The sequence below is a fragment of the Ipomoea nil genome, unplaced genomic scaffold (genome assembly GCF_001879475.1).
Source record: "Ipomoea nil cultivar Tokyo-kokei standard unplaced genomic scaffold, Asagao_1.1 scaffold3162, whole genome shotgun sequence".
Taxonomy (NCBI): Eukaryota; Viridiplantae; Streptophyta; class Magnoliopsida; order Solanales; family Convolvulaceae; genus Ipomoea; species Ipomoea nil.
In genome coordinates, this window is record NW_017619590.1 from 744,792 (window position 1) to 816,880 (window position 72,089).

General features: G+C 40.5%; 2 protein-coding genes across 2 annotated transcripts; one reads left to right on the forward strand and one right to left on the reverse strand.

The window, feature by feature from the left end:
* The first annotated feature begins 39,428 nt into the window (after positions 1-39,428).
* LOC109167426 lies at positions 39,429-40,202 on the forward strand. Its single transcript, XM_019316441.1, has one exon. It carries the CDS (start codon positions 39,429-39,431, stop codon positions 40,200-40,202), a length of 774 nt encoding a protein of 257 aa, XP_019171986.1.
* A 29,698-nt stretch (positions 40,203-69,900) lies between these two features.
* LOC109167427 lies at positions 69,901-70,874 on the reverse strand. Its single transcript, XM_019316442.1, has 2 exons — positions 70,782-70,874; positions 69,901-70,575 (listed from the first exon to the last, which is right to left on the reverse strand). Exons 1-2 carry the CDS (start codon positions 70,872-70,874, stop codon positions 69,901-69,903), a joined length of 768 nt encoding a protein of 255 aa, XP_019171987.1.
* Positions 70,875-72,089: the final 1,215 nt, after the last annotated feature.

Sequence of the window (72,089 nt, forward strand, 5' to 3'; positions counted from 1 at the left end):
CGACTCGGTGACCAGCAACCCCACAGCGAAAACACTTAAACGCCTGGCCATAGCAATCTTGGCCCGTGTGCACTTTCCCACACTTACGACAACCAACCGACTTAGCTTGAACCTGGGGCTCCATTCTGATAGGTCCTTGAGAAGAAGACGACACAACTCTAGCCAGAAAACTCGGTCGGGACTTCTTGAAGATAGAAGAACCTCCACTCTCAACTCTCTTCCTGGCCAACTCAAGCGAACTCTTCTGAAGCTGCTGAACACGAAACAGATCCGCGGCACACAGGTACGCATCCTTAAGGGAACTGGGCCTACTCACCGTTAACGCTTTCGTGCCTCATAATTCAGACCAGCAACGAAACGCTCAACCTTTGCAAGCTCTGTAGGCACCAACATCCTTGCGAAACGCGCCAACTCTAAGAACTTCTTGTGGTACTCAACCACAGATAGAGGTCCTTGCTGCAGATGAAGGAACTCATCAAACATGGCGGCTCGCACATGCGCTGGGTAGAACCTTTCGCGCATTCTGTCCTTGAGCGCGGTCCAATCAAACCCAGGCTCTTCAAGGAAGGTCGGACCTTCGTGGACCCACCACAAATCCGCTTCCTGGCAGATGTAGAACGTTGCCAGTTCTACTCTCTTTTCTTCGGGACAGCCCACCACGGTGAAGATCTTATCAAACACCCGTAGCCACTCTTCAAGGACTACAGGGTCTTCCTCGCCAGCGAAGGATGGCGGCCGATGCCCTGCACCAAACGACCTACATCGCGATGCCCAACAGGAGGCGGAGGCGGCACAGCTTGATTGTTGTTCAACAAGGCTTCACTGAGCGACTGCATCGTCTGTGTCAGCTGATGCAGATTCTGAGCGAGCTGCTCGTTGGTCGGGGTCTCTGGGGTGCGAGCGCGGGGACGAGGAGTCATCGCAGACTTCTACAACAATAGCGAGATTACCAAAAAGAGCAAACAAGCAAGATAGCAAACAACACACATCTCACCGCGCAACCTAGAGTCCTAAGCCTAACACTTAGCTTCTTAAGGTCGCTTAGAGGTCTCAAAACACACTTAACCACTTAGAAAGTCTAGACTTAACTCTTCCTAGGCTCAAAACCTAGGCTTTGATACCAACTGTAACACCCCCCAAAAACACAAGGCCCAATTGAAGCCCTAACACAAGCAGATTAACAACAAAACTAGCACAGCGGAAGATAAACGGAAACTGGATAAAAGAAATCCAAAAAGGGGTGTTATGCCACGTATAACACACTAGCTAACGCTAAGGCAACAATCTGCAAGTGTATAGTACTATCCCAATACATAAATCTAAACAGTCTAAAAACATTGGCGCATAGGCCACAAAAACACAAAGGTGCTAAGCTACCAGGCTATAGACATCGCTCTCGTCTAAACACCACCTGAAAGATACAAAGATAAACATTGGGACGACGCCCGGTCAGCGAATAATGCTGGTAACCCACCAATACCGTTAAGTATCATAAATAGGTAGATATAAGGTATAAAAACCATTTTCGAAACGGAATACATATATATAAGACAAAAGCCAAGATCAAAAGACAACACAAGACTCACCATTCACAAGGATAACACCGGGAACACTTCCCAAACCACAAAGGTTAACCACACACAAGGATAAAGACTCACCCAACGGCAACACATGCCAAAACACCACAAGCCTCCGTGACTACACACGTCACGAGAGAAGATCACACAACACCGGCTTTAAAAGCCCTCGCAACATCACCCATCGCGAGTTTGGTATGCCTTCCTTATGCCCTGTTCCAACCTTATGGCTACCCCCAACCTTGTACCTTCAAGCCAACCATTACCTCCAAGATCCCCTGTACAGCCAAGTCCAACCGTGTTCCGCCGGGACCGTCGTCCCCCACCTATAACCACCAACGAACCACCACCAATCACGGCAACACATGCCCAGATAACACAATGTTATCCCCCAATCACGTGGACCCATCACTCAGGCCACAACTCCATAATCACGTCACGGCCACCACGAGGACCGCTGCAATACCTTGGTGACTAGTGTCCCATACCACTAATCGTGCAATCCAGGTAGAGCCACACACGCACCACCACTCACACGAGAGTCAAACAACGGATTACAACGAAGGTATGAAACATACTCAATCAAGGAACGGGTCACAACCCAACGACAACAACGATGGATAACACAAGTTATCATCAACCAAACGGAAGGTACAAACAACACACACGCTAGCATTAAGACAACAAACTAGCATGTTTATCAACGGGGAAACTCAAGATAGTTCCGAGGAACACACAAGACACCTCTTGGTCCAACAAAACACAATGTTGAACAGTTGTGACGTGCCAAACACAAATTCAAGTCCAAAACATGCCAAATCTCACCAAACACAACAAAATGACTTGAACCAAGAAAAATGCCAAGCAATGGCACAAAGGAACCCTAAACACAAGCTCTAGATATGCAATATCACAAGATAAATGCATAAACCCTCACATTTCATAGCAAAACACAAGTAGAATCCAAGAAATCACATATAGGTAAGCAAAATAGGTTTTGTAGAGCATGGGTTACCTCTTGAAGACCAAAAGACTTCTCTTAACACCACAACAAGCTCTCCACTAAGCTCACTAGCCAAACCCACTTCAAGATCAAACCAAAAGATCATAAAGATCTCACCTTTAAGAAAAAGACAACTAAGATGGAACCAAAAAGACTAGACAACCTTAGATCTTACCCTTCTAGATGCCCAAATAGGTGAAAGGGTGAATCTTGGAAGCAAAAGTTTGAATCTTGACAAGGGTTTCAACTTGGCTTGGAGAATAAGCTACACTTCTATTCTAGAGAGAAGGTAGAGATATTTTTCTAGGAATTGTAAGGAATGAAATGAAAAAGTCTTCTAGGTTAGGATACAATACTAACTCTTGGTGAAAAGACAAGGCTACCCTTACTAACCCTTAGAAAGTGTAAGGAACAAGGGAACTCCTCTCTTAGCACAAGGTACAACACAACTTAAAGATTGACTAGTCAAATACTAGTCCTTGAGTATTAAAAATCAGGATTTTAGGAATCAATTCCTCAAAAGAATTAGAATTAATTACTCAATTAATTCATGGATTGGAGTGTGGATTTTTGGGGTGTCACATCCTCTCCCCCTTCAAAGAAGTTTCGTCTCCGAAACTTGGGTACAACGAATTAAAAGCGAATGGTAACAAGGAAACGGAATTGTGACAAGAAATTTCAAGAACAACTCTTTTGGTCAAAACTCCAAAAGTACTCACAAGGGTTCCAAAGCAAAGAAGAAGACATTACGAATTCAAGGATTGGTCAAGAGTTAAAAGAACGGATAGATTGAGCATCAAGAACTCTAACCTCAACTCAACAACCAACTTCTAGACAACAACCAAGAACTCAACAACTAACTCCAAACACCAACTAGCACACTAGCTAAACAACAAGGCAACAAGCAAAACAAGCAAGCACACAAAGCACACAACAACCTAACACCAAGCTAACAACGACCAAGAAAGAAACAACAAGAAAGAAGCGAACGGGGCATAAGGAAGGCATATCAACTCGTGATGGGTGATGTGACGAGGGCTCGTGTAGCCGCTGTTGTGAGTTCTCTTCTTCCGACGTGTGTAGTCACAAAGGCAAGTGTTGCCATGGGTGAGTCATATTCCTTTGCCTTGTGCATGTCGGGTTTTGATCTATTGTGTGATGATAGATCATGCCTTGAGGCGTTCTTGTGAGTCGTGTTGTTCTTTGTGGTCTTGGGATGTGTTCCCGTGTTATTGTTGAGAGTGGTGAATCTTGTGTTGACTATTGCTCTTGGTTTTGTACCTATATACTTATGTATTCCGTTTCGAAAATGGCTTTACAACTTATATCTTATCTATGTATGATATTTCACATGTATTGGTGGGTTACCAGCATTGTTTTCACATGTATTGGTGGGTTACCAGCATTGTTCGCTGACCGGGCGTCGTCCCATGTTTTATTGTGTTCTTTCAGGTGATGTCTAGACGAGTGCGCGGTCTAGTGCTTACTAGTGTAGCTTCTCCCTCTTGTTTTGTGGCCTGTGTGCCAGTTTAGTTGTAGGCCTTTGAGACTATGGATTAGATGTAAACATTGCAGATGTTGCCGTAGCGTTCATCCTTTTGGTGAACGTGGCATAACACCCCGTGTTTTGAATTTATGTTTATCTAGTTATCTTTCAGTCTTCCGTTGTGTTTGTCGTTTAGCTCAGTTATCTGCATGTTTAAGGCTTTTAAATAGCTGGTTTTTAGGGGGTGTTACAGAAGGTCAGTAAGTTTCCAAGTTTTGTTGGCTTGTAATGCCTCAATCTCAGCAGCCATAGGTTGTTTCCAGCACTCATGTTGTATTGCCTCATTGTAAGTCTTTGGTTCCTTGATGCAGGTGATATTCATGACAAAGGCTAGATAAGTAGGGGACAACTTGTCGTGAGATATAACTGCAGCTATGCTATGTGGAGAGGTTCTGCCATGCTGACAGTCATAATCTGCCAAGTCGGCTGGCACAACTCTTTGTCTTGATGACCTTCTCAAATCTGGAGGTGGAGGCTGGGGAGGAGCTTCAATGACAGTGTCAGGTTCCCTTGCTTCTTCCATGACATTGTCAAGCTGACTTGGCTCTCTTTGATTATTCTGGCTTATCATAGGCTCATAACCAAAGCTGGTAGCATGCTCAGTAGGCATAACTGGCTGATCCAAAATCTCCTTAGCCACATCATTTGTTAGAAAAGGAAAAGAATTTTCATAGAACATCACATCCCTAGAGATGATGACCTATTTGGTTTGAACATCATAAATTTTGTAACCTTTAGTTCCATTTGTGTAGCCAATAAAGACACACTTCCTTGCCCTGGGTGAGAATATTGTCCTCTGACTCCCATGTATTGAGGCATAAGCAAGACACCCAAAAACCTTAAGGTGTTTGGTACTGGGGCATTTTACTGAATAGAATCTCATAGGGTATCTTATTGCCAAGAGCTGTTGATGGTAACCTATTAATGACATAGACTGCTTGCATGATACACTCTCGCCATAAACAGTCAGGTACACCAGATTGAAATTTAAGAGCCCTTGCCACTGACAGAATATGCCCATGCTTTCTCTCAACCACACTATTCTGTTGGGGGGGGGGGGGTATACACACTTGAGGTTTGGTGTACTATGCCTTTCTGCATATAGTAATCAGGCATTGAAAATTCCTTCCCATTATCTGTTCTAATGCATTTAACTATTTTTCCAAATTGAGTATGAACTAGAGCACAAAAGCCTTGCACCAGTTGTCTCACTTCATCTTTGCCCTTCATAAGGTACACCAAAGTAGCTCTGCTAAAATCATCTACAACTGTAAGGAAATATTGATGTCAAGACAATGTTTTAATATGATATGGTCCCCAGATATCCATATGCACTAAATGAAAGCAATCAGTGGTAGAAGATTTACTAGGAATGAAAAGGAGTTTTTTTTTTTTTTGTTTAGCCAAATGGCAACAATCACAAACATTCTCTTTTCCAGCATCTATATTTACATTAAGAGATTGTAAGAATCTTATTTTTGCATGGGAGGCATTCCCTAATCTAGCATGCCAAATATTGCTACTCACAGAATTCACTATAGGAATACAATTCAAAGTTGAGCATGTTGACACATCAAGGTGATATAGGCCATCTCTTAGTTCAGCTGTACCAATCGTCCTCCCAAGGTGTGGATCTTGTATTACACAATTATTAGAATGCATTACCACATGATAATTTGATGTCTTAGTTAATTCCCCTACTGATATCAGATTATAACAAAATTCTAGAACACATAAGACTCCTTTCAGCACAAGCCTACTAGACAGATGAACAGAGCCAAAGTGTGTGATTTCAGCTTTGTTTCCATTTGGTAAGGCCACATATTTTCCATTTATCTTTGTGGGACTAGTCAGAAGATTTTTGTCACACACTATATGATGTGTAGCATCACTATCAAAAATCCACATGCTCTTATATTCACTGAAGATCTTAGGAATAGCATTACCTTCTGTTTCATTGTTAGGAATAAAATTTGCTGCTATGTTGGCCTGAGGGGTTGTTCCAGTGCATCCAATGTCCAGAGGAGTACCTTTTTCCCTTTTCATGTATTCAAGAAATTCAAGATACTTCCTGTACCCATCTTGATTGACTATCAAATTGCCTTCCTGTATACTACCTTGGACTTGATTTGATGATCCCACATTTTTCCCTCTTGGTTTCCATCCGGGGGGGGGGGGGGGGGGGGTATCCATGCTTCTTGTAACATTTCTCTATGGTGTGGCCTGTGTAGCCACAATAATTTGCACACAAATTTGGATTTGTTATTGGGATAGTGTTTATCACCCCTGGCAAGCATTGCACTCCCAGCCAGATTATCGTTTTGATGTGCAAACTGATTTATAGGGTTGTTAAACCCAATTGAGAACTGCCTTTCCTGTTGAGAAATCATAGAGAAGGCTTCACCTGCATCTGGCAAGGGTCTCATCAACATAATTTGATTCCTTGCTCCAGTATACTTCTCATCCAATCTAATGAGGAAGGCACACAACATGTCATTCTCAAGGTTAGTTTTGGCTAGATTTAAGAAATTTTCACTACACTTACACTTTTGAGTGCCAATGCAGGCAGGTGTAGGTCTCAGTATGAGGTACTTATCCCATAACTGCTTCAATCTGGTGAAATAATCATTCACACTGTTGTTTCCTTGCTTGGTTTGGTAAACCAAAAATCAGACAATGACAGAGCGGCCTGTGATTTAGTGATAGATTGTCGACGCCCGAAGAACGCTCAACCGAAGGAATGAGTCACAGGTTTTAGCCTGAATCTCGGTTATTTTGAACACATCTTGCTTGCTGAATCTCTTTTTGAGATCATTCCAGATTCCTTCTGCCGTATCGATCCACAAGACACTTCTCGCAATGGTTGGCGATAGCACACGGATTATCCAGGTCACAATTATGTTATTACAGCTTTCCCAGAATAAGAACCTCTAAGCTTCTGTGCTTGGCATCTTGATAGCGCCATTGACGAATCCAAATTTGTTCCTCGATGACTAAGCCACTTTCATCGCTCTTGCCCATTTATGATAGTTGCTACCATCCAGCTTGCACGATACCAACTCTAATGCTGGACTTTCATTCATGTGCAGATAGTACGAACTAGTATTGTCATTTGGATCAAAGTTGATTTGATTTCTTGTATTCGATGTGTTCCCTGGAATTGTGGAAGTTGGAGTCGGAGCAGGATCAGCGGCAATCGGATTAGGTATTGCGTTGGGGCCAGTTTTTGGTCTGATGGTGTTAATAGAAGGTATATTCCACGCCATTGATGAGCGTTAAAGCTCTGATGCCATGTGAAGATTTAGAAGGAAGAATTTGGGAGAAAGATGTCTAGTTTCTGTGTATTTCATCATCTGTTACAAGAAGTGGAAGAAGGAAGCTATATACATGAAGCTAATAGTCTGCTAACTGAAGAAACAAACTAAACAAACTAACTGTGAAGCTCAACTAATTTTGCTGACTTGGCTATCTTGATTTATCTCCTCTAATAAAATGTATTACAGATTACAAGCACTTTTCCAAACATATTAATTGTGTAAATATTTTAATTTATAACACTTTTTATTTTTAGAATATCGCATTGTAATTTTTACATTACAAGAGGCACTATATATACATAATATTCTAAAATAATTAACAAAGATAATATTCATAATCGTGTTCTTACTTACAATTAATTTATCACTAATTAAGCGTTCTAATTAATTGTTTCCTAAGTATAATAATCATTATTTGTTTTCATCATTTCAAACTCACCACTATTTCTTTTTTTTTTTTTCAAAATCTATCACACAAATTTTATTACTCTCGTCACTAATTTTCTGATAGGTGGTTAGATGTTATGAAGGAAGAGTTGAAATCTATGGCAAATAACGATGTCTAGAAACTGGCAGAATTGTCGAATGGTTGTAGGAGAGATGGCTATTAATGGGTCTTTAAGACCAAGTGAGACTCCATGGGCAATGTCGAAAGGTATGAAGCCAGAGTTGTTGTCAAAGGTTATACTCAAAAGGATGGTGACGTGTTAGTTTTAGTGTGGTGGTGAATGGAGAAGTAAATGGAAATGGAATCCCCAAGTGTCGTTCTCTAAGGACGGTAATTAAATTTGGAAGCATCAAGATATGTTAGTGAGCGGACTGATGAAACTTGGCTTAACCGCATGAATGTGATGAAAGCATATCAATGGAGTTTTTGGATTATAAGAGAGGAAAGATGAAGTCTGTTGTGTTACGTACAGAGAAGCCAAAGACAAAAGGTATATGCAAAGAGAAAAAGCGCCAAAGGCCGTTACAACCAACTGCCAGATGAAAGGACACTTAAGTCCTCAAATAGACTACCCTTTATCTATATGCTCGAATACCCCCCGTATGTTGGAGCATACAAGTTTTGTGTGCCCAACTTAGACACATACTGCTGGAATTGTTGAGTGGCAAGGGGCTTGGTGAATCCATCAGCCACCTGGTTCGCAGATGAAACGAGCAGCAACTTCACAAGACCTTGCTGCAGCTTTTCACGCACTACATGACAATCTATGTCGATGTGTTTGGTGCGCTCGTGAAATACGTGGTTTTCGGGAATAGCTATAGCCGAGTTGTTATCACAAAATAGGGTAGCAGGTTTGTACATCTCAACATGTAAATCTCGCAGAATATATCCAAGCCATTGTATTTCACAGACTATGGAAGCCAATGCTCTGTATTCGGCCTCGGAGGAGGATCTTGAGACTGTGATCTGCTTCTTTGATCTCCAGGAGATGAGAGCATCACCCAGAAATACACAATACCCAATGATGGACTTTCGACTCTCACAACATGCTGCCCAGTCCGAGTCTGAGAAGACCTTTAGCTGAAGAGGTGAGCCTTTGGGGAATAAGAGACCTTGTCGAGGAGACTGTTTGATATACCTTAGTACACGATGTGCAGCTAGCAGATGTTTGTCCGTTGCGGACCTAGATCTTTGATTTTAAACTTGTCATCTAGAAATTGCTTAACAGAATCAATAAGTTGAATGCTTGGACTGGTGGCAATTATATCATCGATGTATACTAACAAAGCAATGAACTGCTCATCAATACCTCTAGTGAACAATGAAGGTTCGGACTTGGATGGGTGGAATCCAATTTAAATTAGAGTAGCACTTATGTAACACCCCGTGTTACGGCCTCTAACCCAAACTAATTATTTACTTGCTTACCATTAAAAGAGAATTGAATTCCCTTAATTAATTGAGAAGGGTCCACCATGGATCATGGACCCTTATCCCTAAACCAAACCCTTAGTCCTATAAGGAATAGAATAAGCGAATCCTTACCTTTTAGACCTTAGTTAGGACTCTTAAATATATATAAGGACCTAGGAGGCACCTAGAAATCACACCACAATAGATTCCACCACACAAGAATTCTCAAGAATTCCCTATCACCAAACGTAGGAGAAATCACGAAGAGGAGATCTTAGAGAAAGAACCTTAGTAGCCAAGGATTCTAATTAAGGCTAAGAGGTAACCCATATCTCAACAAAACCTATTTTCCTTGCTATAATCTCCATTGGCTCCTTTGATATGTGATTCTGTGTTTGCGTCTTGATAAGGCTTTTCCTGAAATTGATATGATGAATATGAGAAAACCTTGATGTTTATGAGATGATCTTGATGTTTATGTGTTGATCTTGATGCTTATGTGATAATCTTGATGTTCTTGATTCTAAGATTAGTTAAATAAATGATCTTCTCTTTTAATTATGACTAGAGCCCTAGGGTTAAAACGTGGATTTCGTATTGTGTTATTCTTGGTATGTTTGGGTGGGATTTTGCATCTTCGGATGTTGAGTCTTGACATGTTTAGGAGTCGTGTTAGGATGTATTTGATGTGATTCTTGGTTTTAATCCATTACTTGATTACGTGGTGTCATTGTTGTGTTTAAATGTGTCTGGACATGGTTTCGGGTTCCACGAGGGATCCCGAGACCGAGTTAGTACATATGAGTCAATGGGGGGTAGGTGGGGGCAGGGGTGTAACACCCTGTGTTACTGCCTTCAATCCCGGATTAATTATTTAATTAATTCCGTTAATAATAATTAAAAAGGATTTAATTTGGTTAGGATTCCCTTTAATTAATTAATGTGGTCCACCATGGATTGCGGACCATTGCCTAAACTAGAGTCTTAAGCCTATTAGGAATAAAGAGAGTAAACCTTTTACTAGTCAGATTCTAATTAGGAATCCTAGACCTACATATCTATTAGAAATAAAGAAAGTATGTAACACCCCCGATTTTCAAAAAATTTTAAAAGCTTAAACAAGAGACATAAAGCTAAACATTAATCATTAAGCAACGGAAGCAACGTCTAAACACAGCGGTGCTATGCCACACCTATATCAAACATAGGTGCACAGGAAGATACTACAACTAAAGCAGTCTAACAAATCAACTACTTAGGCTCACAGGCCTCAACAACTATTAAAGGAAGAGATCTAATCTATCTACATGCCACTAGCGCGCTCTCCAAAGCTACTCAACCTGTAAAAGATAAGGGATAACACCCGGTCAGCGAATAATGCTGGTAACCCATCAACACGCGTTAAGTATCATAATATACATAGATATAATCAAAACCATTTGAGACTGGGAATACAGTATATATCATTTTAAAGCCGAGAGAGGAAACATCAATAGACTCGTCAATCACTCACAACAAAGGTCAAAGACTATCATACTCAACAAGATAATAGAACCACAAGCAACAAGTTCAACAACAAGGTACAACATGCGGCACACAACGAAGGATTCACAATAGACATGCTCTTAAGCAATGGAAGGCCAGATTCACACCATAACGAGTTCCAAGTCCACATAGGACACTATCACGCCAAGTCATATAGCATGGAGTCAGCACCACGACTCGATTCATAGTGGATCAGTGTGGAGGGCTCCAAATCATCAACAATCATGCTTCACGTGGTCATCGCAACGACCTGGATCACATGCAAGTGTTATCGCAATGACAAGCACCGCAGCCCAATGGAAACAGAGCTAGCAACTTTAAGTGTATACACCCCCTATTGAGATTCCAAGCTCAACGGGTTAGCTACCATCTCTAGCAACGGGGATAAGTTTCCCATGTTGCCCACAAGTAAAGTATCCAAACGGCCATCCGGAGGTACACTACCGGTCCGTTCACACATAAGTCCCCACACTGTCCACTTTGCCAGCTCAAACATCTCATCACATCAATTCATGGCCACCACGAGGACCACATCTGTACCTTGGTGATTAATGTCCCATACCATTAACCGTGCAATCAAGGTACAACCAGTATACACACAATCATCATAGGAATCAATCAATGGATCGCAACAAAGATATGAAACCATACTCAACAAGGAAAAGATCACAATCCGACACCAACGATGATCAACACAAGTTATCATCCAGAATAGGAAAGAACAAACCACACACGCTAGCATTTCAACATCAAACTAGCATGCTTAATAAACGAGTAAACCAACATAGTTCCGAAGAACATAAAAGACTCATCATGGTTCAACGAATCACAAGGTTGAACACTTAGCACGATTCAAGACACCAAATCCTAATATGGATACTTAAGACATCGCTCTAAACATACGTAACAACAAGGAGACACACAAAAGCTCAACAATCCAATCAAACGGGCGCCAAAGAATCACACACGAATGGGCGAAAGGGTGGGAAAACAACCCCAATCCATTTCTCAAACATGTTCCCCGCGGGTGGGGCCACAGGTGGACCTCCACCCGCGGTTCCACCCGCGGGTACACCCTGCACCCAAAAATCAGCATTCGCTGTTTTGCACTTTTAAGGCAAAGTTCAAGACTAAATGACCCCAAATCTTCCACACAACAAAGATATGACTTTAACCTATGAATAAATCATAAAATAGCATCCAAGAACCCTAAACACAAGCTCTAAAAATGCATTATCACAAGATCATGCATCAATCACTCAAACACATCCAGAATGTCACATAGAAGCCAACAATTATTATTATCAAGTGAAAATAGGTTTTGTGAAGCATGGGTTACCTCTTGTAGACCAAGAGCACCTTCTTTAACCTCAAAGAAAGACCAAAGCTCCTCTAGATCAACCTAGCACTTCACCCACCACTAGATCTTCTACAAACTCCCAAAACCCACAAGGTAGAAGAAAGATTTAGAGAAAAGATGGAGGAATCTTGTAAGGAAAAGGTAGGGAAGGATAGATCTTACCATTCCTAGCATTGTAGTGTTGGAAAGTTGGAATCTTGGATTTGGATTTCTTGAAGAACTTGTGAAGATGAACCCTAGGATTTCCTAGAGAGAAGGAGGAGTAGGAAGCAAGAAAGAGATGTAGAGAGAAGGGAAATCCTGAAAAATGATCTGGATTCCTTTGTTAGGGTAGGGTTTTAATGCTAGCATTGTGTGAAAGGACAAGTTTACCCTTACTAAAAGGCTAGGAAGACAAAAGGCTAGGTACAAAGCACAAAGCAAAAGGTACTCATGGTTGACTAAGGAATTAGTCAACTTCTAGTCCCTTGACTATTAAATTTCAGGATTTTATGAAAGGAATTCATAACGAAATTAGGATTAATTCTTCAATAAACCCTAATTAAGGAGTCGTATTTTCGGGGTGTCACATCCTCTCCCCCTAACAAAAAGCTTCGTCCCCGAAGCTTGGGCACAACGACGTTTAACAAAAGGCTAACGGTTTGAACAACATGTGACAAGATTGGTAAAGAATGACAAACAAGAGATTTTAAGCACAAATGTGTCCACCAACTAACCAAAGCAAGAGAAATCAAGGGTTTCAAATTAAGGTCAAAAGATTGATAGGTCAAGAAATAAGCTGAAGTTTAACAAAGGTGCGACAAGAATGGAGATAAAGTTAACGGTTGGAGATTAACCCGGAAGGAAAACAAATCCTACCTTAAACTTAACTCCCTGTTAAAAACTAACCACCGATCTAACCAGACCTAGACGTCCAAGCTAAGGAACAAGCCACAAACTAAAAACTCACACTAAGAGAACCCTTAGGCTAGAACACCCGGAAACGAAGAACGAGGATCGCGTCTTCACCTGACCACCGCTGACTTCTTCAACCAAAGGAAGTAGGGTACTTACACTGCACAACTTGATCTCGGCATCCGCTTGAACTTGATCCGTCACTTCCAGACAAAGGCTACTATTGCCAGCTCAAAAACACGAGTAGGATGTCCTTCACCATAGCTCTTGGGCTAACTTGATGCAGCCTGCCAACTTAACACTTGCATTAACACACAACCCACAACTCTCTACGAAGCAACGCTTGAAAACTTCAAAACTTCGGTCCGGATGAAAGGTCCAAAGCAGGAACGGTAGCAAGGAAAAAGGTAACTCGGGGGAAAGAAGGCTCACAAGAAGAGACTTGGTTCAACGAAGAAGGTTAGAGCGAAAGGTTTAAGTTCAAAACTCGAGGATCATGTTACTTAGGAATAGGATCAAAGTCATCAAAGTTGCAAGTTAGGAAATAAGGTTGCCACCTTGCACAGAATTGTTTAAAGTGAGGGATCAAGAACGGGGTTTCAAATGATTGAAAGGATTTCCTAACGAAATGGTACTAGGTTTAGGCTCAAGGATAACACTGATTAAGAAGGGAATCAAGATTTTCAAGGTTACAACTTAAGAAAACGAGGTTGTCACCTTGTATAAAATAAAATTAAGAAGGAAACAAGAACGAGACTCGAAGGGATAGGAAGGATTTCTCGAGAAGAGACAAAAGATTTGACAAGGGAAAGAGATGAGGATCGGCTTGAGGAGGTTAAAGGGTTCTCGACTTCAGGCGACTTCTTCGACTTAACGCTTCGATCACTGCACTTTTGACGAACAGAAGGTTCCTAACCTTGATTCTGATCCGTTCTAACGCTAAGATCTTTACCGGATCTTCCTCGTAAGCTGAGATCACAAAAATCTTCACCCCAAACCCATCTTCAAACACTGGCTGCTTCTTTAACTTTTGAGGATAATTAGTTAATGTTGCCTGTGCATCTGAGTTCTCCAGCTCAGATGTGGCATAACACCCCAGACCCTTATGTTTAGAATGCTCTGTTTGGGATTAATTAATAAAATTGCTTTTATATTATAAGATTAAAAAGTTTTAAAAATTTCGGGGTTTTACAGATGGTATCAGAGCCTAAGTTTGACCCTAGGATAAGACTCTTAAGACAAGACTTTAGGACATTAAGCTTGAACTCTAGGTATTTAAGTACATAGGACTCAGGAAACTTAGGACGCGCGGTGAGGCTGTGAGTTTATCTATCACTATCTGCCTAACTTCCCCTCACACTATCGTGTGCTTAGTTTAAAAACCACCAATACTTATAGCATCAAGGTAAGGATGCAACTCACCAACTTACCATTACGATAAATATTGGCCCTATAGACCATCAGTATCGCACCAACAAGAAGACAGTCAAGGATCCCTGAACGCTCACGAATCTCTAGCTCAAAATCTACAACAACTAAACTCAGGACACCCAAGCACTAAGCGACGCTGTCCTCCGTAACAACAACCGACCACCCTCAAATGGGGACCCAGACGTGGCTCGCCAAGTCTTGAGCCATTGCCCACCTACCTTCACAGGGGAAGAAGATCCTACGACCCTCGAGGAATGAATCCAAACGTTCGACAAGATCTTTGAAGTAGTGGAATGCCCGAAAGAACGCCAGTAGTGAAGTAGTGCATGAACAACGTCTTTTCTTAATCTCAAGTGCGAGGTAAGTATATCATGTCGACATGTGAACCCTTTACCCCAGCTTAAAGTATCATTCTCCCTTGAATTCCAGCCTCTCGATATTTCTAATTGTTGAAACCCTTGCCTCAAATCCTTGATTATCCTTGAAAGCAATTAAACATCATTATGCCCTTACTCACTCTTGTACCTAATTTATCCTTGGAAACCTTAAATCGTTATGAGTTTGGAATCATTGCCATTGCTCTAAACCTGTATCCCTCTCTTTTGAACGCTTGCCAAAACCCTACCAATGGTGTAAACCCCTTGCTTCGTCTAAGTGGCATAAGGGTTGATGCTTATTGGGTTAAAGTTAGGATCGTTGTTGAAAAGGGACTCGGCGTGTCAAGAAGAGGCGACGGACGCGCGGAAAAGTGTCGTGCACTAAGCTTCCCGGCAATAAAGGTCTTACTTTGGAATAAGGACCTTGATGGTTTTAAGGCACCGTAAGAAGTACGTGTGACACACAAAATCGCCAAAAACCATGAGACGTCGAGAGCAGTCGACCCAAATGCATTCCAAGGAAGAGAAAGGCATCTGTGACACCCCAAAAATCCACATTCAATCCATGGATTAATTGAGTAATTAATCCTATTGTATTTGAAGAATTAATTCCTAAAATCTTGATTTTTAATACTCAAGGACTAGTATTTGACTAGTCAACCTTAAAGTTGTGCTTGTACCTTGAGCTTTGAGGGGAGTTCCCTTGTTCCTTACACTTTCTAAGGGTTAGTAAGGGTATTCTTGTCTTTTCACCAAGAGTTAGTATTGTAACCTAACATAGAAGACTTCTTCATTTCATTCCCTACAATTCTTAGAAATTAGTTCTACCTTCTCTCTTGAAAAGAAGTGTAGCTTATTCTCCAAGCCAAGTTGAGACCCTTGTCAAGATTCCAAGATTTGCTTCCAAGATTCAACCTTTCACCTATTTGGGCATCTAGGAGGGTAAGATCTAAGTTCATCTTGTGTTTTTGGTTCCATCTTAGTTGTCTTTTTCTTAAAGGTAGGATCTTTATGATCTTTTGGTTTAATCTTGAAGTGGGTTTGGAAAGTAAGCCTTGTGGAGAGCTTGTTGTGGTGTAAAGTGAAGTCTTTTGGTCTTCAAGAGGTAACCCATGCGCTACAAAACCTATTTTGCTTACCTATATGTGATTTCTTGGATTCTACTTGTGTTTTGCTATGAAATGTGAGGGTTTATGCATTTGTCTTGTGATATTGCATATCTAGAGCTTGTGTTTAGGGTTCCTTTGTGCCATTGCTTGGCAATTTCCATGGTTCAAGTCATTTTGTTGTATTGGGTGAGATTTGGCATGTTTTGGACTTGAATTGGTGTTTAGAGAAGAAAATCCCCGAAGGGATCTTTTGCACAGGAGTATGTACCCGCGGGCGGAACGGCGGGGAGCGCCCTACCCGCCACCCAACCGCAGGTACAGAGGCTTGTGGGTAGTGTACCCGCGGGCGGAACCACGGGTAGGGGCCTACCCGTGGGTCTACCCGCGGGGAACACAATGGCGTTGAGATGGGATTTGTTCCCCGTGATTTGTTTGACTCGGTATTTGGTCTTTTGACTTCCCGATGTTCTTTTGTGGAACTATTTGAGTGTCTTCTTGATGTTTCGTATGTCTAGAACTATATGGTAGGTATCCATGTAGGACTTTGGTGTCTTGAATCGTGCTAAGTGTTCAACATTGTGTTTCGTTGGACCAAGAGGTGTCTTGTGTGTTCCTCGGAACTAACTTGAGTTTCCCCGATTATAAGCATGCTAGTTTGTTGTCTAAATTGTAACGCCCCAGATTTTCAAGATATTTAAAACTTATAAATTAAGGGTGCAATCTCATTAATTCCCAACAGAGTACGAGTGTACGGGGTGCTATGCCACACCTGAGCTAGAGAACTCAGGTGCACAGGCTAACTAACTAATGTCTCAAAGATATGAATGCATAAACGTGGCACGCAGGCCGAAAGGGAAACTAACTACTTCTATGATCCAAGCTCTAGCGCACTCCAGTGACTTAACCTTCTGTGCCTGAAAGCCAAATATATCTGTTCAGCGAGAGATGCTGGTAACCCACTCCAACGTGTTGAAATACATTACATATAGAGATATATATATATAGATATACGAAAAGTCATTTCGAAGCATGAAGATATATCCTACGAGACTCTAGCTTTTAAAACCGGGAATGACTCGACAGATAAGGCTAGACACAAGCAACAGTTATAACCAGCGTATATGATCCGCAACAGGCAAGACAGATAAAGATAAGAACAATTAATAATCACAACCCAACATAAACAATCCCCAGCATAAACCCCTTAGTCACATCCCCCAATATACTCATGAACACAACTCCTCCATATCTCATCACATAACACACTTTGTTGGCGCCATAGGACCAATCGCATGCCCGTACATGAGGGTCAGCGCATATAGCTCTGACACGGCCCCGCAGCACCCTGCCCCGTCTCACATTACGGAGGAGCCGATCGCAACCGACTGATGAACCTTTGTCCTACATAATATTTATATACCTGACCGGTCTTTACCAGCCTGGTTAACAGTTGGGATGGTTCTCAGCCCATTCAACTGCCCGTATAGTGGACCTTTGTCCTATATAATATTTATATACCTGACCGGTCTCTACCAGCCTGGTTAACAGCCGGTATGGTTCTCAGCCCACCCGACTGCCCGTATAGTGGAACTTAGTCCTATATAATATTTATATACCTGACCGGTCTCTACCAGCCTGGTTAACAGCCGGTATGGTTCTCAGCCCACCCGACTGCCCGTATAGCCCGATTGATCTTAACCAACTCGGGGTTACATGCACACATAACACATAGCAAGTACATGCAACCCACATTAACACATTGGGAAGGGGGAGAAAACGTATAACAAAACCTATGCGTGATCCATCACATACTAAGAATAGTCCTAAGGGGTTCATACTGCTTCCACCTAGGTCAACGGGATACCAATTCAACTAGCATGCAATATAATAGACTCATAAACCTACGAACGGTACCCGAAATATCAAACTAGACATATGCACGATTAACGGAGTCCGTTGGGACACCACGGGGGACGGGGAAACATCAAACGGGGAAGACAGGAACCCAAGATGGGGAAAATTCCAGCGGGTAGCCGGTGGGTGGGGCCGACCCGCCGGCTGCCCGCCGGATTTACTATTCCGGGCAGCGGGTCGCCGGCGGGTAGCTGCCCGCCCGCCGGCTGCCCGCTGTCGGGATCACTATTCCGGCCGTGGGTAGGTGGCGGGTCCCCTACCCCCCACCTACGCCCCACTGACTCTTATCACACAAATTCGCCCCGGGAACCATTGTGGAACCCGAAACCATACTTAGACACTTTGCAACGCAATCAATGACAACACGTAGACAATTAACGGATTAAATACGAGAAACGAACGGCACATAACCTATCATGCTTTTCTAAACATAATCAACACCCAAACATGCGATTACCCCACCCGATAACCCAAGAATAACATCATACGATACAACCTAGGGTTCTAATCACTTTTATATCAACAAGAATACGATTCGCCTTCTAATTGCAAGATTCGGTAAGAATAACACATAAGTATCTAGGGCATCATACAATTATCAAGAACAACACATAATCATCAAGAACTCCATATAATCATCAAGAACATCATAATTATCAAGAATCTCCCAATATCAAGATTATCAAGATCCCCCATGGGATCATCACATCAATCATCAATCATAATCATCACAAGTCATTAATACACAATAATATGGGGAAATCCTACGGGGGAAATCATAGCTACGAAAATAGGTTTTGTTGAGACATGGGTTACCTCTTAGCCTTTATTTAATTCCTTGGCTATGAAGGGTCTTTCTTTAAGATTTCTTGCTTTCTTGATTTCTTCTAGGGGATTCTTGGAGCTCTTTGGGGTGGTGGGCGTTTATTGTGGTGGGGGGTTTCTAGGTGCCTCTTAAGTCCCCTATTTATATATTTAGGGGTCCTAGTTAGGAACTAATATTATGTGTAACACCCCGTGTTACGACCCCTAAGATCAATTAAATCATTTAATCAATTACCCCAAAAGAAAGAATTAAATCACAATAATCAATTAGGAAGGCCCACCATAGTCCACGGGCCCTTATCCCTAAACCCAATCCTTAGTCCCAAAAGAAATAGAACTAGCAAGCCCATAATATTAGTTCCTAACTAGGACTCCTAAATATATAAATAGGGAACTTAAGAGGCACCTAGAAACCCCCCACCACATTAACGCCCCACCACCCAAAGAGCTCCAAGAATCCCCTTAGAAGAAATCAAGAAAGCAAGAAAGCTTAAAGAAAGACCCTTCATAGCCAAGGAATTAATTAAGGCTAAGAGGTAACCCATGTCTCAACAAAACCTATTTTCATAGTTATGATTCCCCCTTAGGGTTTCCCCATATTATTGTGTATTAATGACTTGTGATGATTATTATTGATGATTGATGTGATGATCCCATGAGGGATCTTGATAATCTTGATATTGGGAGATTCTTGATAATTATGATGTTCTTGATGATTATATGGAGTTCTTGATGATTATGTGTTATTCTTGATAATTGTATGATGCCCTTGATGCTTATGTGTTATTCTTACCGAATCTTGCAATTAGAAGGCGAATCGTATTCTTGTTGATATAAAAGTGATTAGAACCCTAGGTTGTATCGTATGATGTTATTCTTGGGTTATCAGGTGGGGTAATCGCATGTTTGGGTGTTGATGATGTTTAGAAAAGCATGATAGGTTATGTGCCATTCGTTCCTCGTATTTGATCCGTTAATTGTCTACGTGTTGTCGTTAATTGCGTTGTAAAGTGTCTAAGCATGGTTTCGGGTTCCACAATGGTTCCCGGGGCGAAATTGTGTGATAAGAGTCAGTGGGGGGTAGGGGACCCGCCACCTACCCACGGCCGGAAAACACATCTCCGGCAGCGGGCGGCCGGCGGGCGGGCAGCTGCCCGCCGGCGACCCGCTGCCCGGAACAGTAATGCCCGGCGGGTGGCCCCCCACCCACCGGCTACCCGCTGGAAAATAATCCCCCTCGGGATCTCGGCTTCCCCGTTTGATGTCTCCCCGTCCCCCGTGGTGTCCCAACGGACTCCGTTAATCGTGCCTATGTCTAGTTTGATATTTCGGGTACCGTTCGTAGGTTTATGAGTCTATTATATTGCATGCTAGTTGAATTGGTATCCCGTTGACCTAGGTGGAAGAAGTATGCACCCCTTAGGACTATTCTTAGTATGTGATGGATCACACATAGGTTTTGTTATACGTTTTCTCCCCCTTCCCAATGTGTTAATATGGGTTGCATGTACTTGCTATGTGTTATGTGTGCATGTAACCCCGAGTTGGTTAAGATCAATCGGGCTATAAGGGCAGTCGGGTGGGCTGAGAACCATACCGGCTGTTAACCACGCTGGTAGAGACCGGTCAGGTATATAAATATTATATAGGACTAAGTTCCACTATACGGGCAGTCGGGTGGGCTGAGAACCATACCGGCTGTTAACCAGGCTGGTAGAGACCGGTCAGGTATATAAATATTATATAGGACAAAGGTCCACTATACGGGCAGTTGAATGGGCTGAGAACCATCCCAACTGTTAACCAGGCTGGTAAAGACCGGTCAGGTATATAAATATTATGTAGGACAAAGGTCCATCAGTCGGTTGCGATCGGCTCCTCCGTAATGTGAGACGGGGCAGGGTGCTGCGGGGCCGTGTCAGAGCTATATGCGCTGACCCTCATGTATGGGCATGCGATTGGTCCTGTGGCGCCAACAAAGTGTGCTATGTGATGAGATATGGATGAGTTGTGGTTATGAGTATCTTGAGGGATGGGACTATGGGATTTATGCTGGGGATTGTTTATGTTGGGTTGTGATTATTAATTGTTCTTATCTTTATCTGTCTTGCCTGTTGTGGATCATATACGCTGGTTATAACTGTTGCTTGTGTCTAGCCTTTTCTGTCGAGTCATTCCCGGTTTTAAAAGCTAGAGTCTCGTAGGATATATCTTCATGCTTCGAAATGACTTTTCGTATATCTATATATATATATATCCCTATATGTAATGTATTTCAACGCGTTGGAGTGGGTTACCAGCATCTCTCGCTGAACAGATATATTTGGCTTTCAGGCACAGAAGATTAAGTCACTGGAGTGCGCTAGAGCTTGGATTATAGAAATAGTTAGTTTCCCTTTCGGCCTGCGTGCCATGTTTATGCATTCATATCTTTGAGACATTAGTTAGTTAGCCTGTGCACCTGAGTTCTCTAGCTCAGGTGTGGCATAGCACCCCGTACACTCGTACTCTGTTTGGAATTTAATGAGATTTCACCCTTAATTTATAAGTTTTAAATATCCTGAAAATCTGGGGTGTTACATTATGGGCTTGCTAATTTTATTTCTTTTGGGACTAGGAATTGGGTTTAGGGATAAGGGCCCGTGGACTATGGTGGGCCTCCTAATTAATTATTGTGATTTAATTCTTTCTTTTGGGTAATTGATTAAATGATTTAATTGATCTTAGGGGTCGTAACACGGGGTGTTACATAAATGCTAGCGTGTGTGTGGTTTGTACCTTCCGTCTGGTTGATGATAACTTGTGTTATCCATCGTTGTTGTTGTTGGGCTGTGACCCGTTCCTTGATTGAGTATGTTTCATACCTTCGTTGTGATATGTTGTTTGATTCTTGTTGAGTTGTGGTGCGTGTGTGGCTTTACCTGGATTGCACGATTAGTGGTATGGGACACTAGTCACCAAGGTATTGCAGCGGTCCCCGTGGTGGCCGTGACGTGATTATGGAGTTGTGGCCTGAGTTATGGGTCCACGTTTTTGGGGGATAACATGTGTTATCCGGGCATTTGTTGCCGTGAATTGGTGGTCTCGTTGGTTGTCGTTGGTGGGGGACGACGGTCCCGTGGGAATAAGGTTGGACAAAGAAGTATAGGGGTCCTGGAGGTAATGGTTGGAAAGAAGATACAAGGTTGGGGGTAGCCATAAGGTTGGAACCGGGCATAAGGAAGGCATACCAACTCGTGATGGGTGATGTTGCGAGGGCTTGTAAAGCCAGCGTTGTGTGTTCTTCTCTCGTGATGTGTGTAGTCACGGAGGCATGTGTTGCTTTGGCATGTGTTGCCGTGTCATTTTTGAGAGTGATGAGTCATGTGTTGACTGTTGATCTTGGTTTTGACTTATATATATGTATTCTGTTTCGAAAATGGTTTTTATGACTTATATCTATGTATATATATGATACTTAACGGTATTGGTGGGTTACCAGCATTATTCGCTGACCGGGCGTCGTCCCAATGTTTATCTTTGTATCTTTCAGGTGATGTTTAGACGAGCGCGATGTCTAGTGCCTGGTAGCTTAGCACCTTTATCCTTGTTTTGTGGCCTGTGCGCCAATGTAGTTCTAGACTGATGTTTTGGGATAGATATATACACTTGCAGATTGTTTGCCGTAGCGTTTACCGTGTTTGGTAGACGTGGCGTGACACCCTGTTCGGATTTCTTTTATCCAGTTTCGTTCTATCTTCCGTTGTGCTAGTTTTGTTGTTTAATCTGCATGTGTTAAGGCTTTTATATAGGTCTTGTTTGGTGGGTGTTACAGCATCGCTAAGCAATTGGTCACTAAAGGATTAAACAGGGACCGGGTGACAAGCCGAACTTCGAGAAAAACCAAGAAAGCTTGTCATTAATTAAGGCAAGGAAAATACAAAGTTGGTTTATAATCGACTACCCTGTGAAGATTACGAGGTTGCCAATTGGAAACCAGACACGACATACTAAGCAACAATGAAGGACATGCGAGAATCTTGACTCATCCAGAACTCGTGTTTAGGGTGCAACAACGTTGTTCGATGAGTCATTCTATGTATTGAAGCCCCTTTTGTTGTTCATAAGAGCGTGGAAGTGTTTAGGACTTGAAGTTGTGCGTTTTCGGGACTTTTCCCGAAGAGATTTCCTCTTCACAATCGCGTTCCAGCGGGCCCCCAACGGGACCTTGACGGGATCCTGACAGGACCTTGGCAGGCGGTCGACCGCCCACCTCGTGCCCATTGGTACGGCATGATGATTTCTTGACTTCTCGTTTTATTGATCCATTGCGCACTTGTGTGCCTCGATCGATGAACGCAAGTCTTGACCCGTAAGACGCCTTCGAAAACACACAACTAATTACATTACACATGGAAGTTGTAGTTGGACTCTACGATACAACCGACTAGGGATGGTTGACGAGAGGAATTGTACAAACCAAGGAGTCGAGTTGGGAGCTCGTGCTAAGGACTTACAAATGCCTTAAAGTCAAGCGCTAAGGATGGACCAGGCTTCCTTCAACCATGGACATCGTACGAGTAATCAGAGGGCCCCTTACAAGTTGTGAAAAATCAAGAGTGTCGATGTTCGTGGTGCTAAGGAAAGAGTAAAGAACACATGGGTGCCAAGGCCTCAAGGGTTTTTAAAGACCAACAAGGAAATAAGATGACTCGTAAAGTCACCGAGTCATTCCGCAACAAGGTTAGGTAACCAACTGCACTTCAATATGAAGAGGAACATGCAAAGGCGCCTTCACTTATAAAGAGTAACACAAAAGGTACAGCAAGCCGAACTCCAGGGAGGACATGAAGTGAAAAACATTATTTTGGTTGCTATTTTTAATAATCATTTTATAGTTAATATACAATAATTGATTGATTTTATATCTATTTTATTCATTACTGTCAAAGGTAGCTTTATTAATATTATTCTACTTTAGGATTGTTTTTATTAAATTTGTCTATTATTTGAATCCTGTTAGTCCAATAATTCTTTGATCGTAATTTATTAATAATAATATTAATTTTAGTAGTACATGATCAACAGGAGTTTAATAAATGTAGATTAGTTAGCGAGCGGTTGACCAGAGCAATTCTCAGGAAGCGTTGAATCTGAACAATATAAATAGAAGACGGATTAAGGAAGGCAGATCATCAGTTTTACTCCGGACCACTTCCGGAGGCGAAAAGCGAATGAGGCACTCGGGGTGCGAATTTTCGGCGTCGATTGCATCAACGAATTTTCCGGCGGTGGTGTCGATTTCTGGACAAGCAGTTTTTCTAATTATCTGCAAGATTAATTCTAGCAATAACAATACCTCTTTGTAGCAGCAACCATCGTTTTCTGGTTCCTTCTCTTTTAATATTACATATTGTTTTCTTTCTGTTTTTTTCCCAGTTAATGCATATTGAGTTAATCCGTTGACATTCAATTAGCAATAGTGAATTGTTGGGAATTGAGATTGTGATAAGAAAACACAGCTGCCAGTTAAATTTGGTTTAGTGATGCTTAATATTTGTTCTGCCTAATGATGACATACGAACTGTACGTGTTTATAATTTATTTTACAATGAACAATCTGTATTAATATGAGTTTTAATATTGACAATTCAATATTTATGTTTTATTCTATAATTATGTATTGTGATTAATTATGTTAAAATTTGGTTCCTAGTCTTTATTCACTTCTATTTCGTTCCATAGTTATTCAATAGTTTTTCTTGCCTGTAATTTCATTTAGTTAATCCATTTTAATTATCAATTCTGTTCTATCTGCTTTATTTGATTGTTAATTTGTTATTTTGGCTTTTCTTTTTGTTAATTCATTTATTGTGCTTCATGAATTCTAATTAATTTGCATTTGAGTTGAATCTGCTCTTTGATATTTTCTCCATAATTTGCTCCTAAATTTCAATCATTTTGTATTTAAGTTATCTTTATATTTTATACTAGTTTTTGCTTTCCCTTTCCTTTATTTATTTTCTCCATTTTTTTATACTGTTCGATTTTTATTTTTTTTCCCAATCTCTTTATTATTATTGCCATTTTTTTCCCTTCAATTTAATCTTGCTCATTTATTTAATTCATTAGTCCATACTACTTTTCGAAAATTCTTTTTCATTCTTAATCACAAAAAAAAAATGTTATATTGGTTTAGTTGTTTCCAATTTGCTTCTGATTCGTTTGCTAGTTTTGCTTATTTATTTGTTTACTTGTTTAGTTCATTATTATCTTATTTTATGCATGGCCGTCGTTCTTTAAATCTTAAACTGTTGCCTTTAGACGACCACATTGATAGAAAAAATGAAAAAACTTTTGAAAATCCAATTCTTGAACCACAAGAAACAACCACAACCATGGCTGCACTCCCTCAAACCAACCCTAGGCTAATGAAAGACTTTGGTAGGCCACAAGTAGGAACTTCACCTTCTTGCATAGTGCTTACCAATGCAAGCAGGAACTATGTGCTAAAGGCATTCCACTACCACCAATTGCCGTCTTTTCACGGTTCGGCAACCGAGGATGTTCTTACCTTCATCAGAGATTTCTACAGGGTAGTCTAAAACTTTCCGTTGAAAGACTTGACGGAGGATGAATTGAGAATGAAGTGTTTCCCGTATACCTTGAAAGATGTAGCAAAGACATGGTTCATGTTTCTTACACCTGGATCCCTTCGGATATGGCCGGAGGTGTACAATAAGTTCGTAGATAAATTTTATTCCTACACAAAAACTGTTGAATTAAGAAGAAAAATTGCAACTTTCTCACAAGTTGAAGGCGAACCGTTCCATGAGGCATGGGAAAGGTTCAAAATGTTGCTCATTCAATGCCCTCACCATGGCTACCCATTGGAGCTGCAAATTCAAACTTTCTATGATAGTTTGACACAAACCAGCCAATCAATAATTGACAATGCAGCTGGAGGTTCCATGGGAGAAAAAACAGCGGAGGAGGCCTTAGCATTGTATGAAATGCTAGGAGAAAACTCCCAACAAAAAAACATAAGGGGACGGACACAAGGTATGTATGAAGTTAACTCAAATCATGATTTGATAGTGTATGTGTCTGAGTTAGCAAAACAAATGACGAGCATGTGTTCTATGATGAGTATGAATCAAAATAACTCCTTTGTAAATAAGAGAAATAATAACGATTTTGTACAGGCTAATGCAATGAATTCTTTTAATCAAAGGCCTGTGCATGAACCGTTTTATAATTCTTATAATTCGGGTTGGGAAAATCACCCTAATTTTTCTTTGGGTAATAATCAAAATAATTCTCAACCAAGTCATCCTAATTTTTATTGGGATAGTAATCAAAATAAATTTCAACCAACACCACCCCAACCTGAAAAACCACCTTTGGAGGATTCCTCGTATACTTTTATACAGGCCTGCACTAGACAACAAGAGGCAAATGATCAACGATTTCAGATGCAACAAGAAGTAATTGAACAACAGTTTCAACGAACAGACGCATCGCTTGCAAGAAATGAGGCTTCTATGAGAAAACTGGAAGTACAAATAGGGCAAATTGCTAAAGCTTTCCAAGGGCGTGTGCCAGGTAAGTTACCCAGTCAACCTGAAGATGCTAAAGTTAAAGTTATGTCCGTTTTAAGAAGTGGTAAAGTCATTGAAAACAATTTGAAAGAAAATATCACTTCTGCACAAACTAACATAACTGAAAAAATGAAAATTGATGATGATAGTATTGTTGATAAGGGTGAGCTTAAATTGCATAAATCTGGTAATCCATATGTGCTCCCAATCCCTTTTGATGTTCAAAATGGCAAATTGACAAAAAATGTGTTTGATGAAACTGTTGAGTTTCTAATTGTTACATCTATGCATTTACTTGATAGATCTAATCAAGTTTTTGCAGTTAAGGGGTTGAATTTTGCAGAAGATGGTAAGTTGGAGTTTGATAAATCAATTTCTTCTTGCTGTCCTCAAACTGCAGGGCTAAATGAAATTTTCACAAAAGTAAAAATTAGTCAGGGAGGGCTCTCTTTATCTTCATTTCTTTCCTCTCACAACATTGGGGACAATGTTGGAAATAAGTGTGGGGGAGGGAGTTGGCCTAAAAATCTCAAAAAATTAAAAAATTTCAAAATTTTTAATCTTCTTATGTATATTTTCTTAAACCTTTTTATTTTAAAATTCTAGCATTAGTTTGAGCATTACCCATATGTGTCTTTTAAATACTCGGTGATAGAAATAATGCATCTTTGTGCCAACTCTTAGTGTGTATATTGCTTTTGACTAGTTGTTAATTTCTTTAATTTTAAATCTTTGTCAAATCAAAAAACAAAAACCAAAAAAAAAAAAAAAAACAAAAAAACAAAAAAATAAAAATAAATAGAATTTGAAAATCACAAATACCCTTATATGTGTTATGCATTTTCTTTAGTAGTTTATATGCCTCTTTCATTTTATATTACCTTTTTCAAATTCTTAAATAATTCTTGAGTGCTATAAATTGTGGTGTAGTGTGTTGGTTCAAGGATCATATGTATGGCATAAGTGAGGTGAAAAGAAAAGATTATAAAAAGAATATTTAAAAATAAATGAGTGTTTTATTTATTTATTTATTTTGCAATAATTTCAGAGATTCTACTCCGCTGATCAGCCACCTATACACATGTACCATAAATAAATAAATAAGTGTCGTGGTCTGGTTTATGAGTACACATAAAATTGAAAACCCAAACAAGTCTGGCGTAAAATGGCGAGGTTTTTGGGGAAGTTCTCTTTGGAAAAAGTCAAAATAGAAAAATAATGAGTGAACTTTAGAAGAGACGAGCAATTGCATTTTAATTTTAATAAATGCCTTGATCCTTATTTCCTTCATGTTTTGCACCTGCACAGTGATAGAATATTTCTGAATTTGGTTTAGGTTGAATTTGGTGAAATTTTAATATTTTTCGATTGAGTTTTTGTATAGTTCGTATAAGGGGTGCGAGCACACGTTTTATATTTATTTTAGTTGTTAAAGTTTTTAATTTCTAGTCAAATGTTTTATACATTCTTTGAGTTGACACTAACTTTGCATTGGTGGCAATAAATTTGGAAGTCTATTTGGGTAAAGCTCGATCTTATGTTTGATTTTATTTTAATTTCTTTTATTTTTTAATAATGTTTTTGCTTGAGGACAAGCAAATAAATAAGTGTGGGGAAATTTGATAAACATTATTTTGGTTGCTATTTTTAATAATCATTTTATAGTTAATATACAATAATTGATTGATTTTATATCTATTTTATTCATTATTGTCAAAGGTAGCTTTATTAATATTATTCTACTTTAGGATTGTTTTTATTAAATTTGTCTATTATTTGAATTCTGTTAGTCCAATAATTCTTTGATCGTAATTTATTAATAATAATATTAATTTTAGTAGTACATGATCAATAGGAGTTTAATAAATGTAGATTAGTTATATATGGTCTCTAATAAGATTATTATTATTATTATTATTATTATTATTATTATTATTATTATTATTATTATTATTGAGAAAGAAGGAGAGACGCAGCTTGGTCAATTAACGCAAACGAAGATCGGACGAAGAAGCGGAGTCTTCAGCTAATCCTTGGGAGATCCAATTGAAGCGAGCGGTTGACCGGAGCAATTCTCAGGAAGCGTTGAATCTGAACAATATAAATAGAAGACGGATTAAGGAAGGCAGATCATCAATTTTACTCCAGACCACTTCCGGAGGCGAAAAGCGATGGAAGCACTCGGGGTGCGAATTTTCGGCGTCGATCGCATCAACGAATTTTCCGGCGGTGGTGTCGATTTCTGGACAAGCAGTTTTTCTAGTTATCTGCAAGATTAATTCTAGCAACAACAATACCTCTTTGTAGCAGCAACCATCGTTTTCTGGTTCCTTCTCTTTTAATATTACATATTGTTTTCTTTCTGTTTTTTTCCCAGTTAATGCATATTGAGTTAATCCGTTGACATTCAATTAGGAATAGTGAATTGTTGGGAATTGAGATTGTGATAAGAAAACACAGCTGCCAGTTAAATTTGGTTTAGTGATGCTTAATATTTGTTCTGCCTAATGATGACATACGAACTGTACGTGTTTATAATTTAATTTACAATGAACAATCTGGATTAATATGAGTTTTAATATTGACAATTCAATATTTATGTTTTATTCTATAATTATGTATTGTGATTAATTATGTTAAAATTTGGTTCCTAGTCTTTATTCACTTCTATTTCGTTCCATAGTTATTCAATAGTTTTTCTTGCCTGTAAATTCATTTAGTTAATCCATTTTAATTATCAATTCTGTTCTTTCGGCTTTTGATTATTGTATTTTCCTAAGTTGTTTTCATTTGGTTTCCTGCAATTGAAACTTTATTTTAAATTTTATATTTTCACTCTTTTAAGTAATTAAATTGCATATTATCATTTCCCTGTGGGATTGACCATTGCACACTATTCACTACAGTGATTCGTGCACTTGCGAGGACATTAATTAAAATTGTCCATCATGAAGTCTTACTCACCAAAGAAGAGATGAAATTCAATAAGGAGAGAAAGTCAACCCGAAGTTTATTGATTCCCAATAGACTTTGGGAAGAGTTTGGAACCGCACCCTAGAAGAATTGGCTTAGCCAACCGACTAGGTCAAGACTTTTGGGTATTTTGGGAGAGTATGCACGGGATTCATTACGAGAATTCCTTCAAAATCGGTAAGGATGGATGAGGCTTTAGCCTGAAAAGAAGAGATCAACGGAAATCTTAGAGTCAAGTAGCGCCAAAACTAAAGAAAAAGGATTGTCAACTCGTCCTTACGTCATAATCAAGCCTCAAACAGGAATAATTGCTCGAAGTAGAGAGTCCTTAACCCTAATCTAGCCAAACTCTCTTCCTTCCCTTATCTATCAAATACCATTTCGTTGAAAAACCCGCCCTACCGTTCCAAACCTCATTCTTGATTCCTTATTTCAAATGATACCATACAAGGTGGCAACCTTATTTCCTAAGTTACAACTTTGAAAACATCGATCCTATTTCCCAAATTAACCTTGTCTGCATATTTGAAACCCGAATCGTCCACTCTCTTTATCCTTTTAATCCAATCGTTCCCAAGAACTCAGTATACATATATATATATATATATATATATATATATATATATATATATATATATATATATATATATATATATATATATATATATATATATATATATAATTATTTATCTTCCCCGTAGAACACTTTCTCTACATGACCACCACACCAGTTTTGACTCGTTATCCCCGTAATAATTTCTAAGCTTCGGGGACGAAGCTTCTTGTAAGGGGGGAGAGTGTAACACCCCGTGTTACGGCATTCAATCCCGGATTAATTATTTAATTAATTCCATTAATAATAATTAAAAATGATTTAATTTGTTTAGGATTCCCTTTAATTAATTAATGTGGTCCACCATGGATTGTGGACCATTGCCTAAACTAGAGTCTTAAGCCTATTAGGAATAAAGAGAGTAAACCTTTTACTAGTTAGATTCTAATTAGGAATCCTAGACCTATATATCTATTAGGAATAAAGAAAGTAGGCCTTTATTTTTCAAATTATGATTAGGATTCCTGATTCTATAAATAGGGGATTAGAAATCAATTAGAACCCTTACTGTAACAACCCGAAATATTAAAACTTTTTGATCTTATAATACGAAAGGAATCCTATTAAATAGATATCAATTGAAGCATTCTAAACATAGAGTCGGGGGTGTTATGCCACATCTGAGCTGGAGAGCTCAGATGCACAGGCTATTCTAACTACTATCCTCAAATATTGTCATTACATCATCAAGGCACGCAGGCCGAAAGGAAAGACTAACTATCTAATCCAAGTTTGTCTAGCGCGCTCCGGAAGCTAATCATCTGTGCCTGAAAGCCAAATATATCTGTTCAGCGAATGATGCTGGTAACCCACTGTAACGCGTTAAAATATAGTATAGGTAGTTATATATATATACATATATATATATATATATATATATATATATATATATATATATATATATATATATATATATATATATAGATATAGTCAAACCATTTTGAAGCAGGAAGATATATACTTAGGAGACTCTAGCTTTAAAACCAGAATTAGACTCGACAGATAGGGATAAACACATTAAACAATGATAATCAATTATATAGAGATAACATCATAAATACACATATCTAAGTTCACAGTTCACTCCCAAATCATTCACATCATCATTCAATCAATATCCTTGTCACACAAGCACACTTTGGTGGCGCCCGGGACCAATCGCATGCCCCAAACATGAGGGTTAGTACATATAGTGCTAACACGGCCCCGCAGCACCCTACCTCATACCGCAGCGTGAAGGAATTGACCGCAGCCAATCGTATAGACCGTCGATAGTTTCAACGGCGGATCATAGCCCTACACACCGCTGACGCGTTCAGTCGGTGGACTGTGATCCTCTTTTGGGAACTGTGACCCTACACACCGCTTGACGAGCTCAGTCGGTGGATCGTAGCTGATCATAGCCCTACACACCGCCTGAGGGACTCATTCGGTGGACTATGATCTTTTGGGACTACGACCCTACACACCGCTGGCGCATACACTCGGTGGATCGCAGCCGACCATAGCCCTACACACCGCCTGACAACTCATTCGGTGGACTATGGCCTTCCTCGGGCTAGTGGCCCTACACACCGCCTGACGCGTCCAGTCGGTGGACCACAGCACACGAGGCCCATGGGGTGGACCGCAGCCAGGATAATGAACCGCAGCTCATGAGTAACCAGTTTGACCGCAGCCAAGATAATGAACCGCAGCTCATGTATAACCAATTTGATCGCAACCAAATTGGGGTATCATGCACACATAACACATAGTAAACACATGCAACTCACATTAACACATTGGGAAAGGGGAAAACGTATAAATAAAACTTATGCATGATTATCCACATGCTAAGAATAGTCCTAAGGGGTTCATACATCTTCATCCTAGGCCAACGGGTTATCGATTCAACTAGCATGCAATACACGAGACTCTTTTATCCTACGACGGTACCTGAAACATCAAACTAGACTCAGGCACGACAAACAGAGTCCGTTGGGACACCACGAGGGTTGGGGAACATCAAACGGGGAAGCCAAAGTCCCAAAGTGGGAAAAATCCAACGGGTGGCCAGCGGGTGGAGGGCCACCCGTCGGCGATGAACCTCTGGGCAGCGGGTGCCCAGCGGGTAGTCGTCTACCCGCCGGCTGCCCGCTGCAGGTGGCGTAACTTCGGGTAGCGGGTCCCCCTACCCCCACCTACCCCCCACTGACTCTTTTTCAATACTTGGGTCCCAGGATCCTTTGTGGAACCCAAAACCATACTTAGACACTTTTAAACACAAACGACGACACCACGTAGTCAAATAACGGATCAAAACCAAGAATCACATTGAACACGTCCTATCATGACTTATAAATATAATCAACACCCGAACATGCAAATTCCCACCCAAGTATATACCAAGAATATCATAATATAAAATTCCCAATTTAACCTAAGGCTCTAATCCCATTCAAATCATCAAGTTCATAGTTCATCTTTAATACCAAGAAACATCAAGATTTATCAAGAACATCACACAATCAGCAAGATCCTCTTATCATCATCAAGATCATCAAGATCACACATAAAATCATCTCATCAATCATCAAGATCATATCATAATTATCATAGAAGATTTCATCAAGACACACGCATATAGAAGGAGCCAATGGAGAAGATTATAGCAAAGAAAATAGGTTTTGTTGAGACATGGGTTACCTCTTAGCCTTAATTAATCCTTCCTTGGCTATTAAGGTTCTTCCCTAAAATTTCCATCCGATTTATCTCCCTAGGCTTGGTGGTGCAGAACCCCTTGGGAATACTTTTGTGTAATATAACTATGGTGGAAAGGGTTCTAATGCTTTCTAATCCCCTATTTATAGCATCCGGAATCCTAATCATAATCTGAATAGTAAATGCCTACTTTCTTTATTCCTAATAGATAATTATGTCTAGGACTCCTAATTAGAATCTGATTAGTAAAAGGTTTACTCTCTATATTCCTAATAGGCTTAAGACTCTAGTTTAGGCAAGGGTCCACGATCCATGGTGGACAACATTAATTAATTAAAGGGAATCCTAGCCAAATTAAATCCTTTTTAATTATTATTAATGAAATTAATTAAATAATTAATCCAGGATTGTAGGCCGTAACACGGGGTGTTACACTTACCACCCATAGTTATATTACACGAAAATATTCCCGGGAGATTCCCCACCACGAAGCCTAGGGAGATCAATTGGATGGAAATCTTAGAGAAGAACCTTAATAGCCAAGGGAGGATTAATTAAGGCTAAGAGGTAACCCATGTCTCAACAAAACTTATTTTCCTTGCTATAATATCCTTCTTTGGCTCCTTACTCTATGCTTGTGTCTTGATAAATCTTTTACGATGATTATGATATGATCTTGATGTTGATGATATGATCTTATGTGTTGATCTTGATAATCTTGATGGTTATAAGAGGATCTTGATAATTGTGTGTTGTTCTTGATAAATCTTGATGTTCTTGGTATATTGGGGTGGGATTTCGCATGATCGGGTGTTAATTATGTTTAGTAGTCAGGTTAGGTTGTATTCAAATGCGATTCTTGGTTTTGATCCGTTATTTGACTGTGTGGTGTCGTCGTTTGTGTTTAAAAGTGTCTAAACCTGGTTTCGGGTTCCACGAAAGATCCCGGGACCAAAGTATTGAAAAAGAGTCAGTCGGGGGTAGGTGGGGTTAGGGGGACCCGCCACCTACCCGCTGCCCGAATTGGCCTCGCCGGCAGCGGGCAGCCGGCGGGCAGATGACTGCCCGCCGGGCACCCACTGCCCGGAGATTCGCCGCCAGCAGGCAGCCGGCGGGTGGTCCTCCACCCGCTGGATTTTTCCCACCTTAGGATTTTGGATTCCCCGTTTGATGTTCCCCGACCCTCGTGGTGTCCTGACGGACTCCGTTTATCGTGCCTAAAGTCTAGGTTGATGTTTCGGGTACCGTTCGTAGGATAAAAGAGTCTCGTGTATTGCGTGCTAGTTGAATTGGTACCCTGTGGTCCTAGGTGAAAGGTGCATGAACCCTTAGGATATTTCCTAGTACGTGGATGACCACACGTAGGCTTCTTTATACGTTTTCACCCCTTTCCCAATGTGTTAATGTGAATTGCATGTGATTGCTACGTGATATATGTGCATGACTCTTGGCTGCGGTCAAGTTGGTTCTCATAGGCTGTAGTCCACCGACTGAGTTCGTCAACGGTGAGTTGGGCTGCAGTTCACCAAGTGGGCCTCGTGTGCGGTAGTCCACCGACTGAACGCATCAGCGGTGTGTAGGGCTACAGGCCACGAGGAAGGCCATAGTCCACCGACTGAGCTCGTCAGCGATGTGTAGGGCTATGGTCGGCTGCGATCCACCGACTGAGCTGGACAGCGGTTTGTAGGATCGTAGTCCCCAAAAGAAGATCATAGTCCACCGACTGAATCCCTCAGCGGTGTGTAGGGCTATGATCGGCTACGATCCACCGACTGAGCTCGCCAGCGGTGTGTAGGATCGTAGTCCCCAAAAGAGAATCACAGTCCACCGACTGAACGCGTCTGCGGTGTGTAGGACTGTGGCCCACCGTTGAATTCATCGACGGTCAATACAAATTGGCTGCGGTCAATTCCGTCATGCTGCGGTATGAGGTAGGGTGCTGCGGGGCCGTGTCAGCGCTATATGCGCTAACCCTCATGTATGGGCATGCGATTGGTCCTGTGGCGCCACCAAAGTATGCTTGTGTGACAAGGATATTGATTGAATGATGATGTGAGTGACATGAAAGTAAACTGCGACCTTAGATACATATATATATATATATATATATATATATATATATATATATATATATATATATATATATATATATATATATATATATATATATATATATATATATATATATATATATATATATGATGTTGTCTCTATATAAATGATTATAATTGTTGAATGTGCCTACCCCTATCTGTTGAGTCTAATCCTGGTTTTAAAGCTAGAGTCTCCTAAGTATATATCTTCCTGCTTCAAAATGGTTTTCCTATATCTATATATATGTATATATATACATATATATACATATATATGTATGTATATATATATATATATATATATATATATATATATATATATATATATATGTGTGTGTGTGTATCTAAGGTCGCAGTTTACTTTCATGTCATTCACATCATCATTCAATCAATATATATATATATATATATATATATATATATATATATATATATATATATATATATTTACTTATATTGTATTTTAACCCCCTAAAGACATGCTATTTTAATGCCTTAAACATGCAGATAACTAAAACAAACAACAATCACAGCGGAAGACTGAAAGATAGATGTATATAAATAAACTGGAATACAGGGTGCTATGCCACGTTCACAAAAGAGATGAACGCACATACAGGCAACATCTGCAATGTTTAAATGTAAACCCATTGTCTCATTGTTCTACATCTAAGTTGGCACACAGGCCACAAAACGTAAGGGAGAAGCTATACTAGCAAGTACTAGACCGCGCACTTGCCTAGACATCACCTGAAAGAACACAATAAACATGGGACGACGCCCGGTCAGCGAATAATGCTGGTAACCCACGAATACATGTGAAATAACATACATAGGTAAGATATAATTTGTAAAGCCATTTTCGAAACGGAATACATAAGTATATAAGTACAAAACCAAGAGTAATAGTCAACAGAAGACATAACACTCTCAACAAGAACACGGGAAGACATCCCAAGACCACAAGGACAACAACAACTCAAAAGGATAAAGATAAGACCAATGGCAACACATGCCTTTGTGACTACACACGTCACAAGAAGAGAACTCACAACAACGGCTACACAAGCCCTCATGACATCACCCATCACGAGTTGATATGCCTTCCTTATGCCCGGTTTCAACCTTATGGCTACCCCAACCTTATTTCTTCTTCCAACCATTACCTCCAGGACCCCTGTACACCAAGTCCAACCTTTTCCCTCCGAGGACCGTCGTCCCCATCCGCCGACAAACTGCCAACAAAACCACCGATTTCATAGTACACGAGGGTACCGATCACGCACACGGCAACACATGCCTCTCCCAAAATACGTGAACCTGACACACAGGTCACAACTCCATAATCACGTCATGGCCACCACGAGGACCACTGCAATACCTTGGTGACTAGTGTCCCATACCACTAATTGTGCAATCCGGGTAAAGCCACACACACATCACACCTCAACAGGAATCAATCAACGGATCACGACGAAGGTATGAAACCATACTCAATCAAGGAATGAATCACAGTCCAACAACAAGAACGATGAATAACACAAGTTATCATCAACCATTAAGAAGGTACAAACAACACACATGCTAGCATTTAAACACCGAACTAGCATGCTTATCAAACGGGTAAACCAAACGTAGTTTCGAAGAACACACAAGACTCATCACGGTTCAACGAATCACAATGTTGAACACTTAACATGATTCAAGACACCAAAACCTACATGGATACCTACCATATAGTTCTAGACATACGAAACGTCAAGAAGACGCTCAAATAGTTCCACAAAAGAACAACAGGAAGTTAAAAGACCAAATATCGAGTCAAAAGGATCACGGGAAACAAATCCCCAAACAACACCAAGGTGTACCCCGCGGGTAGGCCCACGGGTAGGCCCCTACCCGTGGTTCCACCCGCGGGTATAGGTCATCCACCTCTTTGTACCCCGCGGGTGGGCGGCGGGTTAGACCCCTACCCGCCGTTCCGCCCGCGGGTACCCATACCTACACAAAACAATCCCTTCGGGGATTTTCATCTCCAAACTCATATTCATGTCCAAAACATGCCAAATCTCACCAAATATAACAAAATGACTTGAATCAAAGGAAATGCCAAGCAATGGCACAAATGAACCCTAAACACAAGCTCTAGATATGCATTTTCACAAGATAATGCATAAACACTCACATTTCATAGCAAAACACATGTAGAATCCAATAAATCATCATATAGCTAAGCAAAATAGATTTTGTAGAGCATGGGTTACCTCTTGTGGACTAAAGACTTCACTTTACACCTCAACAAGCTCCTCACAAGGCTCACCTTCCAAACCCACTTCAAGAACATACCAAAAGATCATAAAGATCCTATCTTTAAGAAAAGACACCTTAGATAATGCTAAAAACACAAGATGAACTTAGATCTTACCCTCCTAGATGCCAAAATATATGAAAGGTTGAATCTTGGAAGCAACTCTTGAAGTTTTGGCAAGGCTCCAACTTGGCTTGGAAGAAAAGCTATCTACCTTTTTAGAGAGAAGGTGGAGCTAGATTTTTAGAAAGTATAAGGAAAGAATGAAGGTGGTCTACTAGGTTAGGTTACAATACTAACAACAAGTGAAAGGTCAAGAATACCCTTACTAACATAAGGAAGTGTAAGGGAACAGGGGAACTCCTTACAAAGCTTAAGGTATAACTTTGACTTAGGGGTTGACTAGTCAATTACTAGTCCCCGACTATTGAATTTTCAGGATTTTAGGAATTAAATCACCAATTGAAAGAGGATTAATTATTCAATTAATCCCTTAGTTGAATTTGGATTTCGGGGTGTCACAAGATATATTTGGCTTTCAGGCACAGATGATTAGCTACCAAAGCGCACTAGTGGACCTCGGCTCATATAGTTAGTCTTTCCTTCCGGCCTGCGTGCCTTGATGATGTAATGACGTTGTTTGAGAAAAATTAGTTAATGTAGACTGTGCATCTGAGTTCTCCAGCTCAGATGTGGCATAACTCCCCAGATCCTTATGTTTAGAATGCTCTGTTTGGGATTGATTAATAAAATTGCTTTCATATTATAAGATTAAAAAGTTTTAAAAATTTCGCTGCCCAAACACAGCCTGGTGACTCGCCGCCGGGGGCAGGGGCAGGGGCACCTGCTGCCTCGTGACTCGCCGCCGGCGGGCACCCGACTGGTGGCCCTCCACCCGCTGGAATTCCGGTGTGGATTGTTGTGTTTTTCCCCGTTTAATGTTTCCCCGTGTCCCGTGTATCCCATTGTACCCCGTTTGTCGTATGTGAGTCTAGTTTGATGTATCGGGTTCCATTCTTAGGATAAAAAGGGTCTTGTATATTGCATGCTAGTCGAATTGGTACCCCGTTGGCCTAGGAGGAAGGTGCATGACCCCTTAGGCGCGTCTCGAGTAGTTTAATGTGGTTGACCACACATAAGTTATAATAGGATAAGTGTTCCCCAGTGATTCCCCCCTCCTTATGTGTTAATGTGGGTTGCATGTGCTTGACTATGTGTTATTTGTGCATGATACCCCAATTGGTTGCGATCAATTGGCTATATAGGCAGTTGGATGGGATGAGAACCATCGCTGTTAACCCCGTCCGGTTGTGATCGGTCGGCTATACAGGCAGTTAGATGGGTTGAGAACCATCGGTTGTTAGACATAAATATATATAGGGATGCGGTCCATAATCTGGTTGCGATCAGATATACATACTATTCGGGCTGCGGTACACTGTTTGGTTGCGCTCAAACGTTATAAATGAGCTACGGTTCATCGATTGGTTGCAATCAATCACCTTGTGCTGCGGTACAAGCAGGGTGCTTCGGGGCCGTGTCAGAGCTATATGCGTTGACCCTCATGTATGGGCATGCGATTGGTCCTGCGGCACCACCAAATGTGTTTACGTGTTTGAAATAGTGATGGAATACTGTTATGATTGGTATGGAATAGTCTTGTGACCTTAGGATGCATGCTAGTATCTTTATACGCGTGATTCATTCTGTTGAATGTGCCTACCCTTGCTTGATTGAGTCTGTTCTCGGTTTTAAATTAGAGTTTCATAAGTATATATGTATTCCGGCTTCAAAATGATTTTCCTTATATATATACCTATATTGTATTTAACGCATTGGAGTGGGTTACGAGCATTATTCGCTAAACATATATATTTGGCTTTCAGGCACAGATGAGTAGCTTCAGAGCGCGCTAGTTGGACCCGTGGGCTTAGCTAGTTTAGTTCTTTTATCGACCTGCGTGCCATGATGATGTACTTGACATTGATTTGAGGATTTCTGTTGTTTAGATAGTTTAGCCTGTATATTTGAGTTCTCCAGCTCAGATGTGGCATATCACCCCAACAATTATGTTTAGTTATGCTCTGTTTGGGATTTAATGACGGAATTGCCTTTATTTCATAAGCATTCAGAGTTTAAAAATTTAGGGGTGTTACAGTTGGTATCAGAGCCTAAGTTTAACCCTAGGATAAGACTCTTAAGACAATACTTTAGGACATTAAGCTGGAACTCTAGGTATTTAGGAACATAGGATTCAGGAAACCTAGGACGCGCGGTGAGATTGTGAGTTTACCTATTATTACATACCTAACTCCCCCTCACTCTATCCTGTGCTTAAGGTAAGGATGCAACCCACTAACTTAACATTACAAACAATATTGGCCCTGTAGACCGTCAGGATGACGCCAACAAGAAGTCAGTCAAAGACACCGGAACCCTCCGCACACGAATCCTTGATCCAGAATCTGCAGCAACTAGCCCAAGTTGCCCAGACACTAAGCAACGCTATCCTCCATAACAATAACCGACCGCCACCACCACCAACAAATGGGGACTCAGAAGTCGACCACCAATTCTCAAAACATCAACCACCCATTTTCTCAGGGGAAGAAGACCCCACAATTCTCGAAGAATGGATCCGAACCTTTGACAAAATCTTCGAAGCAGTCGAATGCCCGGAGAAACGCCATGTAGAAGTAGCCTCCTTCTATTTCGGACACGAAGCCGATCTTTGGTGGCTCCACGAGGGACCTGCTTACAAACAAGAACCGGGGTTCAACTGGGAATCCCTGAAAGTACGACTACGAGAACGATTCTGCCCCGCTCACATAAGGGCAGCCATGTACGAAGAATTCCTCCACCTAAAGCAAGGAACAGCCACGGTCACGGAATATCACAAACAGTTTCTCAAGCTAGCTCGTCTCACGCCCGAGCAAGTACCTACAGAATCAACCAAAATAGAGAAATTCGTGACAGGCCTCAACTTCGAAAGCCGGAAGGCCCTAATCTTACACAAACCAAAGACACTCGAAGAAGCCTATACCAAGGCAGCCAAACTCCAACAAATACCATACAGCACACCGGAGACACACAAGGGACACAAAAGGAAATTTGGGGAGAATCATGCAACCCCCCTGCGGGAATCAAAGATTGCCAGGGCCACCCCGCCCTAAGAAGCAATAGCACCGGTCCCCACAAAGAAAACAGGAGTCACCCAGGGAAGGATCCTTACCATGAACAGAGCCCGAATCGGGGACAACAACATAGTCACCGGGACCTTCCTCGTGCACACCATCCTTGCCGTCGTACTATTTGATTCAGGAGCCACCAATTCATTCATAGCAACTGAATTCGCCACGCAACTCGGCTTAACCGCCAACAAAAGAGTACAACTGCAAGTCAAAGTAGCATCAGGCGAAGTAATGAAGTGCGATCGCATGTACAATAACATAATGATCACCATCGGGGGAATAGAGTTCCCTAGCAACCTAATACAATTCAGACTGGACGGAATACAAGTGATCTTGGGTATGGACTGGTTAGGAAAATTCAGGGCACAGATCCTATGCGGCGAACAAAAAGTGGTATTGAGGGGACCAAACGACAAACGGGTATCCTACCACGGATCCCCCAAGAGTTCGGGAGTCAAACTAGTAAACATGATGAAAATGAGGAAGTACCTGACAAAAGGACACGAAGCCTTCCTATGCTCGGTCGAGGATCTCGGTGCCAAGACAGTCGAGCCTCGAACAATCCCGGTGGTAGACGAGTTCGCAGATGTTTTCCCAAATGAAATCCCCGGGGTACCTCCACTAAGGGAAGTGGAATTTACCGTAGACTTGGTGCCCGGCGCTGCCCCAATCTCAAAGCCACCCTATAGGTTGGCACTAAAGGAAATGAAGGAACTGAAAACACAGCTACATGATTTACTAGATAAAGGGTACATACGCCCCGGCATCTCGCCATGGGGGGCACCGGTACTGTTCGTCAAAAAGAAGGATGGAAGCATGCGACTATGCATCGATTACAGGGAACTAAAGCAAGTTACTATAAAGAACAAGTATCCCCTTCCCCGAATAGACGACTTGTTCGACCAACTCAAGGGAGCAGGGGTGTTCTCAAAAATCGATTTAAGATCCGGATACCACCAGATAAAAGTGGCCAACCCAGATATCCCAAAGACAGCCTTTCAGACCCGCTACGGCCACTATGAGTTCACAGTGATGCCCTTCGGGCTAGCCAATGCACCCGCAGTATTCATGGACCTCATGAACAGAGTATTTCGGCCCAACCTAGATGAATTCGTAATTTTGTTTATTGACGACATCTTGGTCTACTCACAAAACAAAGAGGAACACAAGAAGCACATCCGCACAACCCTGCAAACTCTGAGGGAAAACCAGCTATACGCCAAACTCTCTAAATGCGAATTCTGGAAGGACATCGTGGCATTCTTGGGACACGTGATAACCAAGGAAGGGATCAGGGTGGATCCAACCAAGGTCCACGCAGCCAAGGAATGACCCACACCAAAGGCAATTTCAGAGGTCAGGAGCTTCCTTGGTCTGGCCGGCTACTATCAGAGGTTTGTACCCAATTTCCCCAAGATAGCCCAACCCCTAACCAGACTCATGAAGAAAGATACCCCGTTCAAATGGGACGACAATTGCGCTTCGGCCTTTCGAGAGCTAAAAGAAAGGCTGACCACAGCCCCCGTACTAGTGCTACCCTCAGGGGTAGAGGGATTCGATGTTTTCAGCTACGCCTCTAAAAAGGGACTGGGGTGCGCACTAATGCAAAATGGCAAAGTAATATCATACGCATCCAGGCAACTCAAAAGGATCTGAACATGCGGCAGCGACGATGGTTGGAACTCATAAAAGATTATGACTTGGATATTCAGTACCACGATGGAAAAGCTAATGTAGTGGCGGACGCACTAAGTCGAAAAACTAACCACTCCCTCAGTACCACCCGGGTCCTGTCAGACGAACTATGTAAGGAATTTCAAAAGTTAAATTTGGAAATAGTTGAGCAGGGACGAACAAATTCAGAAATCCACCTATTTAATTTTAGGATCATACCCACATTACTCGAAGAAATCAATGCCGGGCAGCAACAAGACCCTGGGTTAGATAAAATACGACTCGACCTGGCCCAGGGAAAGGACGGACCATTCAAGCTATTTAATGATGACAGCCTCCGCTATCAGGGAAGATGGTGCGTACCCACAACACACCCCCACCTAAAATAACAAATCCAAGAGGAAGGGCATAGTTCGCCATACTCCGTGCATCCCGAAGGCGATAAAATATACCAAGATGTGAAGAAGTTGTTTTGGTGGCCCAACATGAAAAAGGAAGTCGCAGACTTCGTGAGCAAATGCCTGAACTGCCAAAGAGTAAAAGCCGAACGGTGCAAGCCCAAGGGACTCGTACAACCCCTCGAAATACCCCAAGGGAAGTGGGATTCGATATCTATGGACTTCGTAGGAGGTTTTCCCACAACACCAACGAGGAAGGACAAAATCTGGGTAATAGTGGACCGACTAACCAAGACAACACGGTTCATTGCCATGAAAGAAACCTGGACAATGACACAACTAGCTAGTGCCTACCTAAGCCAGTTAGTGAAATACCACGGAGTCCCCCGAAACATTATTACCGATAGGGACCCCAGATTCCTCTCACAATTCTGGAAATCAATACAGACGGCCATGGGAACAAGACTAAGCTTAAGCACCGCCTTCCACCCCACTACCGACGGCCAGACCGAGAGGACAATTCCAACTCTCGAAGACATGCTAAGAGCCTGTATGATAGACTTCCAGGGGACATCGGAAGAACACTTAAACCTTATCAAATTCTCATACAACAACAGCTATCATGAAAGCCTCCGCATGGCTCCCAACGAGGCACTATATGGTAAAAAATGTAAGACACCAATATGTTGGGAAGACATGGTCAATCCAGTAACCATGGGACCACAATACCTACAGGACACCATAACTAAAGTCAAACGCATACAAGAAAGAATGAAGGCCGCCCTGGACCGCCAGAAGTCCTACGCCGACTTGGGTAGGAAGCAGGCCGAATTCTCCAAAGGAGAGAAAGTTTGGCTAAAGATCTCACCCACTTGGGGGGTGATGAGGTTCGGAAAGAAGGGGAAACTCAGTCCCCGATTCATTGGTCCTTACGAAATCTTAGAGAAAGTCGGGAACTTGGCCTACCGCCTCGCCTTACCCGTCGAGCTAGAACGAGTGCACAACGTGTTCCACATATCGCAACTAAAGAAATACGTACATGATGCAAGTCACGTATTACAACCCAAGACAGTAAGCCTGGACGACACACTGACTTACGAGGAGAAACCCGTAAGGATCTTGGACACTAAGACAAGGGCCACTCGCCAAAGGACCATAGAAATGGTAAAGATCCTCTGGTCCAATCAGGGAATGATGGTCGACCTTAGCATGAGGGAACGCTACCCTGAGGTTTTCACACGAGGTAACCAAGACGAACCCTTAGGATAAGGAATGGTGGTCGACCTTAGCAAATCTAAGCTTCGGGGACGAAGCTTTCCGTTAGGGGGGGAGGGTGTAACACCCTGTGTTATGGCCTCTAACCCAAACTAATTATTTAATTGCGTACCATTAAAAGAGAATTGAATTCCCTTAATTAATTGAGAAGGGTCCAACATGGATCATGGACCCTTATCCCTAAACCAAACCCTTAGACCTATAAGGAATAGAATAAGAGAATCCCTACCTTTCAGACCTTAGTTAGTAATCTTAAATATATATATATATATATATATATATATATATATATATATATATATATATATATATATATAAGGACCTAGGAGGCACCTAGAAATCACACCACAATAGATTCCACCACACAAGAATTCTCAAGAATTCCCCTATCACCAAACATAGGAGAAATCGTGAAGAGAAGATCTTAGAGAAAGAACCCTAGAAGCCAAGGATTCTAATTAAGACTAAGAGGTAACCTATGTCTCAACAAAGCCAATTTTCCTCGCTTTAATCTCCTTCATTGGTTCCTTTGATATGTGATTCTGTGTTTGCGTCTTGATTAGGCTTTTCCTGAGATTGATATGATGATTATGAGATAATTGGGATGTTCATGAGATGATCTTGATGTTTATGTGTTGATCTTGATGCTTATGTGATAATCTTGATGTTCCTGATTCTAAGGTAAATTATATAAATGATCTTGTATTTTAATTATGACTAGAGCCCTAGGGTTAAAACGTGGATTTCGTATTGTGTTATTCTTGGTATGTTTGGGTGGGATTTTGCATCTTCGGGTGTTGAGTGTGACACCCCAAAAATCAACATTCAATCCATGGATTAATTGAGTAATTAATCCTATCTTAATTGAGGAATTGATTCCTAAAATCCTGATTTTTAATACTTGAGGACTAGTATTTGACTAGTCAACTTCAAAGTCATGTTGTACCTTGAGCTTTGAAGAGAGTTCCCTTGTTCCTTACACTTTCTAAATGTTAGTAATGGCATTCTTGACCTTTCACCAAGTGTTAGTATTGTAACCTAACCTAGAAGACATCTTCATTTCATCCCTTACACTTTCTAAAATATTAGCTCTACCTTCTCTCTAGAAAGGCGAGTAGTTTTTTCTCCAAGCTAAGTTGAGCCCTTGCCAAGATTCCAAGATTTGCTTCCAAGATTCAACCTTTCACCTATTTGGGCATCTAGCAGGGTAAGAACTAAGTCCATCTTGTGTTTTTGGCTCCATCTTAGATGTCTTTTTCTTAAAGGTAGGATCTTTATGATCGTTTGGTTTGTTCTTGAAGTGGGTTTGGAAAGTAAGCCTTGTGGGGAGCTTGTTGAGGTGTAAGTGAAGTCTTTTGGTCTACAAGAGGTAACCCATGCTCTACTAAAACCTATTTTGCGTACCTATATGTGATTTCTTGGATTCTACTTGTGCTTTGCTATGAAATGTGAGTGTTTATGCATTTGTCTTGTGAAAATGCATATCTAGAGCTTGTGTTTAGGGTTCATTTGTGCCATTGCTTGGCATTTCCTATGATTCAAGTCATTTTGTTGTATTGGGTGAGATCTGGCATGTTTTAGACTGAATTTGAGTTTTGAGAGAAAAATCCCCGAAGGGATTATTTGTACAGGTATATGTACCCGCGGGCGGAACGACGGGTAGAGCTCCAACCCGCCGCCCACCCGCGGGGAACATGTAGCCGGTGGGTAGTGTACCCGTGGACGGGACCACGGGTGAGACCCTACCCGTGGGTCCACCCGCGGGGAACACTGTGGTGTTTGATTGGGATTTGTTCCCCGTGATTCTTTTGACTCGGTATTTGGTCCTTTGACTTCCCGTTGTTCTTTTGTGGAACTATTTGAGTGTCTTCTTGATGTTTCGTATGTCTAGAACTATATGGTAGGATTCCATGTAGGACTTTGGTGTCTTGAATCGTGCTAAGTGTTAAACATTGTGTTTCGTTGAACCATGATGAGTCTTGTGTGTTCTTCGGAACTACCTTTGGTTTCTCCGTTGATAAGCATGCTAGTTTGGTATCTAAATGCTAGCGTGTGTGTTGTTTGTACCTTCTGATTGGTTGAGGATAACTTGTGTTATTCATCGTTGTTGTTGTTGGGTTGTGACCCATTCCTTGATTGAGTATGTTTCATACCTTCGTTGCGATCCGTTGATTGATTCTTCTCGAGGTGTGATGCGTGTGTGGCTTTACCTGGATTGCACGATTAGTGGTATGGGACACTAGTCACCAAGGTATTGCAGCGGTCATCGTGGTGGCCGTGACGTGATTATGGAGCTGTGGCCTTTGTGTAAGGTTCACGTGATTTTACTAGGATAACATGTGTTATCCAGGGCCTGTGTTTCCATGTGTGTGTACGGTACCTCGTCTACTATGAAATCAGTGGCTTTGTCGGAGGTCTGTTGGAGGGGGAACGACGGTTCCCGAGGGAATAAGGTTGGACTTGGAGTACAGCGGTCCTGGAGGTAAAGGTTGGAACTAGATATAAGGTTGAGGGTAGCCATAAGGTTGGAACCGGGCATAAGGAAGGCATATCAACTCGTGATGGGTGATGTCATGAGGGCTTGTGTAGCCGTGGTTGTGTTCTCTTCTTGTGACGTGTGTAGTCACAAAGGCATGTGTTGCCATTTCTCGTGTCTTTATCCTTCAGTTGTTGATGTTGTCCGTTGTGGTCTTGGGATGTGTTCCCGTGTTATCCTTGAAGAGTGATGAGTCTTGAGTTGGTGTTTGCTCTTGGTTTTACACTTATATATATGTATTCCGTTTCGAAAATGGTTTTGTATATATCCTATCTATGTATGATACTTAACAGGTATTGTTGGGTCACCCGCATTATCGCTGACCGGGCGTCGTCCCATGTTTATCTTTGTGTTCTTTCAAGTGATGTCTAGATAAGCGCGATGTCTAGTGGCCGGTAGTTTAGTACCTTTATCCTTGCTTTGTGGTCTGTGTGCCGATGTCGTATTAGACTGTTGACTTTGGGATAGTTTTGTGCACATTGCAGATACGGCCGCCGTAGTGTTTACCATTTTCGGTAAACGTGGCATAACACCCCGTTTGGATTTGTTTTATCCAGTTTCCCTTTTATCTTCCGCTATGCTACTATTTTGTTGTGTTGTCTGCATGTGTTAAGGCCTTTTTCTTGTGCCATGTTTTGGGGGTGTTACAGTTGGTATAAGAGCCTAGGTTTGAACCTAGGAAGAGTTAAGTCTAAACTTTCTAAGTGGCTATGTGTGGTTTGAGACCTTTAACGACCTTAAGAATCTAAGTGTTAGGATTAGGACTTTAGGGCGCGCGGTGAGGTTGTGAGTTATTTTATCGTTTTTTGTTGTGTTTCCTGTGCTTGTTTTCCTTTTTAGCTTTGGTTCTCTTTAGTTAAGGCACCAGGTAAGGGTGCGGGCCCTAAGTTTCTTCCCCGTTATCGCGTTGTTGCTGTAGAAGTCGAGGATGGCTTCATCGAGACGTCGCGCAAGGTCTTCGAAGTAGTGGTTTGCCCGGAGGATCGCAAGGTGGAGTTGGCTACGTTCTACCTTCGGCAAGAAGCAGACTCGTGGTGGATGCTTGAAGGGCCAGCTTATAGACAAGATCCGGAGTCAGTTGGGAGGACCTGAAGGTTAAGTTACGTGAACGGTTCTACCCTGCTCAAGTCAAGGAGGCCTACATTTGTGCAACCGACCTCTACCGAGTTCATCAAGTTCAAAAAGGAATCCGGGAGAACCATAAGAAGCAGCTTGATGAAAGTGTTTCACCTGTGGTTATGGGTTTGATGGTTACTAGTGTTGGATCAACAAGAAGCCTGTAAAGAGATGACTCTAAGAGAGGTAAGGCTCCCCAGCCAATCCGGAAGATCAAGGCTAAGGGAAGGCGCTCCGTTTGCAAGAAGTGTGGAAGTGACCACCCCGGCGTGCACTGTCTTGGTAAGCCGATAGAGTGCTTTGCTTGTGGCAAGAGAGGTCACCGGTCCTTTGAGTGTAGGACTAAGAGGAAGACTTCATCAGACTCAACAACAACCTCGGCAAGGAAGATCAACAGTGTGAGACAGATGCAAGTGGGAACCATGGAAGTAAGTTTTGTACCCTTTTGTTGCACCTGTGCCTTTCCTGCGTGTTAGCTTCGGTCGTTAGCTTGTTTGAGTGTTGCCTTGACCCTCGTAAATGTCTTCTTTCCTTTAGACATACCCAATCACCCTTTTTGCCAAGTGATCCTTTTCTTCCGAACCTTGTCCTTGTTTTCTTTCTTAACCATCTGGTGCATGGCGGCAGTGACATCAGCATATGAAGGAATCCGGCAAGGTCTAAGAGTTAAACCGCGTCCGAGTCGTAGAAGTTGCCTGGAGTCGAGAATCCTTAACCCTCTTTAAGCCGTCTTTCTATCATCTTCTTGTCAAACCAATTGTCTCATCCCGAGAAATCCTTCCTATCTCTTCGAGCGTCGTTCTCGTTTCCTTCTTAATTTGATTCTGTGCAAGATGACAACCTCGTTTTCCTAAGTTGTAATCTTGAAAATCTTGATTTCCCTTTTTAACCTAAGTTATTCTTGAGCCTAAATCTAGTACCCTTCATTAGGAAATCCTTTCAATTCTTTCAAACCTCGTTCTTGTTCCTCTCTTGATTTGACTTCGTTCAAGGTTACGACCCCATCTTTCCTAAGTTGTGACTTTGAAAATCGTGATTCCCTTCATAATCAATGCTACCCTTGAGTTTTAAATCGGACACCCTCCGTGAGGAAATTCTTTCAACTCCCTAAAACCTCGTTTTGATTCCTTACTCCCTAAGTTGTAACCTCCTTTACAATTCTCTCCTTCTTAATCAACATGGTCCTCGAATTGTTGAACCTAAACTCTTACCTTGATCGTCCCTTTGAATCGAACCTCGTTCTTGTATTCCCTGCTTCTAATGATTTTGTGCAAGGTGGCAACCTTATTTCCTAAGTTGCAACTTCGATGACTTTGATCCTACTCCTATGTAACGTGGTCCTTGAGTTTCTGAACCTTAAAACCTTTCACTTTAATGCTTTCCGTTGAACCGCATCTCTTCTTGTGAGCCTTCTTTCCCCTGAGATACCTTTCTCCTTTGTTATCGTTCCTGTTTTGAACCTTTCATCCGAACCGAAGTTTTGTAGTTTCAAGCGTTGCTTTGTAGAGAGTTGGAGGTGGTGTGCTAATGCAAGTGTTAAGTCGGTAGCCTGCATCAAGTTATCCCAAGAGCCGGAGAGAAGGACATCCAACCCGTATTTTGGATCTAGCAGTTGAAGCTTTTGTCAAAAGTGACGGATCAAGTTCACGCAGATGCCAAGCTCAAGTTAAGTAGTGGGGGTACCTTGTTTCCTTTGGTTGAAGAAGTCAGGAGAGAGCATTTGAAGATGCAACCCTGGTTCCGTGATCCCGAGTGATCTAGTTTAGAGTTTTTGTGGTGTCAGTTTCTGTTTGTTGCTTGTTTCTTAGCTGTGTCGTCTCGTTTTGAGTAGATCGTTGGCTAGTTTTGAGCAGGAGTCTGACTCGGTGTGAAGTTAGCTTTCCTTTCTGGTAAATCTTTTGTATATCACCTTATCTTTCTTTCTTGTCTTACTTCTGTGAACCCTCAACCTATCTCTAAGTCTTGTCTCTCATTTTGTTAACCGACGGTTTTGGTGTTGAACTTCGTTGTGACCAAACCTATCTACCTCACTACATTGTTTTAAACCCTTGTTTCCTCTAACTTTTGGTTAGTGGCGAACACCTTTGTTGTTTAAAACCTCGTTTGCATCCCATCTCTTAAGCTTTGTCATCTGTTTTGCAAGCCGACCGTTTTCGTTGTGGAACCTTGTTGCGTCCCTTGCTTGTTTTGTTAGTAGGTTCGTCGGTAGTTGTTTCCTCAGTTGTGCGTTTAGTTGTTCTCTCTTGTTTTCCGTGGTTGTTAGCTTGTAGTTTGGGTAGTTAGTTTTGTTGCTTTGCTTTCATGAGGACGCAGTTTGTCGCTGTGCATCACCGGCTAGACCAGACCGAAGCCAGCTCGAGTCATAGAGGAGAAGACGAGGAAGTGTCCGAGGAGTTAGAGAGCGAGTCTTTCTAGTAGCTGTGGTTACATTGTTCGCCTTCTTCCTTGCAGTAGTTTCTCTTTAGCCGTTGTTGCCGTTGTTGGTTGCTTGTTGTGGCTTTTGTGCTTGTTTTGCTTGTAGCCTTGCGGCTTAGTTAGCTTAGTAGTAGTAGCGGGTGTTTTTGTCTTAGTTGTCTTGTTCTTAGTTTTCGGCTAGAAGTTGATGTTGGTGTTAAGACTAGAGTTCGTGATGCTCAATCTTTCTTTTGCTAAACTCTTACCAATCATTGATTTGTTATGCCTTCTTTCTTGTTTGGAATCCTTGTAGAATCTTTTGAGTTTTGACCAAAAGAGCTTATTCTTGAACCTCTTGTCACTATGTTGTTTCCTATCACCGTTTGTTTCTAATTCGTCGTACCTAAGCTTCAGGGACGAAGCTTCTTTGAAGGGGGAGAGGATGTGACACCCCAAAAATCCACATTCAATCCATGGATTAATTGAGTAATTAATCCTATCTTAATTGAAGAATTGATTCCTAAAATCCTGATTTTTAATTTTTGAGGACTAGTATTTGACTAGTCAACTTCAAAGTCATGTTGTACCTTGAGATTTGAAGAGAGTTCCCTTGTTCCTTACACTTTCTAAATGTTAGTAAGGGCATTCTTGACCTTTCACCAAGTGTTAGTATTGTAACCTAACCTAGAAGACATCTTCATTTCATCCCTTACACTTTCTAAAATATTAGTGCTACCTTCTCTCTAGAAAGGTGAGTAGCTTTTTCTCTAAGCTAAGTTGAGCCCTTGCCAGGATTCCAAGATTTTCATCCAAGATTCAACCTTTCACCTATTTGGGCATCTAGGAGGGTAAGATCTAAATCCTTCTTCTATTTTTGGTTCCATCTTAGATGTCTTTTTCTTAAAGGTAGGATCTTTATGATCTTTTGGTTTGTTCTTGAAGTGGGTTTGGAAAGTAAGCCTTGTGGGGAGCTTGTTGAGGTGTAAGTGAAGTCTTTTGGTCTACAAGAGGTAACCCATGCTCTACTAAAACCGATTTTGCTTACCTATATGTGATTTCTTGGATTTTACTTGTGCTTTGCTATGAAATGTGAGTGTTTATGCATTTGTCTTGTGAAAATGCATATCTAGAGCTTGTGTTTAGGGTTCATTTGTGCCACTGCTTGGCATTTCCTATGATTCAAGTCATTTTGTTGTATTGGGTGAGATTTGGCATGTTTTGGACTTGATTTAGAGTTTGGAGAGAAAAATCCCCGAAGGGATTATTTGTATAGGTATATGTACCTGCGGGCGGAACGACGGGTAGAGCTCCAACCCGCCGCCCACCCGCGGGGAAGACTATGGTGTTTGATTGGGATTTGTTCCCCGTGATTCTTTTGCCTCGGTATTTGGTCCTTTGACTTCCCGTTGTTCTTTTGTGGAAATATTTGAGTGTCTTATTGATGTTTCGTTGAACCGTGATGAGTCTTGTGAGTTCTTCGGAACTACCTTTGGTTTCTCCATTGATAAGCATGCTAGATTGGTATCTAAATGCTAGCGTGTGTGTTGTTTGTATCTTCCGATTGGTTGATGATAACTTGTGTTATTCATCGTTGTTGTTGTTGGGTTGTGACCCATTCCTTGATTGAGTATGTTTCATACCTTCGTTGCGATCCGTTGATTGATTCTTGTTGAGGTGTGATGCGTGTGTGGCTTTACCTGGATTGCACGATTAGTGGTATGGGACACTAGTCACCAAGGTATTGCAGCGGTCCTCGTGGTGGCCGTGACGTGATTATGGTGTTGTGGCCTTTGTGTAAGGTTCACGTGATTTTACTGGGATAACATGTGTTATCCAGGGCCTGTGTTGCCATGTGTGTGTACGGTACCTCGTGTACTATGAAATCGGTGGCTTTGTCGGAGGTCTGTTGGAGGGGGAACGACGGTTCCCGGGGGAATAAGGTTGGACTTTGAGTACAGGGGTCCTGGAGGTAAAGGTTGGAACTAGATATAAGGTTGGGGGTAGCCATAAGGTTGGAACCGGGCATAAGGAAGGCATATCAACTCGTGATGGGTGATGTCACGAGGGCTTGTGTAGCCGTGGTTGTGTTCTCTTCTTGTGACGTGTGTAGTCACAAAGGCATGTGTTGCCTATGCATGTGTTGCCTGGGCATGTGTTGCCATTTGTCGAGTCTTTATCCTTCAGTTGTTGATGTTGTCCTTTGTGGTCTTGGGATGTGTTCCCGTGTTATCCTTGAAGAGTGATGAGTCTTGAGTTGGTGTTTACTCTTGGTTTTACACTTATATATATGTATTCCGTTTCGAAAATGGTTTTGTATATATCCTATCTATGTATGATACTTAACAAGTATTGGTGGGTTACCAGCATTATCGCTGACCGGGCGTCGTCCCATGTTTATCTTTGTGTTCTTTAGGTGATGTCTAGACGAGCGCGATGTCTAGTGGCCGGTAGTTTAGTACCTTTATCCTTGCTTTGTGGCCTGTGTGCCGATTTAGTATTAAACTGTTGACTTTGGAATAGTTTTGTACACATTGCAGATACGACGGCCGTAGCGTTTACCATTGTCGGTAAACATGGCATAACACCCCGTTTGGATTTGTTTTATCCAGTTACCCTTTTATCTTCCGCTGTGCTAGTGTTTTGTTGTGTTATCTGTATGTGTTAAGGCCGTTTTCTTTTGCCATGTTTGGGGGGTGTTACATTGAGTCTTGACATGTTTAGGAGTCGTGTCAGGATGTATTTGATGAGATTCTTGGTTTTATTCCACTACTTGATTACGTGGTGTCATTGTTGTGTTTAAATGTGTCTGGACATGGTTTCAGGTTCCACGAGGGATAACAGGACCGAGTTAGTACATAGGAGTCAGTGGGGGGTAGGAGGGGGCAGGGGTACCCGCCACCTACCCGCTGCCCAAACACCACCTGGCAGCGGGCAACCGGCGGGCAGGCGATTGCCCGCCGGGCACCCACTGCCTCGTGACTCGCCACCCACCACCCGCTGGAATTCCGATGTGGATTGTGGTGTTTTTCCCCATTTAATGTTTCCTCGTGTTCCGTTGTGTCCCAATGTACCCCGTTTGTCGTATGTGAGTCTAGTTTGATGTATCGGGTTCCATTCTTAGGATAAAAAGGGTCTTGTATATTGCATGCTAGTCGAATTGGTACCCCGTTGGCCTTGGAGGAAGGTGCATGACCCCATAGGCGCGTCTGGAGTAGTCTAATGTGGTTGACCACGCATAAATTATATTTGGATAAGTGTTCCCCAATGATTCCCGCCTCCTTATGTGTTAATGTGGGTTGCATGTGCTTGGCTATGTGTTATTTGTGCATGATACCCCAATTGGTTGCGATCAATTGGCTATACAGGCAGTTGGATGGGTTGAGAACCATTGGCTGTTAACCCGGCCTGGTGCGATCGGTTGGCTATACGGGCAGTTGGATGGGTTGAGAACCATCGACTGTTATATATATATATATATATATATATATATATATATATATATATATATATATATATATATATATAGGATTCTATTCTGATACAAACAGTGCTTAAAATACAAACAGTGTGGATTCATCCGGGTCGTTGGTTTTTTAAGTTGGATGTATAGGATTTTATTGATTATTTATGGTAGTTTTAATTATGTATGCGTGTGTTATATTATAAGTTAGCAATCCGTGTGCCCATTGAGGGAATGCATCTAATCCGTTCATCTTAGCAAATCTAATGGTTATTTTCTGTCCGCATGTTTGTATTTTACGGTAGTTTGCATGTGAATGCAAGCCTATATATATATATATATATATATATATATATATATATATATATATATATATATATATATATATATATATATATATATATATATATATATATATATATATATATATATATATATATATATAGGGCTGCGGTCAATAATCTGGTTGCGATCAGATATACATACTATTCGGGCTGCGGTCTACCGTTTGGTAGCGATCAATCGTTATAAATGAGCTGCAGTTCATCGATTGGTTGCGACCAATCTCCTTGTGCTGCGGTACAAGCAGGGTGCTTCCGGGCCGTGTCAGAGCTATATGCGCTGACCCTCATGTATGGGCATGCAATTGGTCCTGCGGCACCACCAAATGTGTTTACGTGTTTGTAATAGTGATTGAATACTGTTATGATTGATATGGAATAGTATTGTGACCTTAGAGTGCATGCTAGTATCTTTATACGCGTGATTAATTCTGTTGAATGTGCCTTCCCTTGCTTGATTGAGTCTATTCTCAGTTTTAATTTAGAGTTTCATAAGTATATATGTATTCCGGCTTCAAAATGGTTTTCCTTATATATATCTACCTATATTGTATTTAACGCGTTGGAGTGGGTTACTAGCATTATTCGCTAAATAGATATATTTGGCGTTCAGCCACAGATGAGTAGCTCCGGAGCGCGCTAGTTGGACCCATGGGCTTAGCTAGTTTAATTCTTTTATCGGCCTGCGTGCCATGATGATGTACTTGACATTGATTTGAGGATTTCTGTTATTTAGATAGTTTAGCCTGTGCATCTGAGTTCTCCAGCTTAGATGTGGCATAGCAACCCAACAATTATGTTTAGTTATGCTCTGTTTGGGATTTAATGAGAGAATTGCCTTTATTTGATAAGCATTAAAAGTTTTAAAATTTAGGGGTGTTACAGAAAACACTATCCAAAAGTTCAGAACTTTGATCTACCGACACATTGACATGGATAGGATGCTCAAGCAACAAAAGGAGAGAGATGACATCGAACGAAAGGAGGCTCAGCTACAAAAGGCGAAACTTTTAGAAATGTAAAGGATCTTCAACTGTGTTTTTGACTATTTTGTAAGTGTTTTTTATCTTTATAAAAGTCATCCTTTGTCCAATCTATCATGTTTCTATCTAAGTTACTTGTTACAATTACATGTATATTTCAAAATTTCTTAGAAACAGAATGTAAACTCTTCTAAATGGCTGTTTTGAAATGAAAAATCCTTTATGGGATAATTTTTAGCCTTGTAGCAGAGTATAGGTTTTGGCATCATCAAAAATGGGGAAATTGTTAGGAATGTATGTTTTAAGATTTTGATGATACCAATGTAACTTAGACTGTAGACCCCTAACTTTTTAATCATTTCTTTTGCTACCTTCGAAAGGTGCCATAACTCACCATGTAATTCGTGTTAAGATAGTTAATCACACAAAACCGAGTTATGATCTTTTAGTTAGGACTTCTTGAACGAAAGAAGATCGAATGACTGAAGCAGAAGCTACACCAGCAAGAGAATCTACCTCTCGGGTATGCAACAAATGAAGAGATGCTCCATTACCGCCACCAACTCGGACGAAAGCAATCTTTCGTGAAGAGACGTTAAGTCTTCAATCAGACTGCCAAGGCATTTCATCTTCTCATTAATCAAGAAGAATGTTGTTTGAGTCTCAGCTGATAAATCATCCTAGGAACAAGTTGTTTTAAGGACAAGGAGCACATTAACCAAGATGCATTAAATGCCATTTTACCTCTTTTCAGAGCTAGAAGACAAAAACTTGCAGAAGTTCTTGCCACCAACGACTACATGGTACAACTGCATTGAATGGAGCATTAAATGCACCAAGCTCTCCCGGCATTACCCACTGGTCCATAGGTTTGAAATATCATCTCCCTCTAACCGATGGATATTTTCTCTCCTATAAATACCTATCTTCTCCATTGAAGAATGTGCTGTTTTTTCACTCAACTGATTATACTCATACAAAAGCTCCTTATATAAGTTCACTCTTCCAAGCTTTTGAAAACCAGTGATTCAAGTTGTGAAGTTTCAAAGAGAGCCATCAGACTTCACCTTCACAATCTGGTAGAAGTCTTGCATCTTATACAAGTTGATCATCCATCATTCAACCAGCCAGTCAAGACTTCAACCTGTTGGAGAACCACGCAAATCTTTTCTTCCAACCCTCAACTTTGAAGAAGACGTTGATAGAGGCGTAGTAAACTCTAGGAGTTGAAAAACCTTCAAGTAGCTGTCCGGCTTAGTGATCAAGGAAGCTAGCTTGACAAAGTTTGTACTAGGAGTGATAGTGCAAACCTTTCACGAGTTTTGTGAAAGAAGAGTCGAGTAGGCCCTTAAACCGAAAGTTTCATAAGTATAAAATAGTGCAAAGAAACATTCAAATTCATCCAACAAATCCACTGTGTAATAACCCCGAAAGGCGTTATTTTTGTAAAAATTGAATTGAGTCTATTCACCCACCCCCCCCCCCCCATCTAGACTCTCATTTCGACCCTACCGGGACCAACATGTTCAATTAGTTTCTTATGTACCATATTTATCCTGGAAGTGGTAAATATTATTCTTGTCGTTCATTACCCTCAAATATCTAGTATGTTTTATGGTAAAGTGCTTTCATCAGTTAATAACTTTTTCCAAGCCTACCTTCTAGTTCCAGCTTTTTAGTTCATTATTGAACCCAAAATGCATTCACACATACTTCAAGATCATCTTCATTGATACGCATGTTTCATATTTTGTTCATTAATTAGTGTCATCAGATTTGAGGTCTAGTTAGTTAGACTATATGATAGTGAACTCGAAAGGAAAATGAACTAATAAGATTGCTCTATTGTCCATGCATGTGCATAATCTGTTTCCAAGTAATGCTGTCAGCAAAACTTACATACCCTATATTTTAAATTGCAGATACCAACCATATTTCCTTTTCTTATTCATTGTCTTCAAGCTACAATACTGCCAATGGCCAACACCCAAATAGCAGTTTACAAAGTATAACCATGTCGTGTGATACTTGTGAGTTATGAGTTGTGACTGACTAGATACTTGTGATTGTATGAAGTCATGTTAATGTAAATAAACTGTCGGTTGATGTTTCTCTTGTGAACTGTGCAAGATGAGATTGAGAATTTGAAGGTTTCTATGTTTCTTATGCAACAAAGATCATAATAATGATTGATTTTTTTTAATGCATTATTATACTGTTGTTTAGACATGAATTTGATATTATGTACAACATTCAAATTTTTGAACTATAAATAGCATTACTTTTATATTACAAATGATATTGTATTTTAATTTTATAGTGCTTTTGTTTATAATTGCATATTAGCATTTTAAATACTAATATTAGAATTTTACAAAATAAAAATAACTATCAAAATATAAAAAAAAAAAAATTTGGCAGAATCGCGACGAAATGTGATTTTAGCGATGGAGTATTCGTTATCATTATGGCGATGAAATTGTGGTGACGAGAACATTTCTATCACTAAAATGCGACGAAATCACTATAGAAATTAGTTCCTTTATTTTTTAATGATGAAATTTAGTGACGAAGACAAATAGTATCTAGCGACGGAAGATGAAATTTGCAACAGAAGAGTTAGCGACGGAATTGCGATGACAATGAGTTCCATAGTTTTCTTGCGAAAAAATACGAAATTTGCAACGGAAAGGTTAGCAACGGAATCACGACAACAATTATTTCTGTTGTTATATTTCACAACGACAATAGGCGACGGAATATGAGTATCGCGAAGGAATATTTTTTCACACGATGGCGATAGAATGAAACATTTCCGTCACCAAAACTACAACTGACTCACGACGGAATGATTTTCGTTGCCAACTTTGCGACAAAAAATTCCGTCACCATTTTCCGTCGCCACAACTCGCGACGGATTATGTCCGTCACGAAATTAAATACGACAAGCCTTGACACTACGGAATGGATTCCGTCATGAAAATGTAAAATTTTGTTGCAAAACGCGATTTGCAACGGAATTTCGCATTTTTGCGACGAAAATTTTCCGTCGCAAATTGCGATTTTTCTTGTAGTGAGTTAATGAATTTATTTGCATAAGGCAATGTATTTCCAAACTTTACAGTAAAAGAGCATGTTGTCATATTTCAAAGCTTAAGTACAATAAAGGCTCTAAGTAAAGCCTAAGTCATATTTCAAAAACTTATATCTGTTTTGGAAAATCTATATCTTTGTCATTGAGAAGTTTGCATGATAAATTGATTTCAAAAATGTGAAAGAGAAGTTATATGAGTAGTATATGTCCATTGAGAAGATTGCATCATATTGAAATTATTTACATGAGAAAAGAAGTTGAATGTGATATATATGTTATCTATATAGGTGAGAAAAATCTATGTTTTGGTGGCCCCATTAGGACTATGTCCTTTCGGAAGAAAAGAGAAAGAAAGAAGTTTGAGAAAAGAAAGAAATAGTCATAGAGGATCGACAGATGTTTTAGAAGTAACTTGGTCGATATTCCCGAGTTGGTAGGTTGGATACTACCCGCTGGGCTTGGAATCCCGGTTAGGGGTGTGCACACTGACAAGTACGATACCTAATTCCACAGAATTTGTATAAGAACCATGAGTACCGGTTCTTTGGGCAAGATGAGTATTAGGCCGGCTAGATCCATTCACAATTCATGAAGTTCCTACCTCGCCCGCGAGTTCAGAAAGAAAGCAAGAAAGAAGAATGAAGAGAAAAGTGAGTCAAGAGACTCAACAGAGATCCTCCACAGAAAAATGTTCCTTTATTTCTAATATATATAAAGAGCGAGCGTATATCTATATATTTATAGCATCATATCCTTACTTGTATCATGATTTAGCATATATTTCATTTAGAGCATTCGAGAAGTACAGTTTCAACGTTGTTTAAGTGTTAGCATGAAAGCATGATTTTTCTTGTTAAACTTCAGTTATTTCCTTATCTATGAATATGATTGTGAGTAGTGCATAATAGACTATAGTTGATTTATGTCTGTTTATAGCATATGAATGTGTTCAAGTATGAGTTATGAGTTAAAGCATGTTTATATGAGTTATAGGTTGCAAGCATATAGAAGTGTTTATGTTTATCTATTGAGATCTATGATTAAGCGTCGTAACTGTGTATATTCATACTTGAGACTGTGTGAATGCAAAATGTTTTCCAACCTATATTTATAGTACATTACAGGGTTGAGTGGCTTTATACTTAGCATTAATTTGCTAACGGGTTTATTTTTCCTACTTGTTTTATAACCCCTTTCAGGTGGACCCAGTTCTTGAGAACGCACGTGATAGTTAAGTGCGTAATTCTAGTTGTAGTAGTTACTAGACCAGTACCCTTTTTGTTTAGTAGTACTTTTAACTGGTTGTAGTAAACTACCCTTTTGATGGTGCGTAGACATCGGGGTTGTGTCCCCTGTATTACTGTTTTGATGAGCCTGACTCTAGTTCCGTAGTTGTTTTTGTAGCCTATGCAGTTACCGTGTGTGGTGACTGTGGCGGTGACATTCCCTTAGTTTACCGTTTTGGATGATTTCATTAGTTACTTAAGTTATTCCTCGTTTTATCTTATTAAGCTTGAATTATATCGAGTTTTAGATTTTAGAAAAATGGGGTGTTACATATATAATCACCAAAATTCATATTTTTATACATATTAAGATATAATAACAAAAATAACCACAAAATAATTAAAAATTTAAAATAAGCTAGTAGCTTCCTAACTTTTTTCCATCTTTGTCCTTATTATTTTAAAGAAATGGTATCTTTTACCCACCCCAATTTAAATCATTTTCTCTCATCCTTTATCCGCAACTTTTACTGCAATTATTATTATTATTATTATTATTATTATTATTATTATTATTATTATTATTATTATTATTATTATTATTATTATTATATTATTATTATTATCTCTATCTCTATCTCTATATCTCTATATATATTAAAGCAAAATGATGGCCAAAATATTTTTCCCTCTAAAGTGTGAAAGCATTTATTATATTGTATTCACATTAATTAATCTGTATCTCAATATCTCTATATCTATATCTCTATATCGTGCGCTATATCTCTATCTCTATATCTCTATATTTGTATCTCTATATTGTTGTGAGTAATTTCAATAAAGTACATAATTATACATATTGCATTATTTTTGTAGAATAAGAATATTACGGTCAAATGAGTACATAATTGGTAATTGGTAATATAATAAACACCAAAACCATAACCTAATTAATTTATTATCTACATTCTTCTGGGCTATAAATACATATTAGCGTCCATCTCAAACTACCATTACAGTATACACAGATACAGAGTTTTAGTGCAATTCAAATACATAGCGAACAACCTAGGGTAAAGAATGACAGAAAAAGTTAGTCTTCGTTGGAGGAAACAAGTTCAATTGCTTGAAATGCTAGAAATCGTGTTATGGAGAAGATGACAGGTGTTGGATAGAACGAAGAAAAGTGGGTATTAAAAGCGGGTTAGGGCTGCGAGGGAAACACCTGATACACTACGTGGGTAATTTTGTACATGTACAATTTTAGGGTTGCATACAAATATTTTTCTTGTAACCCTAGAGGTATGGTTAGAGCCTGGCAGAGTGGGTATCAAAGCATTGTAGTAAAAAATCCTTACTGATTTATTGTTTTCTCTATACATCCGTACAAGATTGCAAACGAATTAGCTATAGTTAAATTACCTTAAAAGAAGATGAACAATGAGAAAAATTCAATCGCCCTCGGAGGAAACCAATTCACTTGCCTGAAATGGTTAGGATCATTTACGGACCTTTAGATTGCTTTCTATACATGTGCAACATTAAAAGTAACAAGTCAAACAGAGTAGATTCACATATAAGGATCTTAGCGAAAATAGAAGAAATAGGTGAGAAGAAATTGTGGTGAAGAGTGATCAATTCCGATTGAAATCTTAGTAAAAATGGAAGAAAATTGGTGAAAAGCGTTGAAACGGTGTGGACTTTAACATTTTGAGGTCCATTAGATGGATTGAGTCATATACACTTGCAAATTTTACTCCTGAGTCAATTATAATAAAAATATTATTGTTCAAGTATAAAATAAAATTAAAATTATAACAATAACAACAACAACAACAACAACAACAACAACAACAACAATAATAATAATAATAATAATAATAATAATAATCATAATAATAATAATAATAATAATAATAATAATAATAATAATAATAATAATCCAAACAAAACTATATACAAAATGTTAACCAAAAATGTGTATGAGTTCTTTTAGTTTTTAGCAGTTTCGAGCAAATTGTTAAGTTATTAAATAATATTTTTGGTGTTTTGATAAAATATAAAATGTTAAACAGACGAATTTCATAAAATTTTGACGAATTTGCCAAATAATCAAATTACAATAACAACAACAACAACAATAATAATAATAATAATAATCCAAACAAAACTATATACAAAATAAAATTAAAATTAAAAACAAAAAACAAAGGGGAGTCACGGGCTCCCTTTGTAAATGATTTTGAGATAATTTTTATCCCACATTGAAAATGTTTGAAAAGAGAGAGCTCCTCTATATAAGAGGAGCAATGATCCCCTTACAAACATAATTTCTTGCCCATCAATGTGGGCAAGTATTGAGATGTCAAAAGGTTCTTATTTAAGAAGCATCAACTTTGTCTTTTTATTTTAGTTTTTATCTATTTATTTATTTATTATTTATTTATTTATTATTAATGGGGGTTGTGAAAGATTAACACAAAATGTATGTGTTGTATTAGTTTTTAGCCATTTGGAGCAAATTACTGAGTTACTATATAATTTTTTGGGGGGTTTTGATTAAAGTTAAAATGTTAAAACAATCAAATAAATAAATAAATAATAATAATAATAATATATAATATAATATAATATAATATAATATATAATAATAATAATAATAGTAATCCAATAAAAACGATATACAAAATAAAATTAAAACTAAAATAAATAAGAAGAAGGGAAGAGGGTGACACGGACTCCCCTTTGTAAATGATGTTGGATCATTTGATCCACATTGAAAATGTTTAGAAAAGGAGCTCTTGAGCTCCTATATATAAGAGGAGCAATGCTCCTTTTACAAACATAATTGCTTGCCCATCAATGTGGGCAAGTATTGAGAGGTCCAAAGATTTTTTTTTTTTGTACTATTGACCCGATAAATTATGCTGTGGAATTGTGTTCACCTCGCAAGGTACACACGATTTCAAAATTGTTCATAATTATGAATATATAGTTCAACAATTAGGAACATATAGTTCTATAATTATGAACATAGTGTTGTGAGCATAATTATAAATATATAGTTATTTAATTATGAATATAGAGATTCAAAACTTATTTCGTAAGTAAATGTCAAATGGAAATTAAATAAAATCTATCAATTGGTAATATTATATATGGTATTATATTCTATAATATAATATAATTGATAATATTTTTGTTCAAGTATAATAAAAATATTATTGTTCAAGTATAAAATAAAATTAAAATAACAACAATAACAACAACAATAATAATAATAATAATCCAAACAAAACTATATACAAAATAAAATTAAAATTAAAAACAAAAAACAAAGGGGAGTCACGGGCTCCCTTTGTAAATGATTTTGAGATAATTTTTATCCCACATTGAAAATGTTTGAAAAGAGAGAGCTCCTCTATATAAGAGGAGCAATGATCCCCTTACAAACATAATTTCTTGCCCATCAATGTGGGCAAGTATTGAGATGTCAAAAGGTTCTTATTTAAGAAGCATCAACTTTGTCTTTTTATTTTAGTTTTTATCTATTTATTTATTTATTATTTATTTATTTATTATTAATGGGGGTTGTGAAAGATTAACACAAAATGTATGTGTTGTATTAGTTTTTAGCCATTTGGAGCAAATTACTGAGTTACTATATAATTTTTTGGGGGGTTTTGATTAAAGTTAAAATGTTAAAACAATCAAATAAATAAATAAATAATAATAATAATAATATATAATATAATATAATATAATATAATATATAATAATAATAATAATAATAGTAATCCAATAAAAACGATATACAAAATAAAATTAAAACTAAAATAAATAAGAAGAAGGGAGGAGGGTGACACGGACTCCCCTTTGTAAATGATGTTGGATCATTTGATCCACATTGAAAATGTTTAGAAAAGGAGCTCTTGAGCTCCTATATATAAGAGGAGCAATGCTCCTTTTACAAACATAATTGCTTGCCCATCAATGTGGGCAAGTATTGAGAGGTCCAAAGATTTTTTTTTTTTGTACTATTGACCCGATAAATTATGCTGTGGAATTGTGTTCACCTCGCAAGGTACACACGATTTCAAAATTGTTCATAATTATGAATATATAGTTCAACAATTAGGAACATATAGTTCTATAATTATGAACATAGTGTTGTGAGCATAATTATAAATATATAGTTATTTAATTATGAATATAGAGATTCAAAACTTATTTCGTAAGTAAATGTCAAATGGAAATTAAATAAAATCTATTAATTGGTAATATTATATATGGTATTATATTCTATAATATAATATAATTGATAATATTTTTGTTCAAGTATAATAAAAATATTATTGTTCAAGTATAAAATAAAATTAAAATAACAACAATAACAACAACAACAACAACAATAATAATAATAATAATAATAATTCAAACAAAACTATATACAAAATAAAATTTAAAAAAAAAAAAAAAAAAAAAAAAAAAAAAAGAAGACAAAGGTGGCTCCCTTTAGTAAATGATGTGGGATCATTTTGATCCCACATTGAAAATGTTTGGAAAGAGGAGCTCTTGATCTCCTCTATATAACCATACAATTGCTTGCCCATCAATGTGAGCAAGTACTGAGAAGTCCAAAGGCTTTTTATAGTACTATTGACCCGACGAATTATGCTGTGGAACTGTGTCCACCTTGCAAGGTAGACGTGGTTCAAAAATAGTTCATTACTATGAATATAATAATCAATATATAGTTCAAAAATTATGAACATATAGTTCTATAATTATGAACAGAGTGTTGTGAGCATAATTATGAACACATAGTTATCTAATTATGAATATAGATATTCAATAATTGTGAATATGAAGTTCATAAATTATGAATATATATCTTTATAATTATGAACATATAATTCAATAACTATGAACATAGAGTTCTGTAATTATGAATATATAGTTTAATAATTATGAATATGAAGTTTAAAGATTATGAATACATAGCTTTATAATAATGAACTTATAGTTCAGTATTTATGAACATAGAACAACAAGGTGGACACGGTTCCACAACCTAAAACCCAACGTGTCAAATGGCTCTTATTTAAAAAAAAAAAAAACTTATCTTATTGGATTCTTTTTTTTTTTTAATTCTTTTTTAATTTATTAGGGGATTTGGGAAAGATTAACCAAAAATATATATGAGTTGGTTTAGTTTTTAGCAGTTTCAAGCAAATTGTTAAGTTATTAAATAATATTTTTGATGTATTGATAAATATAAAATGTTAAACAGACGAAGTTCTTAAAATTTTGACGAATTTGCCAAATAATCAAATTACAATAACAACAACAACAACAACAACAACAATAATAATCTAAACAAAACTATATACAAAATAAAATTAAAATTAAAAAAAAAACACAAACAAAAACAAAAAAACGAAAAAAAAGACAAAGGGGAGTCACGGGCTCCCTTTGTAAATGATTTTGAAATAATTTTTATCCCACATTTAAAATGTTTGAAAAGAGAGAACTCCTCTATATAAGAGGAGAAATGATCCCCTTACAAACATAATTTCTTGCCCATCAATGTGGGCAAGTATTGAGATGTCAAAAGGTTCTTATTTAAGAAGCCTCAACTTTGTCTTCTTATTTTAGTTTTTATTTATTTATTTATTTATTATTTATTATTAATGGGGGTTGTGAATGATTAACACAAAATGTATGTGTTGTATTAGTTTTTAGCTATTTGAAGCAAATTACTGAGTTACTATATAAGTAAAAATGTTAAAATGACAAATTTGTTAAAATTTTGGCGAATTTATCAACAATCAAATAAAAAAATAATAATAATATAATATAATAATAATAATAATAATAATAATAATAATAATAATAGTAATCCAAACAAAACGATACACAAAATAAAATTAAAACCAAAATAAATAAGAAGAAGACAAAAGGGTGCCACAGACTCCCCTTTGTAAATGATGTTGGATCATTTGATCCCACGTTGAAAATGTTTAGAAAATGAGCTCTTAACTCCTCTATATAAGAGGAGCAATGCTCATTTTACAAACATAATTGTTTGCCCATCAATGTGGGCAAGTATTGAGAAGTCCAAAGATTTTATTTTTTTTGTACTATTGACCCGATAAATTATTCTGTGGAATGGTGTCCACCTTGCAAGGTAGACACGATTCCAAAATTGTTCGTAATTATGAATATATAGTTCAACAATTATGAACATTTAGTTCTATAATTATGAACATAGTGTTGTGAGCATAATTATGAACATATAGTTATGGCATTCTGAATATAAAGATTCAAAACTTTTTTTGTAAGTAAATGTCAAATGGAAATTAAATAAAATCTATTAATTCTTTCAAAAGGCTGAACCCGAACCCTAAGGGCCCCCCACACTCCGACCCGACAGAGCATTTGGGAGGATGTAAATCATGGTAACTCAACTGAAGAATGAAATCTATTAATTGGTAATATTATATATGGTATTATATTCTATAATATAATATAATTGATAATATTATTGTTCAAGTATAATAAAAATATTATTGTTCAAGTATAAAAAAAATTAGAATAATAACAATAACAACAAAAACAATAATAGTAATAATAATAATAATTGACGGTGAATATGTTACCGGAAATATAATATAAAGTAACGAATAAGAAAGTGACAATAGTTGTATTGCTTTAGTTTCAGTATAGAAAGTACAGTGTGTCCTTTGCTAGCTGAGGAGAGCCCCATTTATACTTAGAGTCCTAACAGTAACAACATGGGACATAAATGGGGAGCCTAGCCTTTAATTCTCTCTCATCAATGGGGGCTTCAATGACAGTAAGGTGGCACCTGTTGGAATTCCTAACCGTTGGAGTTCTGCCCGTTGGGTTCCCATGCGATGCTGAGTCAATGCCCATTTGTGATCCGGGTCGGGTGCCAGCCCTATTATCCTGTCACCAGTCCCCCCTACTCCTGAGTCAACGGATGTGTTTGAGTTGACTTGGGAGTAAAGCTGAATCTATTTTGATCTTGTGTAGGATCCTCTTGATTTAGGATATTTTATTTGATCCTGTATAGAATTCTGCTTGATTTAGGATATTTGGTTTTGTTTTCCAAATCCCTAACTTGCCTTCCAAATCCCTGATTTGTGCTTTCCCAATCCTTTCCTACTTCACTTAACTTTTTTATCTCAAGCTCCTCTCCAATATAAACCCCTGTCTCACTGAGCAGTTTGAGAGCACTTTTTCAACAACTTTTTGCCACAGCTCTGTAAGTCTCCGCTGTCATTATTATTTTACAATTTATTTTACAAGGTATTTATGTATATATGAGTGTACGTGTCCTGCCTTTTTCTTTTCTTTTATTTTTTTTTTGATCGAGGCGCCGCGCCTCGGCTTGTGGCCGAGGCGTCACCTCGGCCACTTGACCGCCTCGGCCATCTGGCCGAGGCGTGCGCCTCGGCTTTGGGCTGAGGCGCGGCCTCAGCCATCTGGCCGAGGCGTGCGCCTCGGCCTGTGGCTGAGGCGTTGCCCGGCCCCTCTTTTTTTTTTTTATCGGCTTGTGGCCGAGGCGTCGCCACCGCCACTTGGCTGAGGCGCGGCCTCGGCCTGTGACCAAGGCGCGGCCCCGACCATCTGGCCGAGGCATCGCCTCGACCAGGGGGCCGAGGCGTGTGCCTCGGCCTTGGCGGAGGCGCGACCTTGACCAAGAGGCCGAGGCGTGTGCCTCGGCCTTGGCTGAGGCGCGGCCTCAGCCCCCTATTTTTTTATTTTTTATTTTTTATTTTTTGGATCGGCTTGTGGCCGAGGCGTCGCCTCAGCCACTTGGCCGAGGCGCGGCCTCGGCCTGTGACCGAGGCGCGTCCCCGGCCATCTGGCCGTGGCGTCGCCCCGGCCATCTGGCCGCGGCATCGCCTCGACCAGGAGGCCGAGGCGTGTGCCTCGGCCTTGGCGGAGGCGCGACCTCGACCAAGAGGCCGAGGCGTGTGCCTCGGCCTTGGCTGAGGCGCGGCCTCAGCCCCCTATTTTTTTATTTTTTATTTTTTATTTTTTGGATCGACTTGTGGCCGAGGCGCGGCCTCGGCCCGTAGCCGAGGCGTGGCCTCAGCCACTTGGCCGAGGCGTGGCCTCGACCTGTGGCCGAGGCGTGCGCCTCAACCAGGAGGCCGAGGCGTGTGCCTCGGCCTTGGCTGAGGTGCGGCCTCAGCCTTTTTTTTATTTTATTTTATTTTTTATTTTTTATTTTTGACACGCTCTTTTCCTAACAGGCAGTTTTTGTACCCAAGTCCTGCGAGCTTATCTGTAACCGAGGTGAGGTTAGTGTCTTTTGCTTCATAATGGATGTCACCCCTTTGATTGATGTTGGAGAACTTGATTTTGATGAGGAATACCTTCTTGATGATTCCCCTCTTTTTGAAAATTTTCCCCCTCTTCCGTTTGTTGCTGACTCGCCTACACCTAAGCCCCAAATGAAAAAGAAGAAAAAACGCAAGGCCTCCTATTCTGTTCTTGATAAGTCCCTTGTCTTGTCCATACAGCCTCAATTAGGGGGACGGGATTGGGATGATATTAGAGGTCTCCTTAGTCCTGACGTTCTAACTCTCCCTCCTGACCCTCGGGGTAATATCACCGACCCACCCCTGGATAATTATTTTGGGGTCCATCTTCTGTCGCTACAGGTTGGGCTGCGGTTTCCCCTTTATAGGTTTGTGATAGATTTTATGAACCACTACGAGATAGCCCCCAGTCAGCTTTTTCCCAATGGTCACCAGGTAATTGCGGGCTTTCTTGCTATATGTAAGGACAAAGAGATAGAACCCACGCTAGATCTTTTCCAGGCTCTTTTCATAGTTGGTAGGGCTTCTCAGGAGGGTACGGGATTTGTCATGGTTTTGAGCAGGCTGCATTTCAAACTCTTTGAGGACCGTCCTACTTATAACAAGGATTGGAAACCCAAATATGTCTTTGTCACCCTTGTGGGTCGTTCATCTCCCTTTCGTGTCACGTGAGGATCCCATTTACGTTGCCCTCCTACTCCTGACATGAGTCCCTCCCTCCGCCGAGATGTAGATGATTTACTAGGGGATGGTCATTTATCGATCGTTGATTATACTACCGAGTGGATGCTCGCGGGTTTGGGCTTCGTGAGGGCTCATCCGGCTGTTCTTTCACCCACGGGTACTCTTCTGTAACTACTTAGTCTTTATTCATCAACTACTAACTCTAACTTGTCTTCTTTTTATTTCAGGTACCATGTCTTCATCTTCGAGAACCGGTCGATACATGTCGCGACAGGATCCCCCCCCCCCCTCCCAAAGAAGAGCAAGGTAGAGAAGGGTAAAGCCGAGGCCACGGAGGTGATGCCGCCTCCGCCGGCACGCACGCCGACTCCATCCAAGGACGTTGAGCGTACGCCTACCCCAACAAAGGTCGCCCAGAGGGTGCGTGTGCCTACTCCAACCAAGGTTGCCGAGGGGGTGCGTGTGCCTACTCCAACCAAGGTTGCCGAGGGGGTTACGCAGCCTCCATCGACTCGCACGCCCTCGGCCGTTACTTTTTCCCCTCAACCCCCCGAGGTGCAAGGAGATACTTCTACTGAGCCTGGCTCGCGTGTTTGGACTAACTTGATTCGACTGGGAATGGACATGCCACCCGGAGCGTCGTTAATAAATAAGAGTCTTGATGCGGTTGAGTATGCTGCTCGTATCGCTCCTCCTGCGGACTTGGAACACCTTGTCGCCATGGATGTCAACATGCTGCAAGAGCGTTATCTTAGACACATTTTTGAGGTTAGTGTTCTCATACTTGTGTTCTCTCTCTGCCCTGGCGTGTGTCTTACTCCGTTTGTTACTTTCAGGCCCTGCTAGAGGGACAGATCATTCATGCCCAACGGCGGCGGGTGACGGACGCGCTCATCGAGGATGTTAAAATTAGGGACGTGGACAACAAGAGCCTGAAGGACCTGCTATCGATCCGGGAAGGGGCTTTGAGCAAGATGGAAGGCGAGCTTGGGGCGCTAAGGAAGGAGCACCAAGCGCTGTTGGCCCAGGCGGAGGCTATGAGCAAGATGGAGGGCGAGCTTGAGGCTCTAAGGAAAGAGCACGGAGCGGTTAAACTTGCCCTCGTGAAGGAGTGGGAGGACCACGAGAGGACCCGTGCTGGCCATGTTGACGCCCTCGGTCGGGCTGTGGAGGTCTACAAGAGTTCAGCCGAGTTTAGGGAGGACGCGATGCACTATATGTGCACTCCTGAGGCTATCCGAGAATTCCTCAAAACTGGTGCTGGTCAAGAGGCGGTTGAGGCTGAGGCGCAGGTGGCTTTCAACATTGGGCGGTACACGAAGCAACAGGAGATCTTTTCAGTGCTGAGGGAGAAGGTTCCAAATTTTGACCCCGTGTCCCTTGGCTTGCCTGTAATAGAGAAGAATCCGGATCCTGATGCTGAGAATGAATCCACTGTTGATGTTACGGACGCTCGTGAGGACTCTTTGGTGGACGAGTTTCACGGCATTGACACTAGCAACGTCCCCAATGTTCCACTTGATCAGATTATGATTGAGGAGCTCTCGGACCATGAGTAGTTCGTAGTCTTACGATTTTCCCTTGCTTTCTAGCTATGTCTTTGAACAATTTGCTTTCTGTGTTTGAACAACTTGCTACTATTTTTAGAATATTTGAAATAAACTAATTACTTCGGAATAAACATGTTGTTATAATTTTTTTTTTTTTTTTGCTTGCCGAGACGGACTCGGTGTTGGTCGAGGCGTGCCTCGGCCAAATTGTCGGCCAACCTTTGGCCGAGGGCGTGCACCTCGGCCAACCTTTGGCCGACCGTGGCCGAGGTGCGCGCCTCGGCCATCCGAGCTTCTATATATACATACATATATATATATATATATATATATATATATATATATATATATATATATATATATATATATATATATATATATATATATATATATTTTTTTTTTTTTTTTTTTTTACAACACGGGCGGACCATGAGAACGAGATATTATTTCTGAAAATTTGGCAAAAGATGATAACGAATTTGTTTTAGTAAATAACATGGACGGACCATGAAAGTAAGATATTATTTCCAAGAATTCTAGCGTGTAGAGCGGACGGACCGCGATTGCCAAGTACTATTTCCAATGATTGCTACTACAGGATTTTTAAGGAAAGTACTTGATCAAATGTTCCGAGTTCCATACCCGATCGATCATTCTTCCCCATGTAGTTTTTAACTTGTATGTTCCTGGGGCGAACGACTTCCTCCACGGCGTAAGGCCCCTCCCACTTCTTTGCGAATTTTCCCCCTTCAAGGGGTTGGCTGGCTTCCCTTCTTCGCAACACAAGGTCGCCGACCTGGAAGTACCGGGGTCGGACTTTTGCGTCGTGGTAGGACTTTAGCTGACGACCGTAGTTCTCCATCTTGCAGAATGCCGCTTCTCTTTTTTCATCCAAGAAGTTCAGATCCACCCTTTGGTGGAGTTCATTTTGTTCTGACTCGAACTCCTCCACCCTTCTACTAGGTATGATTACTTCCACCGGGGCCCGAGCTTCGAATCCATAGGCGAGTGCGAACGGGGTTTCCCCGGTTGCCCTTCTTGGTGTCGTGCGATAGGGCCAGAGGATGCCGTCGAGTTCCTCCACCCAAGCTCCGCCAGCCACTTCTAGCTTTTTCTTGAGGCCGTCGAGGATGGTTCTATTCGCATTCTCCACTTGCCCATTCGCCTGAGGGTAAGATACCGCCACCCGGCTATGCTTAACGCCCGATCCTGCTAAGAATTCTGAAAATTCTCGTGCCTCGAACTGGCGGCCATTGTCTGTGATTACCTGGAGAGGGATACCGAAACGATACAGGATGTTTTTCTCGACAAACCTTTTGCACCTTGCTGCGGTGATGCTCGCCAGGGGCTCGGCCTCCACCCATTTCGTGAAATAGTCGATGGCCACAATGATGTACTTCCTGCTTCCAGTCCCCGTGGGAAGGGCCCCTACCAGTCAATTCCCCATCTCGAAAAAGGAATCGCGGTGCTTACCGGGGTGTAGTTCGTCGCAGGTCGACCCGGCAGTGCTTGGAATTCTTGGCACTTGGGACATCGCTTTGTATACTCGGCGCAGTCCCTCAGCATTTTGGGCCAAAAATACCCTTGTAACATGATGCGGCGTGCGATGGTTTACGCCCCTTGGTGCACGGAGCATTCCCCCTCGTCGACTTCTTTTATCACCAACTTCGCTTCATCTGGATATAGACACCTCAGTAACGTGCCGTTGTAGGAGCGTTTGTACAGTTTATCGCCCGAGACAACGTAGCTGGGTGCCCGTAACTTCGTTACCTTTGCGTATGCCTCGTCTTGCAGTAGGGTACCATCAGCCTTGTATCGTTTGATATGATCAATCCAACATGGCTCCCTAGTCTGCACAGGGAAGACCCACGAAACGTCGATACTTGAAGTCTCGAGGTCTTCCAGTCGAGCGATCTTCCTAATGTGGCTGGGGACTCCGGTACTTAGCTTTGTGAGCATGTCGGCGTCGGCGTTCTGCTCTCTCGGTACCTGGTGTATCTCGTGCCCCTCAAACTCGCGCAGGGTTCTCAACACCGCGTCTCTATATTTTTGCATGCTTCCTTCGTTAGCTTCATACTCCCCAGACACCTGGCTGACTACCAGCTTGGAATCGCATCGAATTCGGACCTTCTCAGCTCGTAGTCCCGCCGCCAATCGCAGTCCATTTAGGAGGGCCTCGTACTCGGCCTCATTGTTAGATAATTTGAAGTGGAATCGGATGGCATAGTAGGCGCGGAACCCCTCCGGAGTGACGAGCACTACGCCACCGCCGCAACCTTTGCTATTCGAAGAGCCGTCTGTGGACAAGGTCCACCACCCTCCATCTTCAGTTTCTACCTGGTCCGTCACTTCCCGAGCTGTGCACTCCACTATAAAGTCTGCAAGAGCTTGGCCTTTGATGGCGGGCCTTGGTTTGAAATCTATGTCAAACTGACTGAGGTGCATGGCCCACCGTGCCATCCTGGCGGAGCTGTTAGTATTCCGGAGGAAGCTCCCCAACGGCTAGTGTGAGAGTACGTGGATGGGGTGAGCTTGGAAGTAGTGAGCCAACCTTTTTGATGAAGTGACTATGGCAAATACTGTCTTCTCCAACACACTGTATCGGAGCTCTGCGTCGTGTAGGGCTTTGCTTACGTAGTAGATGGGACGATGAGTCCCTCCTTCTTCTTTGACCAACACGGAGCTGATCGCACACTGTGACACGCCCAAGTACAAAATTAGGGCTTCACTTGCCTCTGGCTTTGCAAGCAGGGGCGGGGACAACAAGTATTTTTTCAACTC

What these genes read in the sequence shown, in the direction of transcription:
- LOC109167426 (XM_019316441.1), top strand. Translation starts at nt 39,429, where the DNA reads ATGACGCCAACAAGAAGTCAGTCAAAGACACCGGAACCCTCCGCACAC.
- LOC109167427 (XM_019316442.1), bottom strand. Translation starts at nt 70,874, where the DNA reads ATGCTGAGGGACTGCGCCGAGTATACAAAGCGATGTCCCAAGTGCCAA. An exon ending in CTGCGACGAACTACACCCCG is followed by an intron (nt 70,576 to 70,781) that starts GTAAGCACCGCG and finishes ATCCCTCTCCAG; the next exon opens with GTAATCACAGACAATGGCCG.